Source organism: Leptonychotes weddellii, chromosome 7, assembly GCF_054177405.1.
Source record: "Leptonychotes weddellii isolate Sample4059 chromosome 7, ASM5417740v2, whole genome shotgun sequence".
NCBI lineage: Eukaryota > Metazoa > Chordata > Mammalia > Carnivora > Phocidae > Leptonychotes > Leptonychotes weddellii.
In genome coordinates, this window is record NC_138375.1 from 82,878,644 (window position 1) to 82,950,732 (window position 72,089).

Sequence of the window (72,089 nt, forward strand, 5' to 3'; positions counted from 1 at the left end):
TTTTGTACCAGTTGAGACCTGATTTGTGACCCAGTATGTGATCTATTCTGGAGAATGTTCTATGTTCTTGAAAAGAATATATATTCTGGTACTTTAGGATAAAATGTTCTGAATATGTCTGTTAAATTCACCTGGTCCAGTTTGTCATTCAAAACCCTTGTTTCCTTGTTGATCTTCTAACTTAGATGATCTGTCCATTGCTGTGAGTGGGGTGTTAAAGTCCCTTACTATTACTGTATTATCGTCAATGAGTTTCTTTAATTTTTTTATTAATTGTTTTATATAATTGGCTGCTCCCAGGTTAGGGGCATAAATATTTACAATTGTTAGATCTTCTTGTTGGATATACCCCTTTATTATGATATAGTGTCCTTTTTCATTTTGTATTATAGTCTGGTTTAAAGTCTAGTTTGTCTGATATAGCTATTCCAGCCTCCTTTTGATGTTCATTAGCATGATAAATTGTTCTCCACCCCCTCACTTTCAATCTGGAAGGGTCTTGGGTCTAAAATGAGTTTCTTGTAAGTAGCATATCGATGGGTCTTGTGTTTTTATCCATTCTGATACCTATGTCTTTTGATTAGAACATTTAGTCCATTTACATTCAGAGTTATCATTGAAAGATACAAATTTAGTGCCATTATATTACCTGTAAAGTTGCTGTTCTTGTAGATTGTCTCTGTTCCTTTCTAGTCTTTGTTGCTTTTGGTTTCTCTTTTCTGCTCAGAGGGTCCCCTTTAGTATTTCTTGCAGGGCTGGTTTAGTTTTCACAAATTCACTTAGTTTTGGTTTGTCCTGGAAACCCTTCATCTCTCCTTCTATTCTTAATGACAGCCTTGCTAAAGTATTCTTGGCTGCGTATTTTTCCCATTTAGCACATTGAATATATCATCCCAGTCTTTTCTGGCCTGACAGGTGTCTGTGGACAGGTCTACTGCCAGCCTTAGGTGTTTTCCTTGTAAGTTCTTTCCCCCCAACCTGCATTCAGGTTTTTCTCTTTATCTTTGTAATTTGCAAGCTTCGCTAAAAATGTCCAGGTTTTGACCTATTTTTGTTGAGTTTTGAGGGGGTTCTGTGCACTTAAATGCCTGTTTACTTTCTCATATTAGGGGTTCTCAGCTATAATTTGTTCAAATAACCTGCCCCTTTTTTCCCACTTTTTTCCTTCTGGGACTCCTCAGATAGAGATATTATTTCACTTTATGGATTCACTGAGTTCCTTAAGTCTACCTTAGTGATCTAATAGTTTTCTTTGCTGCTTCTTTTCAGCTTTCTTATTTTCCATCATTTTATCTTCTGCATCACTGATTCGCTCTTCTGTTTTGTTCATCCTCATTTTTATGGCCTCCACTTGGGACTGCATCTTGGTAAGAACATTTTAAATTACAGCCTGACTAGATTTTAGTTCTTTTATCTCCACAGTAAGGGATTCTCTAGTGTCTTCTCTGCTTTTTTTCAAGCTCAGCTAGTATCCTTGTAATCATTGTTTTAAATTCTAGCTCAGACATCTTACTTATAATCATATTGATTAAATCCCTGCCAGTGAGTACTACCTCCAGTTCTTTCTTTTGGGATGAATTTCTCCATCTAGTTATTTTATCCAGAAAAGAACAGAAAGAAAGAGAATACAACAAAAACAACAACAACATCAATAACAACAGAAAACAAAAACAAAAACCTAGATCCTGGATATGTTTTGGTGTGCTTGTTAAAAGAAACTAGAGCCCAAAATAAGAAAGAAAAAATGAAGTAACTAAAAAAAACTAAAATAAAAATAATACTAAAAGACTAAAGAATGAAAATACAAAGAATGCTCTATATGGTTTCCCCCAAGAGCTAAAACTTTGCAGCCCTCTGTGATCAGTACACTGGGTGAGAGTGAGTTGTTTGTGCTGGTCTTCTGGGAGGAGCCTGTTGACTGAGTCTCAGGTGGACTTGCCCTATTGGAAATGTGGCTCCAGTGTGCACAGTGGCAGGGCCCAGTGCAAGTGTAAGCACCGTCCTGCTCCCTGAAGGCTTTCAGTGCTGATGGTCAGGATGAATATGGTTGTGCTCCACTCTCTGGCCCTGGAGCTGAAAATTCACACCCCCCTCCCCACTCCTCAGTGAGCCCTCACAGAAAGTGATGAATCACTCTTGTTTCCCTGGTTTCCATCAGAATTCTGTGCTCATCTGGCCTGAGCATTATTTTATCTCAGGCAGGCAACTGAATTTCAAAACTCCAAATTGTAGGGACTCCCGTGGTATGGACCCACACTGTACCCACACTGAGGGGGAATTTCACCAGGCTGCTGCCTTTTGCAGGACCCCTGCCAGGAAAGCAGTTACACAAGCATGCAGCCTTCACAGTTTATGGCATTACAGAGCAGACATTTGGCACCTAGACTCAGTGTTATCATTCAGCTTCCCTGCTCCTATGCCTGGGAACTCTGCCACTCAGGCACGTCCATTCTTCTTGTGACCCCAAGGATCTTGAAACCATGCTGTCACACCTGAGATTCTGCCCCACTTCACCGCCTGAGCACCTTTAAGCCAGGTACATCTCCCACTGTAGCGGACTTCTACAAATTCCTATTTTGCCCTCCACTGCTGATAATACTTTGCAGTAGTCTCCTTGAGCAGGCTCCCTTCCCTCTGCCATATCCTCTGCTATATCACACCAGATTCAAGTCTCCAAACCTCCTCCTTTCCAAATGGCGGTCTCTTTTCTATTTATAGACTTGCAGCATTTGTTTTCTTAGACCTCCATTTGATTTCTCAGGTGTTCAGAATGATTTGATAACTGTCTACTTGTATCCAAGGGACAAGACAAACTTAGGGTCCCCCTACTCCTCCACCATCTTAACTCTTCCTCTAAAGCGTCACTTTTAGAATCTATACGTCTTCTCCAGCATTCTAATAATACGTTATAGTTTTGCAACTCTTTGAACATATAAGCTTTGGCTTCTTTTACCAGATAGTATCTGATTTTAGCTAAAAATATGGAAGAAATGAAAGACAGTAGTGAAAGAGCATAAAGGAAAATGGAATTTGCTTCCAAGCTAGTTATCTCAGGTACAATCATGGGATCTTTAAGCAAGGCAAGCCCAGCCTCAGTAGATGGAGGCACGAAGGATAGTGAGAGCCTGCTTCTGTTGTCAAGAGAACTCATTAGTTTTGAGATAACAGACTGTATATGTTCATCTGATTTTTATCCAGTGTTTCATTCAGTTTGTTTCTCAGAGCTTTGGTCATTCCAGATAAATACCTTATACTTCATAGAAAAATATTGGAAGGCTATGAATTAAACCTGTGCCTGATTTCCAGCTACATAACCCTCTGTGATCATAGAGACAAGGGTTTATATTAGTAGAGTCATAGGAGCTGCTTGACCCTCTGTGTATTTCTAAAGCCAGGAATTTGAAGCCTGATCCAGCCATTTTCTTTCTGTACTTCCCAGTGCAGTCAGAGTTGCTAGCCCATCCTGGCACTTGCAGTCCTTATTCCTGCTCCATTGGTCTCTTGCAACAGTAACTTCATTCACCAATTGTTAGTATTTAGTAGGCACTTTACTCCAGGTGACCTCATAAGAGAATTTAAAAACTAATTAGCCATCTTATGCTGCAGACTTGTAGTAAGCCTTTTCTCCTGGAAAACACCTTAGCACTATGTGCTGCTAGAAAACATGTCTAGTCCTAAACACTGAATTAGTCAAGTTTTAGCAAAGAAAATAGGAATCACTGCATGCATTTTAAAGGGGAGACAGATTTAATGTAGGACTTGTGTATTTACAAACTTATTAGAAGGGCTGGAAAAGTGACTTCTAGCCTGAATGTCACACTCACTATTTACCACAACCATTTTTAAGGCATTTAGGTCTTTTAAGTACTGGGTTTCTCTCCTCCCTAAGTTGTACATTTTAACATTTCCAACACTGTGACACAGCACTTCTGAAAGGTTGTTATTAAATTGATGGCATGTTAGAGTTGTGAAAATATAGCATTTATTATCTAATCATCACTTAATTTCCATTCTGTCCTCAGCAAGTTTCTCTTAAGTGGCATTCAGTTTGGTTTCTCTAGTAGCCTCTTAGGATGGTTAACTTCTCATCCCAGCCACAGTCCTAATCCCCTTAGTTTTTAAATGCCCTCTTTCTTCAGGCATATGCCTTTCAGCCCCTGTTACACTCAATTCCACATATATATGAATGTAGAAATGAAAGAATAATTCTTTAAATATCCACCATATATTGGAAAAATTTTATTGATGAAGCATCAAGTGAAATTTTAATTATGAAATATCAGATGCCATTTGTTCATCTCTAAAGTAGTACCCCATGAAAGATATAATTCCTTTTCTTTTTCTTTCTTTATTTTTTTTTTTAGATTTTATTTAAATTCAAGTTAGTTAACACGTAGTGTGTTAGTTTCAGGTGTAGAATTTACCAATTCATCAGTAGCCTATAACACCCACAGCTCATTACCACAATTGCCCTCCTTAATGCCCATCACACAGTTACCCCATCCCCCAAAACATCTTCCCTCCAGAAACCCTCAGTTTGTTTCCTATAGTTAAGACTCTCTTATGGTTTGTCTCCCTCTCTGTTTTTTTTTTTTTTTTATTCTTATGTTAATCCCCATACATTACATCATTAGTTCTAGATGATCCCTCTCTGTTTTTATTTTATTTTTCCTTCCCTTCCCCTATGTTCATCTGTTTTGTTTTTGATTTGATTTAATGGCCTTTCCACATAATAAAAGGCAATGGCAATATAAAATTTTAAAGCTTTATTAAGAAGATTAGGCAGAGATATTATTGGGGCAAATACATATATAGAGGAAGGGTTATAATTAAACACTACTTTGATCGTAATGTTCTTTATTTGGAAGCCTTCAGTGGATCCCATTATATTTGGTATTTTAGAAGGAATTTGAGTCTGTAGACAGAAGAGTCAAGCTCAGAGCCTGAAAGTGCTGCCTTAGGATGATCATAAAACTCCTTTAACCTTCACATTTCTCTTCAATAAAAGTGACGATAGAAATACCCATCTCTGAGGGTTGTTAGAAAGATTAGAAGCAATAAAGCGGTTGTAGAGGCTGACACTGTGTCATCCAGTAAGCTCAAGAATACAGAACACCTGTGTTCTTTTAGCCTACATTGCTAATACACAGCCCTAAATGTAGGGAAGAGGACAAATATTTCCTGCTGATAAGAGCAAGGCATTTAATATTGGTGAGTTCTAAAAGTAGTATATATTTGTTTGAATAATCTAATTTCCCTCTGATGTACTTTTTGTTTGTGCTTGCACAGCATGAATTAAAATTCCATAAACAATAAGAAGAGATAAAAGGACAGAGATGGTATTGCCTGAGAATTTGCTTCTTGACATTGTTCAATTAATAAGCAGGGTGAAGTCCATAACCTTCAAAAGACTGACACGGGGACATCTCCTTTCTATGCAAATTTATATCATGAAAGAATGATTGGTATTGCTTTCCTACTGTGCAACAAATTTGTTAAGTGGAACTGATTGAAAATATCATGGCATTTCTCACAGACATAGGGCATGTAAATCAGCTTGCAAATTGAATGGGATCACAAAGAATCATTTGAAAATGACTCTAAGATTGAAAGTCTCAGGACAGTGTATGAAGTGGTACGTAGAAAGTAGATGCCAGCTAGGACTCAAGTAAATGATACATAGACCCTGAGAAAGGATCTGTGCCCATTACGTCAGGTGCATTGGGTGTGCAAGGGTCTGTAGTGCCTGTGTATTATGTTTGAAGAAAACATATTAAATAATTTCATATTCAATGTTGAATTAGAGAATTGTGTAAAGAAATATTTGTGAAGTATATTGAACCAACACTCTGAAACCACTAATCATGTTCAGTGAATTTAATTTGAGGGTGGAGAGAAATGGTGGGAAGGAATTCCTAATTTCATCACCAAGTAAAATAAATGCTTAGTGCCAGGTTTCTCATTCCACTAAAGCCAGATTCACAAGATATTAGAGTCAGGGTGGCCCTCATGGCAAAGGGACCATGACACTTGACTGCAGCTGTCAAGAACTGTGGGTTCATCTCCTGACTTGATTGAAAAGAGGAAAAAATGAGCCTGCCTCAAGGGAGGTTGCATTTCTGACTTAATAGGGGATAAAGGAGAGAAAAGCTGGAGGTACTAGATTTTATGGTAGGATAGTTGGTTACTATGTGTATATAATTCACAAAATCTTTTAACTCAAATGGATTGTGGAGGTCATTGATTCCAACCCTCTTTAAGTTCATGACTCCCTTCAACAAAATCACCAGTAAGTGGTAATTTGATCCTGCTTGACTAACTCTGCTAATAAAAACTCACTAAATTTGTGGGGAAACCTGTTCAATAGTTAGAACTGTGTAATTATTCAGAATCACTTCTTTATATATGACTAGCTACTTCAATATACCTTTTACTTGGCTCTTTCTCTCTCTCAGACACACACCCTCTTGCCTTTTATCTATAGGCAAAAATAGACTTTCAAAAGGTACAGTTATTATATTCTTTGTAATCCTCTTTTAACCAGACTAAACACTCTCTGAATTAGTGAAATGATACTTTCTCCTAATGATGACAGCAATGGCAACATAAAATTTGCCCAGCAATCGGTGCTGTGCTTGGCTTGCCACATATAATTCCTACAATCTCATTTTTACCAGATAATGAAAATGAAGCACAGAGAGGCAACAACCGCCCCAGTTGACACAACTAAACTTTGGTGCCAAGATTTAATTCCAAGCTTTCTATATGCAGGGCCATTGCTCTTAACTACTCACTTTTGTGAACAACAACAACCACAAGATTATTTATTTTAACACTTTTCATTTTCTAAGAAAATAACTCAAATAGAAAAAAATATGAAAAGAGTCTATAATAAAGAAATGATCAGGAAGGTAGAGTTGGTATACATAAAAATCAGTAGAATTCTGTTGTTCATCAGTGGATCAGGATTTTATTAATGGATTCCTCAAAATTTAGTTGAACTCAAAAATAAAAAAAAAACAATGAAATTTACGGGACTGTCAATCTAGGCAAAGGGTAAGGAAATGATTAAATTTTTACTTTTTCATATATAAGTAATAAAGTGATTCAGAAGCTAATGACATAGTCAACCATCAAAATATTCACTTTATGTAGAAAACTACCAAAACTGAAAATTACATGGACTTTACAAGTAAGACTAGCTTAATTAAGCTTTTGACTTTGAGGCTCTGCAGTTTTATCGAGGGGGCTCCTTGTTAGAGCCACAGAGTGGGAAATTTTCTCAACTCTGTATTCATTACATACTATGTAATGAGCCTAGTATCTTTTTTTTTTTAAAGATTTTATTTATTTATTTGACAGAGAGAGACACAGCGAGAGAGGGAATACAAGCAAGGGGAGTGGGAGAGGGAGAAGCAGGCCTCCCGCCAAGCAGGGAGCCCGATGTGGGGCTCTATCCAGGACCCTGGGATTATGACCTGAGCCGAAGGCAGACGCTTAACGGCTGAGCCACCCAGGCACCCCTGAGCCTAGTATCCTATGCAATTGCTACTGTCAAGAATCAGGGTATTATTAATAGATGTTCTTCTAGATCTTCTTGCCATGTACAGAATTTACAAATCAAGATTTAATAATGGAATAAAACCTAGATATCACTCTAACAGCAATTTTAATCAGCCACTAAATGTTACTTAATGAACTTTTCACTTTTGAAAATCTTGTAAATAACTTATAATAGCCTTCCTATAAAATGAATGGTCTCTAGCTTCATAACATATGTAAAATAGTTCATATTACTAACCACAAACCTATGTTACACCCTAAAAATCAGTTTTAAAAATGAGAATAGAGTATATGCCAGATTTTTCCCCCTGATGAATCATGTTACCTATTATTCTGTCTTTTGACACTCAATCAGTAATTATGTTAAATAGCACTTCTTCTCGTGACTAAATTTCTCTCAAATTATAAAATGTCTTTGGAAGCTGCATTAATATTTTCGTGTGATCACATCACTGATTAAGAGGAAGCTCCCACCTGATCATTTTACCATCCATAAAAAGGGTTCTTTAAAAAATTTTCTTTATCTTCCTTATCTGTCTCTACCTTAATTCTGTCAGTAACATTAGCATTCTAAAGCATCATCCATAGGTTCCAAACATCAGAACCATCTTTGCCTTTTCTCTTTCACTTACAATCTCCCAGCACAATATCTGTCCCTCTATGGGCTCACTAAGGCTCACTAAGCCTTACTCAATTATGCTTTCATCATAGCTCTCATAAATGTCCTTCTTTACTATTTCCAGTGGGGCCAACCCACTCCAATTTATTTCCAGACTATTCTAATAGCTATTTCATGTTCTTCCTGACCAACCAGCCAACTTCCTATTCAAAAAAAACTTGCGAGAAAAACTCTCCTTGGCCTCTATTATTGACAGGCATGGTATTGATAATAAAAACTTTAAACTCACCTAATGAGTCATTGAACATTATATCAAAAACTAATGATGTACTATAAAACAAAACCAAACCCTTAAACTCTGCAAAAAACAAACAAAACAAAAAATGCTTCCCATTGTATCTACGTTTCTCTGAATGCTACTTACTCATTTATTTCAGAGATAGAGAGAAAGGCGGGGAGCAGAGGGAGAGGGCCAAGCAGATTCTGAACAGAGCTCAATGGGGGGCTCATTCTCATGACCCTGAGATCATGACCTGAGCTGAAATTAAGAGTCAATTTGCCAGATAAGCAAATTGGATGAAATCACCATACGTTTATTTATGGTTCAATTTCTCATCTTAAAACAAGAACAGCAATAGTACCTATCTCATAGTGTTACTGTAAGAATTAAGGGAGCTAATATATGCAAAACATTAAAACAGTGCATGGCACATGGTAAAGTCTTAATAAGTGTTGGCTCTAGCTATTATTTTATTTGCTTTTCTTCTAACTTACTATAAATTTGGTGTAGACAGGAATCTTGTCCATTCCCTGTAAGTAGAGCCAATAGCACACCTGTTAAATCCACACATGGATTTAAGGCACCAGATTACTGGTGATGGGATGTCTGTCAGCCAGAGCTAAGGATTCCAAATGCCTATATACATGTCTAACCCAAACATAAATTGGATTACAATCTTCTGTTAACTGATTGAACTACAAACATAACTTATTCCAGAGCCATGTCTGGATAGCATAAATGAAGTAAAAGGACTTAGAGTTGTCTGCATTAAAATAAGAGAAGGATTTTGGATCTGGAAATATTTTGCTTTTTCCCTTCTGGCAAAACATGCCAGTTACCTGTGGAAAGATGGGAAATAAAGGGATGATTAACATTTTTTTAATTTAATTTTATTATGTTATGATTAACATTTTTAAAGAATGGCTTATCACTTCTAGACAAAATCGAGCAATATGCACTGAATTTACTGCCTAAAACAAAAGATGAACACATTTTTATGACAATAGTTTTCTAGACACTCAGCATCAGACAACAAAGGTTAGTAATCCCTGAGAGATAATAAAATAGGTGAATCCTAGAAATGGTCCAGGAATGTTATATCCAGCTTCATGCTTTGAAAAATTTTCCAGGATATGGCATAGGTAGAGGGACCTATATGGAATCTGGTGGGCTCCAAAATTTGAGACAGAGCTAAAATTCAGAAAGTTGAAGAAGTGTTAATTGGCAGATCAGGGTACCAGAGAAAGAGCTTTGCTCTGGAGATCTGCAAAGGGTCTCCATCTAGTGGTTAGCTTCGTGCTAATCAGAGCATGTGTGAGGAAACTACCCAAGGTAGGAGGTGAACTACCCAAAGGTTTATAGATAACAGTGCCAGGTACTCACACAGGCTTGCAAACTTTGATTCACAGGCATTAGCACTGAGGAGAATGTACAGAAGGGTTTTGTCTCGGGAGTGGGGAACAATTAGCTCTAGATTGGGCACTGTTCCTGTCTCATGTAACACATTTTAAAAGCAAATTCTGAAAGGGTCAAACTGCCTCCAAATAACTTAACTTTCTTAGAACATAGCTCCTCAATATTTATAAAAATATAAAGTTATCTAGGACTCAATAAGGTAAAATTTACAGTATCTCACTCTAATCAAAAATTATCAGGTATGTAAAACACAGAAGAATAAAACTAAAAATGAGAAAAATCAGTCCAACTAAACTGACCCAGAACTGACACAAATGTTAAAATTAGCAGACAAGAACATTTAAACAACTATAACTGCATTAGAAATGTATAAATATTTAAATAAAGCCATAGAGGATATGGAAAAAAAAAAAAGACCCAAGTAGAACTTCTAGAAATGGTAATTACAATGTGGAGGATAAAGAATGAACTGAAGGGATCTGCAGCAGATTAAACACTACAGAAGAAAAATGTCAAGAACTTGAATACATAATGAGAAATAAGACAAATATATCTGCTTGTTACTACCACTATTCAACATTGTACTGGAAGTAAAGTAGGAAAAAGAAATTAAGGTACTCCAGATTAGAAGGAAAGAAATACATCTGCCTTTATTTATAGATATGACATTCTATATAGAAAAGGTGATAAGAATCTATACTCAAATTAGTAATTAATATCCATTTGGGATTATTCATTGCTAGTATACAGTATTTTTTAAATAATATCAAACACATGAAATAGTAAAGTATAAATTTGACTAAAGATATAAATCACCTTTACACTGAAAACTACAAAGCATTGCTGAGAGAAATTAAAGAATACATCAATAAATGGAAAGCTATACCATATTCATGGGGTGAAGGACTCCATATTGTTAAGGTGTCCATTCTCCCAAAAAATGATCTGTAGTTTGAACACAGTGACAGTCTCCAGAAGACCCTGATGTAGGAATTGAAACTGATTCTAAAACTCCTATGGAAATGCAAATGACCTATAATATTTTTCTTCATCAAAATTTAAAACTTCTCTTTGAAAGACACTGGTAAGAGAATGAAAAGATAAGCCATCCTGGGGGGGGAATTATTTGGAAGTCCTGTTATCTGATAAAGGACCTGTTTTTAGAATATATAAACTCTAAAAACCCACTAAGGAAACAAACAACCCAACTAAAAATAAATGAAGGGAAAAATTTTGAACAACCACATTACCAAAGAAGATATACAGATGATAAGCAAATGGAAAGATGCTCTATGTCATTAGTCATTAGGGAACCACAAATTTGAACCACAATGAGATTTTACTGCACAGATATTATAATTATTAAAATTAAAAAGATCCACCATACCAAGTGTTGGTGAGAGTACAGGAAAACTGGAACACTCTGATACTGTTGGTGAAAATGTAAAATAGTGCAACAACTTTGGAAAATAGTTTGGCAGTTTGTTGAAAAGTTAAACATACACCTACTGTGTGATCCAGCCATTCCACTTAAGTATTTACCAAGAAAATGAAAGCATATATCCATACAAAGAGGTGTACATAAATGTTCCTAAGATAGCTTTATTGTAATAGCCAAAAGCTGGCAGCAACACAGATGTCCATGAACCAGTGAATAAACGAACAGATTGTAGTTCATCCCTATAGTGAGATGTTACTTACAACAAAGTAATGAAATGTTGACATACACAACAACATGGATAAATCTTAAAATAATTGTGCTGAATGAAAGAAACCAGACAGAAAAACTGTACATACAGTATAATTATGCTTACATAAACTATAAATGCACACTTATGTATAGTGATACCAGCAAATCAGTGGTTACCTGGGGATAGCGGTGTAGATGATAGGGAGAAAGAGGATGGGGAATTAAAAGGGGAACTTTTTGAGGAAACTTTTGGGGATGATGGATATGTTTAGTATTTTGATGGTGATGATTTCACAGGTGTATATATAAGTCAAATTTTATCATTATACACTATAAATGTATGTAATTTATTATTTGTCAGTTACACCTCAAAAATATGTAAAAACCTGGAACACCAAAGAAAAATCATGAAAATCATATGCTGTTGTAATACTGTAAATGATTGCTATAGGTATTGAAATATGCTGATCTGCAAATCAAACTTTTTTTTGGAGGAAAAGACTTAGGCATTAGAGGAAAAAAAGATACCTCAACATTTTTCATTTAAAATTTTTAAAAGAGAATTGATGCCCCAAAATAACCCCAGCCTGAATTATTATTTTCTAATTAAAGGTAAAAAATATGTATATTGTAATGATACAAAAATATTGTAAATGCCACATACATTACTATGTTATACATGTTCTCAATTTCAACGTCCTTTATTATGGTCATTCAGTAGACAAAATGAAAAAAGACTTCAACTACCCAAAAGTATTATTTTCAATTGAATTTGAAATGCATTTTTTTGTGTGCCTCTGGGTGTTAGCTTATCAAGCATAGTGTATTGTTATATTTTAGCCCATTCTTGGAACAGAGGGTCTGAGTTTCGTGGCAGGTGGGGCAGTGTTGAAAGGTATAATGGAGAATTTGGTGTTTGGACAAAGAAAGGGAATTGAAGCAACTCATAGTGCTGGGCTGGGCTGCTACAAACCAGTGAGAAGGTAGAGGACAACTGGGACAGTTGACATGGGAGGCAAGGCAAGCAGAGGGAGAAAAGGGGAAACTACGCAAAAGGTCCAGCTGTAATTTTGAAGTTACACCTTTGTTCTTTTGTCCTGGATCATTCTGACAGGAGTTAATATACTGCATATTTGCAGAAATGGCTCTTGGAAGTGAGATATACAAGCAATGGAACTGTGCTTGTATAATCCACTAAAGATAGACTATACTTTTGAGTGAAAACCTGGAGAAATTTTAATCTGTAAATATCATAGTCTATTTTTATCAGCAGGCTATGACCTAGTGTTTAGATTTATGCTGTAATATCTGCCATAACTCCTTGTAAGTGTATCGAGTCTCAGAAGATTATAAAATGATAATGTTTGAACCTCATGTAGGAATGGCCATTCTGCTCAATCTATTCACCTGTATAGTGCCAAGTCATTGCCTTTAACTAGGAGAGAGACCTACCTTAAGTTTATGTTTTAGTAAAATGTGTTATTGGCCATTTCTTAGCAGAGGTTAAGCAGAATAAATGCTGAAAAGTAGGAAGTTGATACTCTGTTTTTTTTTTTTTTTAAAGATTTTATTTATTTATTTGAGAAAGAGAGAGAGAGAGCACAAGAGGGGGGAGCAGGAGAGGGAGAAGCAGACTCCCTGCCGAGCAGGTAGCCCGATGCGGGACTCGATCCCGGGACTCCAGGATCATGACCTGAGCCGAAGGCAGTCGCCCAACCCACTGAGCCACCCAGGCGCCCCGATACTCTGTTTAAATAGAGAAATGAGGGTCAGTATCAAGTATAAAGTTTACCTTGCGCATGCTGTTGTAATATGGTCACAGATATCCTCTTTATGATAGGTGTTCAGTACACGTTCTCTTGTAAGTCACATTTGTGGGCTCATCAAGGTCCTGTGGGTCTCGTTCTATGACATATACTCTTACTAACCTCTTCTGACCTCCCTCATGCTCCCTAAAGTGTTTCCACAGTAGCTTACTATAGAGGTTCCCTTACCCTAAAAAGTTATTTTTTTGAGTGGGGTAATTTTAAGATGACCTCAAGCCTGGCTTCCTTTCAGACCATCTACTTAGCCCAATGGAAAAATCCCTTCGTGGGAGTGCAGGCTGCTCCACTTTTGCAATTTTCTCTTTTCTTTTCCTTTAAGGACTACTCCAGGTAGTCTCAGCCTTTCAGAAATTTCCAGGAGAAAAAAAAAGGCGTTAGTCTCTACATTAATATATATTCCTCCCACGTCCAGACTCTCAATTCTTCCATTGTGCTCCATGCCAGTGGGAGCCCTGCAATGTGCTTTTACGTGTCAGCATGTGGAGGGCACAAAGCACCCAGCCAGACTCTTGTGACCGGCATTGGCAGTCCCACTCATTGGTTCTTTTGGAGGCTTCCTCTCTCTGCTGCCTACTCTCTGAACATGTGTTCTCCTGAAACACAATGCTAGCTACCATGTCTACAAAACAGTGCCCTTAAAAATTCCCTACGTGAGGGAACTGCCTTCTTTTGTTCTTTTTTATGGACTGGTTTGTGTAACATCCTCCAAACCAGTCCCCTTATATGGGGATAAGGGTAAGAGGATTGGTGGGCTCTACATAAACCTCAGAAAAAGTAAGTGGCCATCCCTTGGAGCTATCTTTAGAATAATGGTCCTGGGATAATATATACTATTTTCCTTATCTATTTAAGGAAATCATGAATACAGAAAAAAAAATCCTTTCAACATCCTGTTCCAAGTGCTCTTCACTATTTGAATTTTTTTCTCTGTTTTCATTTTTTTCATAATCATGAGACGTTTAGAAATATATTGTTTTGCTTGTTTACAATATTCATTTTTAAAAAAGAAATAGGCAATTTTTTCATATAGCCTCATGTTTCAGAGTGAAATTAAAAAAAAAAACAGAATTATAAAACTAGCAGATTGTGACTTGGTCATGACAAATTGTTCATGCAAGTCAACAGAAGAAACACTAGAAAAGCACAAAGCCCAACAACAGCAAATGATACGATTTTAACCTCTATGCATGAGTAGTAGCTGACCTTGACAGAATGAATGTGATTTTGGATACTGGAAACCACTGTATGTGTCCTGGAATGCTGTAGTAGACTGAAAACATAGCTGCATTGTTTTATAGCTTCTTTCATTCAGAGATGATGTCTGTATCCCCACCCTTTAAAGCTGGGCTTGCTTTGCGACTTGCTTTGACCCACTGTGTGTGGTGGAAGTGACACTGTGTGAGAGTTTCAGAACCTCAGCTTTCAGAGGCTTTGTGGCTTTTGTTTTATCTTCTTGGAACACTACCCTGGCATGTCTGTGTAAGGAAGACAGTCTATCCTCCTGGAAGCTGACTGGCCACATAGAGTAGACACGAGGTGCCCAGCCAGCAGGCAGTGTTAACTGCCAGACATATTCACATGCATGAACCCAGAAGAAGCCAAAAGACAAACTACCCAACCAACCCAAGGAATCATGAGAAACAATAAAACATAGTTGTCCTAAGTAACTGAGTGGGAAAGTGGCTTGTTACACAGCGATAACCTAAGAAAGAGAAACAAATCCCAGATGACCCTAGTCTCTCAATGTAAGTTTACAAATGTACGTTTCACTATGTGGTAGAAAACACATTGTCCTGCATGAGAGTGACTGGGGAGTGAGTATTCTTGGGTAAGTCATAATTTCTATGGGCCAAATTTCTCATCTTTCTATAATTCTGTACGCAGTGCATATACTAGCATCTTTCTGATCCTTTCACCACTAGCAATGACTGAATCGATCTCCCAGAGAATGTAAAAGAATGTCAGGGTCATCAGCACTACTGTTTCTCTGGCCAGGTATTCTCCAAGAGTCCAAACCTTCACAGACCTGTTGACCACAGATCTTGATGAGAGTCCTGAGTGTGGGAAGGGTGAGGAACACATATTTCTGTACATATGCAAAAAACATGCAAACATACATGGGAAGACGTACTTCAGAACACTGCTTCAAGACAATAGGGAATCAGGACCAGAGCATATGGATTTCAACTTGGTAATGGCTCAGGAGAGCGTATTTTGAGTTCTTAAGGCAAGCATCATAATCATTGACCCTGGTGCTATAACAAGATCAGAGACCCTTTTCTGCAACTCACAATTTTGAGGTGACACTCCTCAGAGGACAGAATGAATGGCTCTACTAATATCTGTTCATGATCTATACGGTCCATCTGATCATCCTTTTTTATGCTTCCCAAATTTGAGTAGCAGATACTCTTCCTATCTGTAGGGTTAACTGTCTAGTGAGAAGGCAGGTATTGAAAACAAATTGCAGTATTGTGCAAGTGTTATACTAGAGGGGGGCAGAATGCTCTGTGAACACAGAGAATGGATGAATAAACCCTGAGACATTAAAGCTTCCAGAAAATGTGGTTTGTAGGATTAAAGAGTGACTATGACCTTGGTAAGTGGAGAAGGGAATGCATGGCATCCATCCTCCAGCCTATCAGTCCATGATTGTGGGAGAGATTAATCAAGTTCAATGTATTTGATATAAAATAAAGTCAGATGTGTGGATTCTATTATGGTTTTCACTCTCAAACTAAGTATGTGTTCAAATAGCATAGATTTCTGGTCTTAAATCGTATTAACATGTCTTGGTCTAAGACTTGGTAAATCCTGTGGCCTTTAGATAACATCAAAAACTATTAAAATGCTAAATCTGAACATTTAATGTATAATATGGTATTTAATGTATCTTTGTGCTTTTCATTGGACAAGATCTAGTATCTATCTTTGTATCATGAAGGATTGCTCATGGTAGCTAGCAGCCTCTAGATATAAACTGTAAAGAGATTGTTAAGTAACATGTATTTGTTACATATGTCTCAAAATAGCTAAACCATTATCAATTTTGCTAATTGCCCTAACATACTTGCCCAGATGTTTTAACTCAGGAAGAAGGAAAAAAAAAAAAACAAAACCCTTTGAATGATGTCAAAGTTTATATCCACAGAAATTTTTTAGTTATGGGAAGTCATTCAGTATTTATAACTTAAAGTATTTCTGGACATATCCTATTGACTTACACTTTAAATGTACTGAAGAGATTGCCAGATTTTAATTAAAATTTTCTGTTATAAAATGCTCCAAAAATTCCTAGACTTTCTACTCTTCACTAGGAATCAATGAGTTGGAAATTACATGAGCAAGACTGGTACAAGTATTCAGATTCTCAGCCTTATATTGTCATGCTCCATTAACAACTTCAGAGAGCTCACTGAATTTTCTAAAATTAAGTTTTCAGAACATTTTTTGTATTAGTCAAGCTGTCCCTCAAGCAGATCATTCAAATTATTCATGCAAGTAAAAAACTGATCCTTGTTAGAGACTGTAAGTACATAAACTTTTGCCATACTTTGAAACTATTTTTCTGTTCAAGAAATGATTGTTTCTCTTCTTCCAATTATAGGACTTAGAAGCTGGGTTGTGTCTCCCTTTCCACCCACTTGCATTTTTTTTTTCCTTGTTCCTTCCTTTTTTTTCCTTTTTCTATATTTCATCCTTCCCTCTCTAAATACACATGCACGCATGCACACAATTAGGTTCAAAATGGTAAAATATCTTTGTTTTAGTCTTTTATCTTAAGCCTATGTAATATATTTTTAATACATTTATTTAATAGAATGTATGCTCACTTACAGAGTCATGTTGTAAGACACAAATTTGACCTGGAATCCAATATTCTAATTTATTTGAATATTAGAAAACATCCTCTGTAAAATATCAGCAGCACCATACCAATTTTACACATAAATTTAATAGTATTGATGTTGAAAATATTCTAAAATGAAAAGGTGAAATACTCTGAGGAACTGAGAGTTTGAAGCCATACTAATCCTAATATGTATATTACATATATAATATTTATATATAACTATATATAGCCACATGTTTATTACACATATAATATGTAACCTATTAAATACATATTTATGACCATATGTAACTTAGAGTCATATGGGTTATGTATGTAACAACTTTATATAACCACATGTAGTTATATAATGATGAGAGGAAATGAAATAGAGGAGAGTGTCTGAAAATGCAGAAAAAGCTAAAAATTATTAGCAGTGCATAGTTGGTTAGCCTGGCTGTATTTCAAGGCTCTTTTTGGTAAGTTTCAACTCAAGTGAATATAGTCCTGTTTCTCCACACTGGCTGCCCAAATGACTGTGTCTGATTTTGCATTTAAAATATTAATAAAAGAAGAAAGAAAAAATAACAAATAAAACAAAACAAGGACAACAACAAAAAGTTGATGGAAAACTCCGTGACATATTAACTTCTGTGTGTAAAGTAAGATGGCTATAGCCTATTTAGAATTCGGTCATATTAAACACCTCTTGCATCTTGCATCTCTCACCTTTAACCCTTCAGTTCAAACCAGGCCTGTCATTTCTTCTCTCTCTTACTTTTCTTTTCCTTTCTGGGAAGTAATCTTTCTTTTCACAGCTACGGTCCAAAGCCCAATTTTCCTTACTATGAACATTCACTTTATGGAGATTCTAAGTCATGATTAGGTTATTTTACAAACACAGCTTTATCACCAGTGACCCAAATGGTACAGTTGCTGGGAAGAGGTTAGAAAGAGAATTCAAAATAAGAAATCTTGTTTTTGTTAAGATTGAAACTATTTTTGTAATGCTTTCCTTTATCCAGAGTCTCATTTACTTTCTATGTCTTAGTTAATTTGTAAGTTTATTGGGCATAAAACATCTCATATTCTAGAATACCAGTTTTGTCTTCTAGAAGGCAAAAAATACTGAGATCAGATATTTCCCAATTCTGAGACCATTTAATTACAGTTAGGTGAGGTTGAAGGAAAGCAACAATTTTCATCCACCAAACACATTTTATTTACTTTTTGGAACTGACCATGAGTTTCCTAAATTTCAGAGCAAAAGAAATCTCTCCCTAGGTACTCTGTAGGCACTTTTTTTAGAGAAGTAACCTTTGTTTTAGGATAGGAACATTTACTATTATAATATCATGAGGTGGATCAAGTATTCTGTTATTTATGGGCATGAAGTAGAAAACTCTTGGTGAAGAAAGGAACAGGAAAGGCTCAGATGTCTTCCTCCCCTACAAATTACAGAAATAAATTCACCATATAACAAGTGAATGCCGTGTTATTCCTCCAGTTGAAATACCTAATATTTTCCAAAGAACGTATATAACAAGGAAACCATAGCGTTGTATACTTAACTATGTGGCCTGAACACTCTATTGTCAACTTTAACCCGGGAAAGGAGTATTAAAATTATTGTCACTTGCAGATTACCTTAACAAAAGTAGGCCTTACTGTTATCAGCAGCCTAAATCCAAAATGAGTCTAAAATCTTTTAGTAATGGAGTCTCTAGTGCCCCAGACAGAAAGCACTCAGCAGAGCATCACTGTCTAAACACATGCTTTCAGCACAACTCTGTGAAGCATTGAGAATAATTGCATCCTATTCCCATTTATTATGCTTAAAATCATAGCTCGCTACACATTGTACTCATTACAGCCACGTGCTGTAGTTCAAATAATAGGTAAGGAGCATAGCAAGGGACTTACTTTTCACATATCATAATAATTACACACTTCTTGTGGATACTCGATCCACTAATTAACTGTCAAAATTTCAGATCAATGCCTGCTGGCTGGATTATTTTGATACATATCCTTGGCATGTTCCTGTCAGGAAGAAAACAGAACATCAACAAACCACAAAGGACACAAATTTTCAGGTGTTTTGAGTTGCCATTTAATACTTCCTTATAGCTTTAGAGAAAGGAAATTATGGTAGAGTGTGACAATATTTTTTGAAGAAAAATCAGAAGAGGAAAAAGATTGAGAGAAGAGAGGAGGGAAGGAGAGAAGAGGGAGGGGAGGGAAGGAGGAAGGATAGGAGGAAAGAAGGAAACTATAAAAATAATAGGGAAAAAGCCTACTAGTACAATACTGTATCATAAATATTGGCAAGGTACGTCTTCTGCCATTTAAAAAATACTCTTTTGTTATTCAAAGACATTTCTCTCCTTGACTGATCAGCCATTGACCATTAGGGCAAAACCTAATTTTAATAATTTTAAATTTATTCACTTGACACAAGTCGGAGTCGTGAATGGTTTGCTGCCTATAGAAGACAGCATGATTTCAAACCAGTGTTTTCAACCAGCTGTTAAGTTGCATTGAACTCTGACCAAGAGAAAGAAAGCCTGAAGGGGATTCATCAGTAAACAGGGAAGTTATTTAATAACTGCAGAAAATCAAGCAGTTGCCCTACACTCACAACAAAACAGAGTAAAAGAAAGAAAAAACTTTTAAGTCTATGCTTATTGCATTTTTTTAAATTTTGAAGATACAAATTGACTTCCGTTTCCTTTTTCTTTCTTCTTCATCCTCCCTTCTTTAATATTAAAAAATCAATGCCACTTGGCTCTCCTTGATTTATTAGAAATTTAGGAAGAATGTGTTACCAGAGATATTTCAATGTTAAAACTTTTTTTAAATTACATGATGAAAGGGGTGCATTTTAGGTAGTCACATATTTTTCCTGTGATTCCTGAATTGATATCATAAGGACAACCACATTTTAATGGAAGGTCACATACTAATCAGCTGTAATTAGTTATAACCATGGGATTATTCTCCATATCAGGAATTGTTCCTCAAGCAGCAGAAAAGTCATTGCTGACCCATCATCCATGTGGGCTCACTAATGTTGCATGGAGATGGGCAGGAGAGCCACAAAACCTATGAGGCAAGTGTTTGGTAGAACAGGGCTTTGCCAAAATGCAAAAAGGAAGAAGGATGGAGAGAGGGAGCCATCTTTCCTCCTTAACTAATTTGCAGGTTATACCTCCCTAAATTATATTATGTATACCTTCTTCACTTGTGCCCCAAATGACAGAAACAATAGCTTGTTGGTAAAATAAATGACAACTTCAGTATCACACGGATCTATTTGGGAAGGAAAAATGACAAAGGAATAGCGTTTGCCTCATCTGTTTGAGGGATGTCCATATCAAAAATTCAGAAACCAATATAATCTGTGAATTGTTCTGTTTTTATCAGTGAATCCAGAGCATATGTTGCTGCATTCTCTCTTCAATGACAAAACCTGTTTACAAAAGAGCTATTAAACACTAGAATGCTCTTAGAGTAGATAGCCTGATTATGTCCATTTCATTTTCTACCCACCTGGGAACTGCAGGCATCATACTTAGCTCTGCAAGATTTGGAAGTGATAAAGTACTCTGTGCTATAAGGTCTATAGAATACCATGGATTATCACCATCATTATCTAAATATTTTAGTCCCTGAGACATACTGTGAAAACCTCTGAGAAAATAAATGGAACAGGCAGACATTTTTTATTGTGAACCCCATACTACCAAAGCCTATCATAACGTTTTAAACTATGTAAGTAAAGGAAATTTGATGAGTTAAATCACATAATCTCAATAAATCTGAAAATAAGTAGATACTATGTAATGCACTGGATAAAATGCCAATGCCCTTTAGATTAGAGAATAAGTAAATTAATGAATAAAACTGCCACTTTTTAAAGGAATATATGTCAATTATATTGATAAGATTATAGTGTTGCTTAAGGCACCATTGCCCACACCATATAAAATAGTTATTTTTCTGAAATACTTATTTATTTTCTGATATTCAAAAAAGGCCTACAATCAGGAATTACGAGAATTTATCATTTTAGAATTGTTCCACAGAAAAATTTCCCCAAGTATTGAAGTCTAATTCAATTATAAATTAAAAAACTGAATTACTAGAGACAATTAAATTTGACATGCATTTTATTCTTCAATTAGTTGCCAGTTTTTATTACATTTGAATGCGACTCACTGTAAGAATTCCATTAAAATTAAATTTTAAATTAGAAAAATATGCATTTTCAACTTTTGAGTTTTATTATTTACTTCTTAAGGGAACCTTCTTTCATGTATATCCAGGCCAAAACTTTGCTAAGAGGCGATTTTTTTTATTAGCTTAGATTTAAATAACTTATTGAAGAGTTTAAAGACAAATCTCATTAGAGATTAAAACTATTCACCATGACTTTTTCTTGTCATAACATTATTTTTGTGATTCTTGGTTATTTAAACATAGATTCCCTATGTACTTTCGAAACAGCCACTAGGGTTGTAAATAATGGTCAAAGGCAGAACATACTGAATGTAAGAGAATCCAATTTCATATTTTTGTCCCAGATGGTTGTACCAAGACCATATTTAGATTAAGGCAATTTCTTTTTCTACTCTGATGCACACAACCTTTTAAAATGCCTGCAACAGAGATATGGGTTTCAATATGAATTGCAAATGACCTTTTAAGGCTTTAAACTATTGCTTATATGTCTTTTTTTTTTTTCTTTTAAAGATTTTATTTATTTGTTTGAGACAGAGAGAATGAGAGACAGAGAGCATGAGAGGGAGGAGGGTCAGAGGGAGAAGCAGACTCCCTGCCGAGCAGGGAGCCCGATGCGGGACTCGATCCAGGGACTCCAGGATCATGACCTGAGCCGAAGGCAGTCGCCCAACCAACTGAGCCACCCAGGCGCCCTATTGCTTATATGTCTTAAGCCATTGCAGAGTTTCACAATAGGGAAACTTTGTGCTTTTCAGTGTTCTCTGTGTTTACATTCATCTATTACTTTGCATTCCTAATATTCCCCTCTGCACATGTGCACATGTTCATTATCATTCGAGGATATAAACATGATGTGCATGGAAACAAACTACTAAGTATTCTTCAGAGTGACTTGGGTGCCCACTAACTCTGAAATCTCCCCTATAAGGTCTCTTCTGAACATCATCGCCAGTTAGTAATAGCAACTGAGAGACATGGAGCCAAGTAACATCTGCCTGGATGGAAGTGACAGACAAGCTCATATGCTTTGATTAGGATTCAAAAATGAATGTGTTTTATCATAGGCGGAACAGGGGAATATAAAATTTGAATAGCTAAAAGGAAAGAACCAAAAATGGAAAACATTTTTTAAAGTGACAAAAGAGCTATTAACACTAGAATGCTCTTAATATATGTGAATGCTCTTTAATAGTGTCTTGACATCACAGCATCAAGAGTAGGAAGGGTAAAATGAAGGGGGTGAAATCGGAGGGGGAGACGAAACATGAGAGACTATGGACTCAAACAAACTGAGAGTTCTAGAGGGGAAGGGGGTGGGGTGATGGGTTAGCCTGGTGATGGGTATTAAGGAGGGCACGTACTGAATGGAGCACTGGGTGTTATACGCAAACAATGAATCATGGAACACCTCATCAGAAACTAATGATGTAATGTATGGTGATTAACATAACATAAAAAAAAAGAGGTAGAGTTTATAGATTTTCCCATTATAACTAAGATGAAATAAGTATTTCATCAATTAAAAATATTTTATTTTATTTTTAAAGATTTTTTTTATTTATTTGACAGAGAGAGACACAGCGAGAGAGGGAACACAAGCAAGGGGAGTGGGTGAGGGAGAAGCAGCCTTCCTGCTGAGCCCGATGCGGGGCTTGATCCCAGGACCCCGGGATCCATGACCTGAGGCGACGGCAGTCGCTTAACGACTGGGCCACACAGGTGCCCTTAAAAATATTTTAAGCACTAATTTCTGTATATTGATCTGAGAATATAGCATCCTACAAGTGTGATGCTAAATCCAAAAAAAGGAGGGCACAAGTCTTGATAAGTCAAATGTTTTGTGACAAGTCATTTCATTTCAATTACGTTTGCCAGTTATGGAGAATTTTATTTTAAAATGAGTAATCTGACCATTTTAATACATTGTGGTAAAGGAGCTGGCAGAGTACAAAAATCAGTGGTGCTCAAATTGGGAAAAATATTTTTATAATAGAAAACGCTGTGCTCACCACTGATCTAAGCATTTCAAAAATATTATCTCATTTATTACAAAAACCCTATGAGAGAAATATCATTATTATCATTTGCCTTATACAGATGAGGAAGCTGATACAAATGTTTTATAACTGTTCTTTGTGGTTAATAAATAGCAGCATGAGAACTTGATCCAGGCAGCCTATGCTGGAGCCCATTCTCTTTACCTCTATACCCAGTTTATCCTGAAAAATGTCACATTAAAGCTTACAGAGGAAAAGAGAGGCATAGGGGAGGAGGCGTACAGATTAGACCACAGAAGGCAGAGGAGTGGCAACTTCTCTTTGGAAAGGAGATAAGAAATAATTGATGAACACAGATATTGTATGGAAGGGGTTCTGATTTGGGGGATTGAAAGCATGCTGTCAATCATCTCATTCTCTGAAAAAAAAAAAAGAAAAAAAAAGAGAATACAGGACTCCCCGATTCCACTTAGGTACTGTCAGAAAAGATTTGAAACAGCCGTTGTGGGGAATATGTTTGGGAGAAAAGAAATAAATAAAAGAAACGCTGAGATGTAGTGGGGACTTAGTTTTGGGCTCCTTAGTATTGCAAAATAGTGAGAGTACAGTAAAGATGTTCATGTGACTGAAGAGCTGGGGTGACCTGTCACTGAAACGGAGACATTTGGTAATTTGAGAATGTTCTAAAAAATTGAGAAATGAATGGTTTTAGTAGTAAACAATAGATTTCGTGAACATGTGGTAATGGGAGGTGTAAAATTAAATCTAGGTATCTGAGTCTTTTTGAAAGATGGACGATTGTAGTCAAAGCATTTGGATGTCAAAGTATAAAATTTACCATCGTTGTGAATGATACACAACCAAAAACTATAACAGATAATAAGAAAGAAAAAATGGATACCAAGTGCTACTTACATTCTCTATTGAGAGAGATTGTTGAGGGAGAAGGGCACTGGGAAGCTGGGGGGAATGGTGATGCACATGCAGAGAAAGAAGGCTGTAATAGGCACACTCTAAAATTTAGAGTCTGACTCTGTGATAGAACCTTGTACTCGAGAACAGTGAAACCTTTGAGTAACTAAGAAAATCGTGTTCTGGAATTGGTGAACAGGGACCAGGTGCATTTGCCTTTTCTTAGGGGGAAAGTCACAAGCTAAAAGAGAAGATAGACTTCCTTGGGGCAGGCTCTGTAGGAAAGCGCTATTTTGGAAGAGACTGTGGATTGCAGACATAGAAATGTGATGAAATAGACAATTAGGGAGAATATTTCTGGAAAAGAAGCGTTGTTCCCCTAGGGTAGGAAGTGAAGTGGAGAGAATTTGCTCATTTACAATAAGAAGCTCCCTGATTTGCAGAAGAATAAAGAGGTCAAGAGATTCATAGGGAAGAAATGATGATTCAGGGGAAAGTACAAAGGACAAGAATTGTGCCCAAGGGCAAGTTTAGCCAATAGTGAACAAGTACAGCTAGAAGTTGCGACTTCGTTGCAAGATAGAGAAGGGAAACATAGCCGAGCCAAAATGTGTTCATGAAAAAAAGTGCAAGGGTGAGTGGTCTCCATTTAATACAAATATTTCGGTGCTAGCTGTTGGAGCAGAGACAGTGAAGAGTAGCAGTTTGGAAGACTAGGTTACAATATTCCTGGGACATAGCTTAACCTCAAGTATGTGAGTAAGGAGAAGGAAGGTTGGCTGACTCTACAGTAACAGTCCAGTGAGCTGTAGAACTTTCCTGTATTTTCAAAGCCCCCAAAGAAAGGCATTAGCCAGTAGTAATTTTAGAATTCTTTGAAATTATCATCTTTCACATTCATTCGTGTTTTAAATATTTTAGGTCAGGGTGACCTTCTGAGGTTTAGGCTTTAAAACTTTCATTTCTCCCCAAAATAGTCAGTGGCACTGTATCTTATCATATGTGGTATCAGTAAATCTGACTCCATGATGAGACATTTGCTACACAAATCTTTTGTTACTTTTCACCTCACACAGTACGTAATCCTATATAGAAATAGTTTCATGCAACTACAAAAGAAATTTTATCTTGAGCAGCACTATTTCTGCATTTTATTTGCCTCTGTAAAACATCAAAGGAGGAATTTTTCATCATTGGTTCAATTTTTCCATATGGGTTGTTTCTATGTTTGCCCCCAAGGCTCTTTAAAGATTTTTTTTCTGTCTCAGCTAATCTTCTGAAATTCTGTGATTTCTGTCACCTAACCCATGTCTTCATGACAGCAAACAAATGTTTCAACAAGAATAATTGGTTCCTGGAGGAATGGGAGGCAGCATTCAATGTCCAAACAGAATCATTAAAGTAATTCTTTGCATTTGGAAACACTGAAGGGAATGTTTCTGAACCAAATATTTTTATAACATTTCAATAGTCAAAAATATTATATAACCTTACCATGAAGTTAAAAAAATAAAAGTAAATTGTGTGCAGCATTGTGAGCTCTCTGGGACCGCCCACAGCTGACTCTCCTTTCAACATGTTCTCTAGAACTTTTCTGGAGACACCTATCCTTCTCTCTCCCACTCCACATCTTTCTTTATGATCCCCATACTAAACTCTGTCTCAGAGACTGAATTAACATTTTACATTTGGTTGGTAAGAACAAATATCATGAATTCTCCATTATTTTGACAGAATTGAAATTGCTCTGGTGATTCATTAATCAGCTTTTCAAATATGGAGTGGGATAGTGAATATACTAATTGAAAGTCAAGAGATAGAGCTTAATTGTTTAATGTCAAAAGCTCAGGGACAGATTTCAGGTAATTGCTAGGAAGCCTATTCACATGTGTTTTAAAATATAAGCACTTGATCTGGGTTAAACTAAAGACACTTTTTAATTATTTGGAAAGGGCTTCTCAGGCACACACTTCAATTTGAATTAAATAAGTAACTTAAATAAAATGATCTGCTTGTGAATAAAATTTTAATTGAAGGCTGCTGTAAAAGTATAGAAGTGAAAACAAATTACATGTATGTGAAAAGAAATTGCCCTGTTAAAAACACACATTAAAAAGAAATTCTAAGAAAGCAGCGCCTATTACCCATCTTGAGGACATAACTTGTTCTTAATACTTTAGAAGTACTATTTATTTTACATTGGTAACTCATTTGAAAATGATACCGTCTCTAAACTTTCAAACTGAGCAGAGGAATTTGAAAATTTAGTCTCAACTTAAGGAGATCCTAATTTTTATTAGAACATATTAAAATGGCCTACATATATCAAGGGTATTTTACATATTTTCATTTGTTTTCTTCAGTCGTAAGTCTAGGAAATGAAAGGCCCGGAAAACCTGGAGGTTGAGTAAGTAGTTTTAAAATACAAAATTCTAAATGGCTTCAGTAGTTTCTTCTATTGAGAATAACTTCAACCTTCCTTATGTTCCTTTCCACCAAGATGTGTTGCCAGTACTTTGATTTCAACACATCCCCCAATGAACTTTCAACACAGCTCCTCATCCAAACATGGCCCTCTTCTCTCCTTTTCGACCATATTTCTGCTGATCATACCCTCTCTCAGTAATCAAAATTCAAAACCTGGCAGTGTGTGTGTGTGTGTGTGTGCGCGCACATGTGTGTGTTGTTTTTAATAGACTTATTGTTTAAAGCAGATTTTGGTTCATAAAATATTTACCAGAAGATACAGAGATTTCTCATCTACTTTTTGCCCCCGCACATGCATAGCCTCACCCATTGTCAGCATCCTCCACCAGGTGGTATGTTTGTTATAATCAATGAACCTACTCTGACACATCATTTTTATCCAATGTCTGTAGTTTATATTAAGTTCACTCTTGGTGTTGTAAATAATATAGGTTTGGACAAATGTGTAAATGACCTGTATCTACCACTATAGTATTATCTGGAGTAGTTTCATTGCCCTAAAATCCCTATGTCCCATTTATATGTCCTCTATGCCCCCAGCCCCTGGCAATTACTGATTTTTTTTTTTTACTGTCTCCACAGTTTTTCCTTTCCCAGCATGTTATACAGTCAGAATTTTACAATCTGTAGCCTTCTTTCACTTAGTAATGTGCATTTAAATTTTCTCCATATCCTTTTATGGTTTAGTAGCTCATTCTTTTTTTTTCAATGCTGAGTAATAAATACTCCACTGTCTAGATGTGTGCCAGTTTAACCATTCACCTACTGAAGGGCATCTTGATTGCTCCCAAGTTTTCATAGTCCTTAATGAAGCTGCTATAAACATATGTGTGCAGGCTTCTGTAGGGATACAAGTTTTCACCTCTCTTTAGTTACATATCAAGAAGCCCAATTGCTAGATCATAGCATCATTTTCAGAATTTAGTTTGTTGTTAAATGTTGAGTGAGAAAACAAGATGTAGATGATTCTTTCTTCTGTATGTAAATGTACATTAGAAATATAAAATATTAAAGATATAGATATCAACATATGATTTACATATATCAAACTCAGGATAATTGCAATGAGGAGGGTGATGAATAATACAACTTTTAGTTTTATGTTTGTTTAAGATTAAAAATGAAACCAAATTTTTAGTTCTGTGTGATGGGAATATAGATGTTTAATATATTTTGTATCATTACACTTTTTAAAATCCTTTCCCCCAAACTAAAAAGATTATATATGGGGGCGCCTGGGTGGCTCAGTTGGTTAAGCGACTGCCTTCGGCTCAGGTCATGATCCTGGAGTCCCTGGATCGAGTCCCGCATCGGGCTCCCTGCTCGGCAGGGAGTCTGCTTCTCCCTCTGACCCTCCTCCCTCTCATGCTCTCTGTATCTCATTCTCTCTGTCTCAAATAAATAAATAAAAATCTTTAAAAATAAAAAAAATTAAAAAAAAAAGATTATATATGTAAGACAACAGTGTCAAAGACTAAAGGACAGAAAAGGGAATAGATGAATGGGAAAATATAATTAATCCAGGACACAGTTAGTACAGAATGTATACAACGAAAGACTCTGTAGTTCAAACCATACAGTTACCAACTTCTTTCTCTATAATATGTTTGACTTTAGCCTGGTCTCACCATTCCCATTTCCCCTATCCTGTTTTCCAACCTCATTATCTTTGTTGTCTGGACAACTGTCCAGACGCTTAACTGACTGAACCATCCAGGTGTCCCAAGAAATGAACATCTTAATTTTAAATGATATTCAAGGTCTATTATGACCTGGTACATGACTTTCTTGATAAAAATACTACCATTGTGGGGTGCCTGGGTGGCTCAGTCATTAAGCGTCTGCCTTCGGCTCAGGTCATGATCCCAGTGTCCTGGGATCGAGCCCCACATTGGGATCCCTGCTCAGTGGGAAGCCTGCTTCTCCCTCTTCCACTCCCCCTGCTTGTGTTCCGTCTCTTGCTGTCTCTCTGTCAAATAAATAAATAAAATCTTTAAAAAAAAATACTATCATTGCTACCCAGATATATCCTGTTTTTCTTTTCTCCTGTCTTATCTACTGTCTTCAAGGATAAAAGCCTTGCTCTATGACTCTATACTATGCTAATCCACCTACCTTTTACATTTTAAGGTTCTATTCAAATGCCATCTCATCTGTAGAATCTTTCCCAGTTTTGAATAGTAGAAGTGCTATTTCCATCTTCTGCTTTTTTATAAAAGTTAGTCTAATTTTCTTGCTTATTAATTTCTGCTTCATAACATAATTAACGTATATAACTTACCTTTATTCCAGCATGTGAGATCGTGGAGGATGGTGTGTGTGTACTTATTTATCACCTAAAATGCATAGCACAGTATGTGTACTCACTAAATAATCAAAAATATACATTAGTTAAATGTAAGTAATGTTTCATTCAACCAAATGTCATGCTTCTTCATAATGCCATTTCTCATGATAATGCAAGCAGCACAGTGAGTTCTGGTCATCAACAAAGTCCACTTGCAGCCTTTCGCATGGTGCAACTTTGTACCTTTGTTGCTCATCAGTATCAGTAGAACCCTTTCTTACCAATCACTAAAAAATGCATCAATAGTGAAATTGAAGAAAGAAAATTGGCAACTGTCAACCCTTTTCTCTCAAAAGGCACTTGGACCAGCATAATCATTTATCCATAGTGTCCCTAAAGACGACTGGACTCTTCATCCCATGAGTTGTGAGATGGTGCAACTTTTACTAAGACAAAAACACCCTATCTAGTCACATGTGATTTTAGAAAATAGACCCATTGTTTTCCAATACTTAAACTGATCCTTTAATCTCATCCAGTCTCCTTTGTAATAAAAAAATATTCAAGATAGCCATTTGAAATTAGACTTTAGATTATGAACAAGTCTAGAGTTGTTCTAAGAATAAGACTGCCTATAAGTTGCCTATTGTCTTTTTCACATATATTTATAAGGTGTTTATTTTTTTCAAGAGTAATATAACCATAAGGGCTCAGGTTTACTCTCTGAGAAATAAAGCAACATGTAACTAAACTCCCTCTTTTCCAGAATAATGTTAGTAATGCATCCACGTTACACAGTTTTGACTTTTATAAGGCCCTATTTTGTGTATGACCAAGTTTTATCTCACAACAACACCATGAATTAGGTAAGGCAGTAATGACATAGACAAATTAGAAAGATCACAAAAAGAGAGTTTAACTGACTTATCTATATTCATTGGTTGTAGCAGGGTTTAGAGAAAATACAGCCTCACACCTAAATGACAATCCTAACATCCACTCAATGTTTTACTCTATTTTCTTTTTGGTATGTCATCTTGTCACTAGACTGTAAACTCACTAAGAGTAGAGATCATTTTTATCTTCCCCAAAACACTATGTATATATGATGATTCATTGATTTATTAAGTGTAATACATATTATATTAAGCATATATATTTCTCTCCTGTTATCTCCATTTGACTATGGAAAGTAAATGCTGCTTTAGTAGTTAACATAGAAATCTAGTATCCATCCTCCTGACATTGTGTCAAAAATACCACAGAAAGGAATTTAAAAGAAAGGCTTATATAATTAATTGGTTTTTTGCAAATAAAAATATGTAAAATTACATAGAAATCTATATGTTATAAAATGGAAATCATCTTTATACCAAGGTATAGTTTTGGTATACACAAGATAGTTATGTTTTACATGCATACGTATTTCTGCGTTAAATTTGAATCACAATCTGCATATCACTTTGCAGCCTTCCTTTTTACTTGTTCACTTAATAATTCTTTTCACATGTCTTTAACTATAGCAATATACTAACAAAATATTTAAGGGTACCTTTTAGACTCTGGTTTCAGATTTTACTTTTTGACCACTACTTAAGCATTCATTCTACTTGATTTAACAGATGAGTTTTCTGCTTCCTAGTAGGATGGTATACCATTTTGGGCAAGAATTGAAAGTCTGGGATACACAACAGAGAATAAATTTGTCAATATTTTTAAATAATTAAGGTGATCAAAATAAAGAGTTTTAAAAATTGTGAAACAAAAGAGATTTGAAAACATATATATGTAATTAGAAATTTAGAAGATTTTTTAACAGCTCACAGGAAAATTCGTGAACTGTAAAAACTGAAGAATTATCCAGCATACACCTCGAGAACCAGTGTTAAAAAATAGAAGGTTTATGAACCTTGTAAGAGTGAGATCTAATAAATGAGGGAAAAGTATTTTAGAAGTAATGGCTCAATGTTTTCCGTTGAGAGACATATGCACTCAAAATCAACAAACAGTGAATGCAAAAAATCAATGCACATCTAAGTATATCATTTTAAGACTAAATACCAAAGATAAAATATGTTAAGAGACTAGAGGCAAAAGATAAATTACCTAATAAGATTTGACTGTTCAGTTCACAGTAACAAAAACAGAATTGAGAAGGCAGTGGAATAATTTTTTTCAAAATGCTAAGAGAAAAAGTCCATTGAAAAAATATTTTCAAAAATCTCAAAAATTTTGACTGATATAAAGGTAGTTTTAATCATACCAGAATTTGGGAAAGTTTAGTAGTAATAAATCTCAATAAACAATCTTGAAAGCATGTTTTTCAAGGAGTAAGAAAATAGTATAAATGCAAGTTCTGAATACAAGAAAAATTTGGCAAGTAAAGAAAGTGGTCATCACTTGGGTAAATCTAAACTTGTATTGACTACAAAATACAGCATAAGAGTGACTAATAATTAGAATAAAAAGGAGAGAAAAACTAGAACTATGATATTTGATTAAAATACCATGTGAGCCAGAAAAAGAATGATCAGAGACCACTTTCTATAGTCCTTGAATTATTTTAAAAAGATATGTGTTAATACAGTTTATCCTGTATTAAATCATGGATGGAATTGAAATACCAAAGAAAGCCATTAAAAGAATAGAAACAGAATGTGTACCTAACAAATGAATGTGGGAGCAATATTATATAAGAAAATATTTTGGTCAATCATACCTCAAAAAGTAGTCTTTTTAAAAAACTATACTTTCAAAAAGGTGAAAGAAAGCATGAAATTGTGATTAAAAATCACACTTGAGGTTATATCCATGATAGAATAGCTGATATCAAACTAACCTTCCCACAGAAGACAATTATACCACGTGAATGTTGGAAGAATGATAAGTAATAGAGACCAATTTATATATATATATATATATATATATATATATATATATATTAAACAAATGTATTACACGTATACATATAAATGTTTATAGACACATGTTTATAGATACGTCTTATGTATTATATATGTATACTTTGTAAGCATTACATATCATACATACATATATAGAAATGTTTAAAAATTTTTAAGAAACAACCATGACAACCAGACTTGAGAGGCTAAGAATAGGGAGAACAACACGTTGATGGGAGCCTTGAATTATCCTTGGGTTTTCCCCTTTGGAACATCTGAGTATTTGAGCTAAGGACGTAAAACCCAAATGAAAGGTTCATGGTGGTATCAACGATCTGAGGTAATAAAAAATTAGATTTCAGAGTTATCAAGCATTCAGTATTTGAGGAATTAAGAACCCTGAGAGAAAAAAAAATAGAAGTAAAAAATAAAACCCCTGAGAATTGATGTTGTTTCTCTTCAAGATATTGACTAACTTCCAAACCAAATGATAACTTTTTTAAAGTAGTAAAAGTTTAAAATCTCCAAATAGGTAATGGTCATAACAGAAATCCTAGTAATTATTACAAAATTCTTAAATGATAAAACTTTATGTATAAAAATTCATGAGATGTGGCAAAAATGGTACTTTGGAAAAAACACTAATTTAGGTGTTATTTAGGGGGAAAAAAAGAAATAATAGAGTTTAGAGGAGAGATTGATGAAACTGAAAATAAAGAAAAATAGAATTAACAAACCAGAAAACTGGTTCTCTGCAAAAACAAATTATAGCAGCAATGAGAATGAACCTCACAGACCTCCATCTAGCTGGAGCATAATTTACCAACAGTAACAGCTGCTGCTTTCTGAAATCCATTGTCTTGTCTGCACCAAGATCAGGTGTCCCATGGGCTTCTCCCAGTCAGTAACTAAGTATATCAGAGATCACAATGCAAGCCTGATCCTGGGACACCTGGGACTCCCCTCATGGCAGACTTAAGCTCAAGGACTCCCCAGTGGCTTTGCCGTATATTTTTTTTCAGACTGGATAGCAGTTTAGGGTGCTTTGACCCAGGCTTTCCTCTTTCTCTTTATTTCTTGGGTTCATACTTGCACTGTGGTCTGACAGCATTCTCAGATCTTCACATACCTTCCCTATTTTCTCTTATGAAGGCATTTCCTTTCATAAAACCCTTGCACATTCAATTCCATTTTCCTATCTGCTTCTAGTAGAACCTGAGCTTATACATAAAAAATAGATATTCAAAAATTAATGAGAGAAAAGAAAGCAGAAATAAATATTGGTAGGATTCAAAACATAATGGTAGCTATAGCACATTTTTAGAAGACAAGTAAATTGTGAACAGATTTGTACAAATAAAATTAAAATTCTGGAAAAAAAGTAACAGTGTCCTAGGGAAATATAACTTAGTACAACTGGCTGAAGGGTGGTAGAGGGAAAGCATGTTTAGCTATAAGGAGTTAAGAAGTTAAATGGTTTTTGCTGAAATGATAGACAAAATCCAAATAATTGTACTGAGAGTCCTCTCAGACATTGAAGAACATGATAATCCCAGTATTATAAAAAATACTCTGAAGATTTGAGGGTAGGGAGCCAGGGGGCACAAAATCTACCAGGCACATTTAAAGAGATCAATATTATCTTGATGACAATTCCACTGTAAATTTTAGCCTAAAATCTATTTTGAGTTAATTTTTGTGAAGAGTATGAATTCTGTATCAATTCATTTTTTTGCTTGTAGATGTCCAGTTGTTCCAGTACTATTTGTTGAGAAGATTATCTCCTAAAGGTATTGCCTTTGTGTGTCAGTTGACTCTACTTAAATGGGTCTATTTCCAGGTTCTCCATTCTGTCCCACCGATCTCTTAATCTATTCTCATGCCAGTATCACAGTGCATTGATTACTGTCGTTTTATAGTAATTTTTGAAGTTCTCTGACTTGGTTGTTCTCAGTACTGTGTTTGCTATTCTGGGTCTTTAGCAAAACTAGAAAACTTCTAGAAGATAACCTAGGAGAAGATCTAGGTAACCTTTGGTACAGCAATGACTTTTTAGATACATAACCAAAGGCATGATCCATGAAAGAGAGCATTGATATGTGGACTTCATTAAAATTGAAAACTTCTATTCTGTGAAAGATACCATCAAGAGAAGCCACAGCCTGGAAAGAAATATTTGGAAAAGATATATATCCAGTCTAGGACTGTTAATCAAAATATACAAAGAACTGTCAAAGTTCAGCAACAAAAAAATAAATCTGATTAAAAAATAGGCAAAAGACCTGAACAGCCCTCTCACCAAAAAATGTACAGATGGTAGATAAGCCTATGAAAAGATGTTCATCATATGTCGTCAAGCAAATGTAAATTAAATATACATACTAAAATGCTCAAAATCCAGAATGCTGACAACACCAAATGCTGGTGAGAATGTGAACAACAGGAACCCTCATTCATTGCTAAAGAGAACTGAAGAACTCTCAGCACATAACAACTTGCTGTAAACCTTTGCACTAAAAAATAACTAAAATCTATCATGGCTTCTAACAGCATAAGGCTGTGTGTTTCTGTGATGACCTGAGCTCTCCATTAAATACCTGCCTGAAAAAGCTCAACATTACCAGGAGAATTTGCCACTCCTTCTAGCCAACACCCGAGCACAGATACCTGAACTACCTTTCTTCGAGTGTTCCTAAAACTGACTTATAATTGTGCATATGTGGCTCTTAAAATTAGAAGAATCTTTAAGAACCTGAGACCCATTCCTTTGAAATGCAATCATTAGGAAGGATAGGGCCTCTTTCTCCCAGTCTCTGTGGGAGGATAGAATCCTAACTTTGATAACTGACAACAACCACAACTGGCCTAGTCTCACCTACACTTTGTAATTTTTCATTTATCTGACCCTGCTGAACTCCTACTCACCAAACCCACACCATTCTCCCTTTAAAACTCCCAGTCACGGGGTGCCTGGGTGGCTCAGTCGGTTAAGCATCCAACTCTTGGTTTTGGCTCGGGTCATAATCTCAGGTCCAGCCCCACCTCAGGCTTGCATTCAGTGTGGAGTCTGCTTGAGACTCTCTCTCCCTCTCCCTCTGTCCCCTCTCCCTGCTCATGCTCTCTCTCTCTCAGAAATAGATTGTTAAAAAAAAAAAAAGAAAAAAAAACAAGAACAAACTCCTAGTCACCTCTGCACAAATGGGAATGAGGCTCAGCTCTTTACCCACCATCACTACTTGCCAAATAAAATCTGTCTTCACCACTTTATCTAACATCTAGCTTTGTTTATCTTTGATAATGGTGGAAATGCAAAATGGTACAAAGACAGTGTGGCAATTTCTTACAACACCAGACTAACTTTTACCATGTGATCTAGCAATCATGCTACTTGGTATTTACCCAAGTAAGTTAAAAACTTAGGTCCACACAAAAACCAGCACATGGATGTGTATAGCAGCTTTATTATTGCTGAAACTTGGGAACAGCTAAGATGTCCTTCACCGAAAAGTGGATAAATAAACTGATACATGAAGATAATGGAATATTTTTCAGCACTAAGAAAAAATAAGCTACCAAGCTATGAAAAGACACGGGGGAATCTTAAATTTATATTACTAAGCGAAAGAAGCCAATCTGAAAAGCCTACATATTGTATGATTCCAACAATAAGACATTCTGTAAAATGTAAAACTATAAAGACAGTAAAAAGATCAGCGGTTGCCTGTGGTTAGGGAAGAGGTAGGGTTGAATAGGAGGAGCACAGAGGATTTTTAGGGCAGTGAAACTGTTCTGTATGATGCTTTAATGGTGGATACATGCCATTATGCATTTGTCCAAACCCATAGAATCTACAACACCATTTATCTGTATGAAAAGTCGCCAAGACTAGTTTTGTAAAATTGAAATTCATCTGGTTGGGTTTGCCATATTTCATTATATCATGATTTTTAATCTTTCTCAGAATTGTTCTCGATGGGCAACAGTTAAACTAACCCAGAACAAACTAATTTTAAAATGTCAAAATAAATAAAAATATAGTAAGACATAAATTATTTTAAGTTTTCTAAAGTAAGTCATAGTATGTTTGTGTACACCAAAATATAAAGGACATGAAACAGGACTAAACATATGATTGGACTATATTCCCTCTTCATCCCTCTCCATGCAATTGAACTTAAGCATTTTTTAAAAATAGTTCTATCATTGATATTCCCTAAACAGTGTGCTGCTTAAAGTTAAGGCAGCATAATTTTCATTTAATACAAGTGTCCCTTAACACCTTATATAATTCACTTAAAAATATGTTTTACTCAAGTTTAGAGGCACCATAAATGTATATTACAGCATCTTACTCAGCTACTGGCATGAATAGATTGAAAGAGCTGTGGGAAAGCCCTACTATTAGATTTGAGCCTTCAACAAGGCTTTTTACTAAGTGCTCTGCTTCAAGCCTGGATACATGTTAAAAAAGATTCAGCGTGTATTTGGCCAGTCAAGGTTATCTTCCATTTAAAGTGTTAGGTTGTATAAAGTATTTGTTTATAACAGTTACCACTCTGGCCGACTAAATGCCCCTCTAATGTAATCTATTTAAATTTAGTATTTTCTTTCTTTAATAGGATTGTTATTACCTACCTTTTTCTCACAATATTCTGTGAGTTATATGGTAATCACTTCTAGACCTAGTGCAAAGATAGTAAAGGTACTTAAAAAAACATACATCAAAATGTGGAAAGGTAGTGTTCTTCCAAATTTAATCCATTAAGTCATTCACATTCTTTCACCTGGTGGTCTCTGAAGTTCACAAAACGTATTTTTTGAAATTACATTATAGATAAACAAGAAACAATAACTGTTTATGTAAAATTCTCTTCAAACACCTGAGCCATCTGGCAGATCTTTTTTTTTACATCTAGCTGATCTTGTACCTATGGATTCAGCTTCCCTCCAAATCATATTGTCTTGAGGACCACAGAATTGTTAAAACCACCAATAGATTTCTTAAAATTTACTTGACCAGAGGACAAAATCAAAATGAAGGACGTAAGTGAAGTCAGAGAAACAGAGATATCAGTGCCTTCCCTTTTTTCCCTGTGGCAAACATGCCCTAAAACGAGAGATCCAATATCGTTCTACACGTTGACCCACACTGCTGTGCCGCCTTGAGGGCAGCCACACAACATTCAGAACTGTTGAGGGTATGCTGCCAAAAGTACAGAAGGCCTTGGCAGTGAAGAGCAACATTTTGAGGATTTGTACTATGCCCACTGCAGTGACAGCTGCTGAGACGGATTTCAGTCTTTTACGTTGCCCGTTAGCCATGCATCTCCATCCTTGGCACCTCTTTCAAGAAGAGCAAATGTCAGCTGTCCCCTCGGGCCTCCCAGACAATGCGGGGGATAGCTTTCCACCCCTAAAATAAATAAATAAGAAATAAACAACAGTGACAGGAAGTAAAATCTAAGCTGAGGTGGGGGCTAACCAACTAAGAAACGTTCCTATTTGTACTTCCAGCTAACACATCAGTACTTTTGGCTCACATTTTATCCAAAACATCAGGCCGTTCCTAATCTTTCCTGAAAATACAAACAAAACTGAAAAAAAAAAAATTCTAATAGCCTGGATCATTGTTATCTGAAGGCTTGGAGGGAATTCAGTATGCTTCTTAAAGAGTGCCAGAAAATATCAATATCCTATAAATGTCAGTAGAAATGCACTGGTTCCTATCCAAAACTTGCTGGTTTCATAAAACAGTTTTTAAAATACTGTGCTATTATTTAATAATTAAAATCCAGTTAATGGGGGAGAAAACAGCTTTTTGAAAAAAAAATAGGAGCTTGTGGAGCCCATGTATATATAGGTTCTTTCTTACTCAACGTAAACGTGGCACTGATAAAAATAGGGGATGGCATCATGTTTAGTTAAACCTTAAAATACTTATCTATTATTATAAGACCTCCATAAATATTTAATAAGCTTCCTGGTTCTCCTTCTATAAATACTGTTTTTCATACTTTTTTTGTCCCAAAAATTTTATTTATTTGAGAGAGAGAGAGAGAGAGCGCGCATGAGAGGGGGGAGGGTCAGAGGGAGAAGCAGACTCCCTGCCGAGCAGGGAGCCCGATGCGGGACTCGATCCCGGGACCCCAGGATCATGACCTGAGCCGAAGGCAGTCGCTTAACCAACTGAGCCACCCAGGGACCCATACTTTTTATCTTTTTGATTTAAGATAGACTCATAAATACATTAGCATAACATTGAAAAGAATCTATTTTTACTCAACTCCTACAGTCTGTCAGTAAAAAAGGGAAAAATTAAACTTCCTCATTGGTTTTAAGTTCTACATTGGAAATGCGTGCTCTTTTAATTATTTTGATAAAATTTCATAACGCACATTGAAATATTTATTCAAATTAACATGTGAACTGATAAGCATTGTGAAGCTTTCCTATCTCTGATTATATAAGATTTTGGTAGAATGCCTATCATTAAATGCCAGTCTTAAATGGACTGAAGAAAAGGAGAATATGATTTTCACTTTTTCTAATTCTTGGTTGTATTTCAGTGTCTACTTAATATATTAAAGGAATATGTAAAATGTGGAGATGCATCTAAACAAATGAGCCAGTGGCCCAGTAATATGAACAGCCCCTTAAGGAATGTCTGTTTTCCTCATTTAATATATTTTAAACTTCATTCTAATTTAAGATTTAGTCAGGAAAATGAGAACATATCAAGATTCTTGTTGCCACATGGGATTAAAGTTAGACTGCACATTTAAAAATTTGTATAATATCTGAGTCTTAACAAATGTGTGCTTTTCACTATTTTCTACAAGATTGTTCTTCTTTCTTATTGTTTTATTTTCCTAGAAATTACTCAGTTCTTTCATTTCAAAGGAGCCAAGCATTTATTAATCCAATACCCAGTTCATTCTTCAAGAAATTTATTCGTCTCATATGTAAGGCCCCCTCTCTTTCCTTCAGAGTTAAAAGCTTGCCTGTTTCTCAATTTGGTTTTACAAAAGCTATCATACTACATTTGGAAAGTAAAGGATTCTTCACTTAAGCCCTTTTATTCCCATCAGTGATGTTTTATAGACATTCAAATAATTCCTCCTTTATCCTATGTCCATTCTCCCCGCCCCGCCACCAAGCCTCCTCTCAGAATAGTCACATTTCTAAAACTTGTATTCTTTAAATTTGCAAGCATATAAGCTTCAAAAGTTGAAGCAATTGGTTTAAAGTGTCTCTAATATTACAAATGTAAAAGTAATATTCACATATTTGGTATAATAAGAAATGCCAACTGTCAGATGGTGCTCTGGCTGAACATCATACAAACCTTACCTATGAATGTTCCATTCATGGTTTTAAGACACTTGAGCCACAGGCTTAGCATCCTGCCTTCAAGGAAGTTTATGTGACCTTCTTTAAACATCATTTGGGATGTATTTTTATAATCCGTTTCTCCTTAGCAAAAATATTTTGAAAATGAAGCAGTCAGTATGGGATTGACTTGAGTTTACTAAATCCATATAGTTTTGAATTCCGATTCCTTCCCCCCCACCCCCGAATGATAGATTAAGACCAAAAGTCCTATTTTGTTTATAGCTCAAATCTTACCCTTTGAAAACTGGGAAGCAAGGTTTTGTTTTGTTTTGTTTGTTTTGTTTTTGGTACACAGCATTTTTGTTTTTTCACACTGTACCTGACTTTTGCTCCAGAGCTTCATTGTCAGAGTGATAACACCTGTATATCTGAGGAAAGTGATTTATCACCTCCGAAATGCATCTGTAGATAAAATAACAACAACACAAAAAAGACTACTCTCTCGGTTCTTGGTTGAGAATGTCAAAATAATTTTACTTTCTATGGTTTTCCAATACTTCCGTATTTATTTTTTTAAGTAGTTTAACAAGTATTTACTTAGCACCTACTACATAACAGACATATTACACACATTATCTGAAAATTTGTAACTATCCTGCTTTATGCATTCAAGGACACTGAAACTCAGATGACCTAAGATATTTGCCCTAGAACACAAGCTAGTAATAGAAAAACAAGGCTTTGAATTCATACCTGTTTTAAAGAGCGCATTTTTTCTCTACCTTTCCACTTTGCTTTCTGGTTTATTATATTTTTAAACCTAAGTTTATGGAGACAGGACTGGGTTTCAAGATAGATAATTGTAGAGACTACATCCATATCAGCAGTAATTAAGATTTAAAAAGACATAGGTTCATGCTTTAGTATTTATTAAATATAAAATAAAGACTTCAAAATGCAGTTAAAATGTAGTTTATGAAAAGTTTCTATTTTAATATCAGAGGTAGAAAAAATATTTTACCATAAAATTCTGGAAGTAGAATGAAGTATTTTGTGGTAAATCCTGGGCTAGTTAAGCTGTATTTATCTGTTTGATTGTGGCAAATCTGAGGTCTGGCTTTAGTTTTTTGTAAGAGGAGTTACTTCCTTAAAAGGGAATTTTCGGAAGATAGTGGGTTTTCTTCAGTTGAGAAATAGATGTGAATAATCAGCCTTTATTTTTTTTCCTCAGAAAGATATAACTTGAGACTGAAGTGTTTTATTGGTATTTTCTCTTGTATTGGAACCCCAAGAGAAAATGGGGTTACTTAATTAACCCGAGCATTTCATGTGTTTCACAGAAGTTTCTTTGTCTTACATATAATTTCTTGGATATTATTTTCTGAGCTCTTGGGGCAATCTAGGTCAACAAATGCGTGTGTGTGTGTGTGTGTGTGTGTGTGTGTGTGTACGCGCTTACGTGCGCGCTCGTGTGTGTGTCTGTGTATTTCATAATGGACTTTGGGTCTTATTTTTTGGTGTATCATGGAATTACACTCAGTTATAAGATGTTTCAGACAAGAAACCTTACACTGTGGTACATACTAAAATCAGGTCAATAAAGAATACTTGATCAAGAGGAAATTATTTGCAGCATTCTATGGAATAACTGTTAGATCTCAACAATACTCAGACTCTTATCAAGAATATTCAATAGCAAAGATAGACTCAGAAAAGATTAGTAATATACATTTTTGGAGGAAGAAAGCATAGATAAAAGCATATGCCTGTCACATTGACAAGTAATTCTGTATCAGTCCCCTTATGGGGAACTTATGAGAGCATCAGTCCATGAAATCCTATCAAGACAAGGCAAATTACCACATATGATAGATTCCATCATGCCAGATCAGCAGGTAATAGACAAAATAGACAAAGTTGGTAACCAACAGGGGGACATATGATAGATTCTTCACCTCTGTATAAGCTTCCTCTGATGATCATTAACAGTTCCCTTGGACTGGAATACATATCCACAATCAGTACAGGAATTTTAGCTACAATTAGTTGACTCAAGGAAATAGTCCAGATCAAGAGTAAAGAACACTAAGACAAAGTAACTGTATTTCCAAGTTATGATTTTAAGCATATCATGAGACTTTTTATTCTTAATACTATTCAAAAAAAGTTTGAGACATTCGGTCTTCTGTGCAAATATATATATGGATGCAAATATATATATATATATGTATGTACATATATATATATGAAAAGTTCTTTTCCTTAGGTATATGTTTCAAGGAAATTTGAGTTTGTGATAAATAATAAATCACACATTGACTTTGATGTGAATAGATGAAAACAAAGATTATTCTGTATCTAAATAAAATTTGAAATTTAACGCATTAGAAAATAAAGCTAAAATTTGGAATTTTGGGAATAGGTTTTCATTTCTCATCCCAATATGCTAAATGTATCTTGTAAATAATTTATTTGTGGCTTTTCATTTAAGGATGTGTCTTACATTTCAAAAATCATGAGCTTTTGTTTGAAATGTCATCACCACCACATGGATTACTGCAACTCAGTTCACAAGCCATGATCGTTCCATTTGTTCAAGGATGTAGAAAGAAGACAGTTTGATTTTGTAAAGCTAGACTGCTGAGCAGTAAAATAGCAGTAAAATATGCTTTAGCTCATGATTGTATCTAAATGGAATCAGAAGTTAGAGAATAAGCAAATCAAACTATTTCCAAAAGGACGACCTCAAAAATGTTCACTTCCAGGCACCCTTAGAATACCATGTGAAGCCATTCCTATAAAAGGCCTGGTTTATATCCTTAGGAGCAAGCTATTGTTGATTGTCCCTTCCTATTGCATATGATGATTTAAGGAACTTGCAACATGTTCATTAAGCTGCATGTGTGGTACATCTCAAAGGTTAATGTAGTAAGATTAAAGGCAGTCTGGGAATAAAATTAAATCAAAGAGTTTTAAGACCTTTGACTTTACAATCTCACATTATAGCATTGGAAAATCAAAGCTGCTATCGCCCATGTTTTGGCATACTTGCATATTTAATAGGAACATTTTCCCCTATTACATATCACAGTAACTATTATTCATCAGCTAGTCTCATTTAACATTACTTTGCTGACTTGTGATTTATTAACTACAGAAAAAACATTGATATATTTAGAACGCTTCAAGGAACATTTGAGGTTAACTCAGTTTATATTGATTACATCTTACCTACTCTAAGCAATTAAAGATCCATAGTAGGAGTGGATCCAGTGAAATCTAGAATGAACTTAGTTTATATAGAAATAAAAGTATGCAGAAGGGTGGTAGAAGAAATCAAAGTCCTAGATTAAACATGTCACATCTTCAAATTAGCAGGAATTGAGAATCTTTTTAAGTATAAAAATCCTACTTGTATATATAATAGAGTACATGGAAGAATTACCTGGAAAAAAAAATGACCTGACCAGCTTTTGGTATTTTTGGTATTTTAAATTTTAGTCATTCATAGGTATGTAGTGGTATGTCCTTGCTATTTTAATTTACAATACCATAATGACCTATGATGTGGACCATCTTTTCATCTGCTTATTGCCATCCATTTGATTACCTTCTTTCCTGTGTAATCTTGAGGAAGTCAGTGACCTACTCTGGATCATGAAAAGTTGGACAAGCAAAGTAGTTCCTATATAAAAAAGTGAGAGTCCAAGAAATTCATGAAGATAATAAAGGATGTTTAAAATTATTTCCATATATAAAAGTGAAATTGTAAATTGTAAATCTTTACATGATTGGGATTACTAAGCCCAGAATGTGGGGGAAAATTGATAGCGGTCAGTAATTGAAATTTATTAGACCAATTCTTTGAAAACATGGGGCCCAATATTTTTTTTCACTATACCTTGTGTATGATATTATCCACATGTCCCTTGCTCATTTCTATAACTGGATCCATCTCTGACTTTTCCCCTCCTTTTCTCATATTAGAACCTTATATTCCATTGTCTTTTTGCATACTCTCAAAATTCTTGGTTACTGGAAATGAGTATTATGATCACAGAGTTTACCTTTTTGTATATAAAAAAGAAAGACAAACATTTCCATTTTCTACAGTAAAAATAGTCCACATTGGAGCAGCTGATGATGCTGCCACATGCTGGGAAAAATATTTCACTGTCAGACTCTGTCATCTGGATTATTGCAAATGACAGTGAGGCAATTGGTCTGGTAAGTTTCCAAATACATTTCTGACAAAGCCAATCATGTGAATATGTCAAATCAGTTGTGCAACTATTTTAACTTAGATCCCAATCCTAAAATATATTTCTACCGTTAGGATTTTGTAGTGTGTACGAACATAGTGTACAAGGGTTCTGAATAAAGATTCATGGAACCGTTGGGAAAACTTATTCACAATAATGTGCTATTACTTATTGATGAACTTTGGTCAATTTCCCTTCTGCCAACTATTAGTGAAATTGCTTTTTAGTGAAATTTATTACCCAAATCACTTTTTTTGTTTCAGTTTAATTTCTGATTCTGTGTCACAGTATTAATGTTTGGTCCCTTTAAAGGATGTTTTCTCAATTTTTTGTCCTGATTGACTGCCATTGAGATTAGGTTCACTTCCCACTATAGTGTTTTTCCAGACAATGCAGACATGGGAGTTGTTGACAAGATAATGGTGTATTCATGGTGGTAAGAGTACCTCTTGGAGTCAGGAAGGGGTAAATATAACAACTGATTTATTCTTGTACCTATAAAATATGTTAATTAAAGATACATGGTGTAGCTGTATAAGCAGAGAAAATAAAACTTAACAGAACTAAGTTTGAAGTACAGGGAACCACAGAACTGAACAGTAGAAAAATAGGTCTGTAAGCCTTTGAAATAAATAAATCCTAAAGACCTATTTTTTAACAGGATGTTGAAAATTTAATGCATAAGACACAAATCAAGTAAATCACTGAACTCCAATTCCAAGTGGATATAAGGTCAGTTTGTCTAATAGTTGTGTATCCACATGCTATAACCTAGCTTTAGCCACCTACCTTAGAAAATACACTTTATATGTTTTATATTTCAGTGGGTTTTTTCCTCTTAAAAAGGAGTAACTCCTCTCCTCTTTATTCTGAGAGCTCTCCCTAAATTTTCTTCTACTTAATCCATAATTATTCCTTTCTTCCATAGGGGCATGTTCTGATCTCTATTTGAGCACCTTTCATAGTGTATCATGGTATGTGCCTTTCTCTCTCATTTGGCTGTTAATTTCTCAAGAGCCAGTCCCTATCCTATTTATATTTACATTCCATTTTTTTCCACTAACACCTAACATAAGTCTGATAGAAAAAAATCCCCCATGGGGCGCCTGGGTGGCTCAGTCGTTAAGTGTCTGCCTTCGGCTCGGGTCATGATCCCAGGGTCCTTGGATCCAGCCCCGCGTCGGGCTCTCTGCTCCGCGGGAAGCCTGCTTCTCCCTCTCCCACTCGCCCTGCTTGTGTTCCTGTTCTCACGGTGTCTCTCTGTGTCAGATGAATAAATAAAATCTTAAAAAAAAAAAGCCCCTCCAGTAATTTAGTTCCATTCCTTCTGTAAGGGGATAAAATTGTGAACTTTTATCTTTCATAAGAATAGCCTATATATATATTTTAAATTTTCTATCATGTATAAACACAGACAAATGAGTGGGTAGAGTCAGAAGTCACTGTGACTTTCATCTCTTGGCCTCAGCCTTTACAGAAATTTTGACTATGTTATATAATATACAGTGAAACCATTTAGAAAATATCCATGGTATGATTTCCAACCACAACCTTTGACTCAAGGCAACATGCCGAAGACCTGCTTTGAATTAAGAGTGAGTCAACTCAGTACTCTATTAGGGAACGAATTTTTAGGATCTGAGCAGAAAGACTTCTCAGAAATTCTAATTCCTTACTAAGTGGAAAAAAAGAGAAAAATATTTTAAATAAATTAAAGTCTTGTGAGAGGAGATGAATAAAGCATTGACTAACCTTCTCATTCTCCCAGCAAGATTTCTGTGAGTCCCAAACCTATTTTGGAAAAGCTAAATTGTTCTAGTGACTTAGCATAAGCAAATGAAAACAGTATAATCAATATGTCTTGGTTTAGTAAACAGTATTATTAATTTGATACAGTTTAAGACTAAAAATGCTACTATGCTAGTTGGGACTTGTTTTAGGGAAGTTCAAACGGGTAGTGGAAAATAAGGTGTGGAAAGAGTAAAAAGCAGAAAGTTTCCAACTCTTCTGCTTGCCACCTTCAATACTGAGATGATTTAATTGAACAATTAATCATGGCAATGTCCCAGGTTTTACTGGAAATAAATCTTATGTGGCTAAGTTCTGTATTTTTCTTTATTTTCATAGCTTGTATTGTCTTAAGTGTTGCCTGCAAAAAAAAAAATAATAAAAAGATGGTAATAACATTATAAAACAATGATTTTGACCACTGAGCCATTCGTATATTTAGCATTATAGCCTTCATATCCTCTACAAAACAATCAACATATAAACTAAGAAATATTTCCTTATCTTTTTCCCTGTGTCTTCTGAGTAGAAATCTTGGTATCAGTTGTTAAGTCTTAAATTCTCACAAAAAGTTTTCTAAGTCCTATACAGCTGTTACTGAGAGACATGATAAAAACCCCTTAGAATAATAACTGGGTGAGATGAAAATATTTACAACTCCATTTGTCTACGGAAGAGACTGCCACTCTATCTATGAGAAGGATCAGGTGTTGGCTCGAATTTCCTGCATGCTAACTGACTCCAGAGAGGAAGAGCTAAGATGATCAGATCCCTCTTAGCCTCCTGGATATACAAAGAGGACATAGTAATATGAAGGAGAGAGGGTGACATGGGGCAGGAGGGGCAGGAAGGAAGGTACAAAATGATTAATATGCCCTTCCCCCAAACCACAGCATCTTTTGCTATTGGGCATTTTGGTTTTGCTCTATTAATATATCCTTTGGAGAGGGGCAAAAAAATTTAATGCTTGCTATACTCATGATTATTTGGCCACCATGGCTTAAAACAGATGAAAAGAAATTGTAAGCTGATTCATTAAAGCTGATTCATCAAATGACTGTTCTAGTTCTCTATTGTTGTGTATCAAATTATTCTAAAACTTAGTGGCTTAAAACAACTATAATCATTTTTTTTCTCATGAAATCTGCAATTTGGGCAGGGCTCAGTGGGGAAAGGTCATCTCTGATCCATTCAGCATTAGCCAGGGTTGCTTAACTGAGAAGTGAAAGATCCACTTCCAAGATGATTGACAAACATGGTTGCCAAGTTGGTGTAGGATGTTGCTGAGAATTCAGCTTGCACTGAGGGATGGGGGTCTCACTTATTCTCATATGGGTCATGATCTGTGGTCTGGGCTTTTCCACAGTATCCTATTTGGATTTCAAGGTCAACCATCCTAAGAGAGAGTCGACAGAAGCTCTGTCACTTTCTCTGACCTAATCTCAGAAGTCTGAATAGTCACTACCTGGCCTACTTGAGTAGTTGAGGTAATTCTAAAGACTCTTCCAATTTCAGGAAGAGGGGAGATAGAATCCAGTGACAAGATTCTGGAAGAGTCTCTGGAATGGGAAATATTGTTAAGGTTATTTTTAGAAAATGGAGTCTGATCTAGAACCACTAGGAAGGATGTAAGGGATGGAGATTAGAATTTAAATAACCATGGTACCCGATTAAGCAGTCTGGGTCCCCAAGTCCAGTGGTGGACCTGAAGTCTGGAATGGAAGATGAAATTGAAGTACACGAGTGTAGATACAAACTAAAATTCAGAAGGATGAACTGGAACTCACATCAGTCTCTCTCCAGAACTTGCATCTTTCTCTCACTGCTGCCAGGCCTCCAAATTTGATAATGCAGGTGAAATGCAGAAATGGTAATAAACTTTGCCAAAGACCAGTACCCAAACTGGTCCAAGAATTAGCAAAACTGAAGGAGGCAGCATAACCCGTGTGAATTGGGACAGTTAATGACCCAGCTGCTACCTCACTACAACAAAATAAGCCAGGACATCCCAGACAAGGTACTTGAGCGACAGCATCGTTCTGAGTGAAAACATGGTTGCTGCTTCAGTTCCACACTACACGTCTCACAGTAGTCTCACAATAGTGTTCTTGTGGCTGACTCTAACTTAGAACCATGCCCGGAAGCGAACTGTAGTCCCAGCTTAGCTAAAATGACAAAATACAAAGCTGTTAGAGCCTAAAATATGGTCCATTTTCGTGAGTGTGCCATGTGTACTTAAAAATAGACTATATTAGAACATTATGGAGCTGAAGAGTATAATGCTAAGTGAAATTAAATCAGAAAGATAAATACCATATGATTTCACTCATATGTGGAATTGAAGAAGCAAAGCAACTGAACGGTTTAAAAAAGACAAATCGAGAAACAGACCCTTAACTGTAAAGAACAAACTGATGGTTACCAGAGGGGAGGTAGATGGGGGGAATGAGTGAAATAGGGAAGGGGGTTAAGAGTACACTTGTAGGGCGCCTGGGTGGCTCAGTCGGTTGAGCGACTGCCTTCGGCTCAGGTCATGATCCCAGGGTCTTGGGATCGAGTCCCACATCGGGCTCCCTGCTCTGCGGGGAGCCTGCTTCTCCCTCTCCCACTCCCCCTGCTTGTGTTCCCTCTCTCGCTGTGTCTCTCTCTGTCAAATAAATAAATAAAATCTTTAAAAAAAAAAAAAGAGTACACTTGTAATGATGACCACTGATTAATACTAGAACTGGATGATGGGTATTAAGGAGGGCACGTGTGGTGATGAGCAGTGAGTGTTATATGCAACTAGTGAATCATTGAACACTACATCAAAAAACAATGATGTACTATATGTTGGCTAACTGAACATAATAAAAAAATGATGGAGATTAAAAAAATACTAGAATTGTTGAATCACTGTATTGTGTACCTGAAACTGATACAACACTATGTTAAGTATACTGGAATTAAAATTTAAAAACTTAAATAAAATCAAAATAGACTGTATTATTTATTTGTATTCAGAACTGGTTACATATCTATAAATTTATGTCATTATGGTTTTAGGTCCTCCATAAGCTTACGGGTCACTTGCTCAAACTTGGGTTGGGAGAATGTATCATGTCCATGTATTCCTGTTTCTGCTTGCATAGTTCGTTTTCTGCTTTAAGAAAGTTACTAGTATGTTATTGGACATAAATATATCTCTATTGTAAATGTAGTCTTTAGTATTATAATGTGTCCTTCTTTGTTTCTTTTAATACTTCTTATCTGATTTCTGTTTTATCAGGTATTAATTTTGTCTTTCTCTTTGCATTTCCCTTTTATCTTTTTCCATCTTTTAGATTTTTAACTCTTCTATATGTCTTTAAGTGAGGCTCACATAAATAGCAGAATGTTCAATTAGCTTTGTTAAACAATCACCAATCAGAGTTTTTCTTTTTTCTTTTTTTTCCTTAGCTGAGTTAAGCCAACTCACATTGTTATACATGGTCATTTATATCATATTTTCTTTTGTTTCTCTCCTTTGTCTCCCCAGGATCTAAGTTGAAGTATTAGCCTTATTATTCCAGTTAATACCTATATATTCTCCCCTTTCTTCCTTCAATTGTAACAAATTTGGCATATGCACATTGGCAGAATATACAGTATTGCTAGCTATAATTTACTCTTAAGTAAACAGGTAAAAATATATTTAATGCTCACCATCCCTTTTTATGTCAATGTATACTCATTTTTCGTTTGCCTTAAGTTTGTTGGTTCTTCAGTAAGTAATTACAGGAATATCTTTGCATGTTCTATTCAGTTTATGGAAGCTTACTCATTGAAAATTCCTTTTGACTAGATAAAAAAATGGATGGCTCACATTTCCTTTCATTAATTATCATAAATGTTATTTCAGTAACTTCTAGTATAAAGTGTAGTTGCTGAAAAATACAACAATCTTAAGTTCTTTTAGTTATAAATGATATTCTCTTTATACTTGAATACCCTAATGATTTTTTCTTTTTTCTCTTTTTTTTTTCAAAATCTCATAGTTTGTCTTGTCATTCTCTGTTGATTTTAGCACTGCCTTCTGAGTATGTAGCCTCAAGTTGTCTTTTATGTCAGGAAGTTTTTCTGGGGTTCTAGTTACTTTGGTTATGTTTCATAGTTTGAGTGTTGATTTTCTTCAGTATCAATCTCTCTCTCTCTCTCTCTCTATATATATATATATTTATACATAACATACATATACATATATACATAATACTTATATTCTACAGATATATATATAGTGCTTATATAATCTCTAGCTTCTGTATTTAAATTTTATCTATTGTTATGTTTTTATTTTTAAAATTTTCATACCTTCAATCTTTCTTTCAATAGCATCCATTTATTTACTGTTTCTTCTAATTTAACTTTAATTTATGAAATGAATTATTTTATTTTGACTGTTTCCTTTATCAAATCTTTTCCTCTAATTTATTTCTGAATTATGTTGTTCTTTAACAGCATCTATCATTTTTTTAAGTTTTTATTTTAATCACCCTGTTTTTTTCTCTTTGCTCGTTTGTTTTGTTTCTTAAATTCCACATATGAGTGAAATCATATGGCATTTGTCTCTCTGATTTATTTCACTCAGCATTATATTCTCTAGCTCCACTTATGTTGTTGTAAATGGCAAAATTAATTCTTTTTTATGGCTGAATAATATTTCATTGTATATATACATATCATCTCTTCTTTATACATAAACTAATCAATGGACACTTGGGTTGCTTCCATATCTTGGCTATTGTAAATAATACTGCTATAAGCATAGGCGAGCATGTGCCCCTCTGGATTAGTATTGTTGTATTCACTGGGTAAATGCCCAGTAGTGTGATTTCTGGACTGTAGGGTAGTTCCATTTTTAACTTCTTGGGAACCTCCATAATGTTTTCCGCAGTGGCTGCATCAGTTTGAATTCCCACCAACAGTTCATGGGGGTTCCTTTTTCTACACAACTTCACTGGCATCTGTTGTTTCTTTTGTTGATTTTAACCATTCTGACAGGTGTAAGGTGATATCTCCTTTAGTTTTGATTCATATTTCCCTGATGATGAGTGATGCTGAGCATCATTTCATGTGTCTGTTGGCCATCTGTATGTCATTTTGGAGAAATGTGTTTGTGTCACCTGCCCATTATTTCATTGGGTTATTTGGGTTTTGGGTGTTGAATTTTATAAGTTCTTTATATATTTTGGATCCTAACCCTTTTATCAGGTATGTCATTTGCAAATATCTTGGCCCATTCTATAGGTTGCCTTTTAGTTTCCTTGTTCCCTTTGGTTTGCAGAATGTTTTTATTTTGATCAAGTCCCAATAGTTTATTTCTGCTTTTGATTCCCTTGCCTCAGTGGAACTATCTAGAAAAAAGTTGCTGTCAGAAAATTACTACCTGTGCTCTATTCTAGGATTTTTATGGTTTCCTGTCTCACATTTAGGTCTTTAATCCATTTTGAATTTATTTTTGTGTATGGTGTAAGACAGTGGTCTAGTTTCATTCTTTTGTACATCGCTGTCCAGTTTTAAGAAACTGTCTTCTTTCCCACTGGATATTCTTTCCTGCTTTGTTGAAGATTAATTGGTCACATAGTTGTGGGTTCATTTCTCGGTTTTCTATTCTGTTCCACCGATCTGTGTATTTACTTTTTGCCAGAACCATACTGTTTTGATCACTACAGCTTTGTAATATAACTTGAAGTCCAGAATTGTGATGCTTCCAGCTTTGTTTTTCTTTTTCAAGATTGCCTTGGTTATTCAGGGTCTTTTGTGGTTTCATACAAATTTTAGGATTGTTTGTTCTCATTCTGGGAAAAATATTGTTGTTATTTTGATAAGAATTGTATGAAATGTGTAGATTGCTTTGAGTAGTATAGACATTTTAACAATATTTGTTCTTCCAATCCATGAGCATGGAATGTTTTTCCATTTCTTTGTGTCTTCTTCAACTTCTTGCATCAGTGTTTCATAGTTTTCAGAGTATGGGCCTTTCACCTCTTTGGTTAGGTTCATTCATAAGTATCTTATTATTTTTGGTGCAATTTAAGTGGGATTGTTTTCTTAATTTCTTTCTGCTATTTCATTATTGGTGAATAGAAATGCAACAGATTTTTGTAAATTGATTTTTTATCCTGCCACTTCAATGAATTTGTTTATCAGTTATAGCCATTTTTTTTGGTGGAGGCTTTCTGGTTTTCTGTATATTGTATCATGTCATCTGCAAATGGTGGAAGTTTTATTTCTTCCTTGCCAATTTGGATGCCTTTTATTTCTTGTCTGATTGCTGTGGCTGGGCCTTCAAGTACTTTATTGAATAAAAATGGTGAGAGTGGACATCCTTGTCTTGTTCCTGACCTTAGGGGAAAGGCTCTCAGTTTATCCCCATTGAGGATGATGTTAACTGTGGGTTTTTCATATATGGCCTTTATTATGTTGACATATGTTCCCTCTATCCCAACTTTGTTGAGGGTTTTTATCATGAATGGATGTTGTACCTTGTCACATGCTTTTTCTGCATCTATTGAAATGATCATATGGTTCTTATTCTTTCTCTTATTAATGTGATGTATCACATTGATTGATTTGTGAATATTGAAGCACTCTTGCAGCCCTGGAATAAATCCCACTTGATTATGGTGGGTGATTTTTTAAAGTGTATTGTTGAATTCACTTTGCTAGTATTTTGTTGAGGATTATTGCATCTATGTTCATGAGAGATACTGGCCTGTAGTTCTTTTTTTGTGGTATCTTTATTAGGTTTTGGCATCAGGGTGATGCTAACCTCATAGAATGAATTTGGAAGTTTTCTTTCCCTTTCTATTTTTTTAAATAGTTTGAAAAGAATAGGTATTAACTCTTCTTTAAATGTTTGTTGGAATTTGCCTGTGAAGCCATCTGGTCCATGGACTTTTGTTTGTTGGGAGATTTTTTTATTACTGATTTAATTTCTTTGCTGGTTATCAGTCTGTTAAAGTTTTCTATTTCTTCCTGTTTCAGTTTTGGTAGTTGAAGGTTCTAGGAATATCCATTTCTTTTAGATTGTCCAATTTGTTGGGTTAAATTTTTTCATAATATTCTCTTAAAATTGTTTGTATTTCTGTGGTGGTTGCTATTACTCCTCTCTCATTTGTGATTTTATTAGGGTCCTTTCTCTCTCTCTCTCTCTCTCGTAAGTTTGGCTAGATGTTTAGCAATTTTATTGATACGTTTTAAAAACAGTTCCTGATTTCCATGATCTGTTCTATTATTTCTTTTATTTTTATATCATTTATATCTGCTCTAATATTTATTATTTCCTTCCTGGTGCTGGTTTTAGGTTTTGTATGCTATTTTTGTAGCTCCTTTAGGTATCAGGTTAGGTTGTTTGAAATTTTTCTTGCTTCTTGAGGTAGGCCTGTATTGCTATAAACTTCCCTCTTAGAACCACTTTAGCTGCTTCCCAAAGGTTTTGAACTATTGAGTTTTCATTTTCATTTGGTTTTTTCTTCTTTGATTTCCTGGTTGGCCCATTCATTGTTTAGTACCATGTAATATAACCTCCATGTATTTGTGGTCTTTCCAGATTTTTTCTCATGATTGACTTCTAGTTTCATAGTGTTGTAGTCAGGAAAGATGCATGACACGACGTCAGTCCTTTTTAATTTCTTGAGACTTATTTTGTGGCCTGTATGTGATCTATCTGGACAATATCCCATGTACACTTGAAAAGAATGTGGATTCTGTTGCTTTAGGATCAAATGTTCTGAATATATATGTTAAGTCTATCTGGTCCAATGTGTCATTCAAAGCCAATGTTTCTTTGTCGATTTTCTGTTTGGATGATCTGTTCATTGATGTAAAGGGGGTGTTAAAGTCCCCTAGTATTATTGATTAGTCCCTTTATGTTTGTTATTAACTATTCCATGTATCTAGGTGCTCCCATGTTGGGTGCATTAATATTTACAATTGTTATATCTTCTTGTTGGATTGGATTGTCACCTTTATTATGATATAATGTCCTTATTTTCCTCATGTTACAGTCTTTATTTTAAAATCTAGTTTGTTCAGTATAGGTATTGCTACTCTCACTTTCTTTTGACATCACCCATTTGTGTGATAGAGGGTTCTCTGTTCCCTCATTTTCAATCTGCAGATGTCTTTAGATCTAAAATGAGTCTCTTGTAGGCAGTATATAAATGGGTCTTGTTTTTTTGTGTGTGTGTGTTTGTTTGTTTGTTTGTAATCCATTCTGTCACCCTGTGTCTTTTGATGGGAGCATTTAGTCCATTTACATTCAAAGTAATTATTGATAGGTATCCATTTATTGCCATTTTATTACCTGTTTTGTGGTTGTTTCTGGAGATTTTCTCTTATTCTTTCTTGTCTTTCTCTCTTTCATGGTTTGCTGGGGTTTTTTAGTGATATATTTGGATTTCTTTCTCCTTAGTCTTTGCATATTTATTAGTGGTTTTTGATTTGTGGTTACCATTAGGTTTGTATATAACATCTTCTGCATGTAGCAGTCTATGTGAAGTTGATGGTCATTTAAATTTGAACCCATTCTTTACTCCTTTCTTCTCCAAGTTTTGGGAATATCATGTCACATTTTACATCCTTTTATTTCATGTGTTCCTTGACTGATTTTTACAGAAATATTCATTTTTACTGCTTTTATGTTTCCTACCTCCATACTGTCATTTTTTGTCTGTGCTTTTCACTTAGAGTCACCTTTAATATTTCGTGCAGGGCTGGTTTAGTGTTCATGAATTCCTTTAGTTTTTGTATGTCTGGGAAAACTTTTCTCTGTCTTCTGTTCTGATTGATAGTCTTGCTGGATAGAATATTCTTGGCTATAGCTTTTTCCCATTTAGCACTTTAAATATATCATGCTACTCCTTTCTAGTTAGAAAATTTCTGCTGAGAAATCAGCTTATAGCCTTATGAAGTTTCCTTTGTATGTAACTGTCTTCTTTTTTTATTGTTGCTTTTAATATATTTTCTTTATCGCTATATTTTGCCATTTTAATTGATTTAATATGTCTTAGTGTGGGTCTGCTTTTGTTGATTTTGATGGGCATTCTCTCTGCCTCCTGCATCTTGATATCTGGACCTGGATATCTCTTTTCTTCCCCAGATTAGAGAATTTTTAAGAGAAGTTATTTCTTCAAGTAAATTCTCTATCCTCTTTTCTCTTCTTCTGGGACTCCCATAATACAAATGTTATTATGTTTGAAGTTGTCAATGAATTCTGTAAGTGTATTCTCATCTTATATAATACTTTTTTTCCCTCTCTCCTTAAGCTTGATTACTTTCCATTACTCTATCTTCTAGGTTATTAATTTGTTTTTCTGCTTCTTCCAGCCTGCTGTTAATCCCATTAAGCATGTTTCTCATTTCATTTACTGATCCCTTTATCTCTGTGTTAATGGTCTCACTGATGTTCTCTGCTCTCTTCTCAAGTACAGTTAGTATCTTTATGATCATTGCTTTAAATTCTCCTTCAGGCATGTTACTTATATATCTGTTTTCATTACATCTCTGGCCATGGCCTTGTCTTATTCTTTCATTTGGGACACAGTCCTCTGTCTTCTCATTTTATCTAAGTCTCTGTAAGAAAGTCAGCGATGTCTCCTGTACTTGAGGGTAATGACTTTATAAAGAAGAGATCCTGTAGTGCCCTGCTATGTAGCATCCCTTGTTCCCCAGGGCCTGATGCTTCCAGAAGTGTCTCCACTGTGTGCTGTGTGCACTCTGCTATTGGTTCCTGGCCGCTATATCCTTCAGGCCAGTCATCAACAGAGGCTCTCTTTGCTTGTTGTGGGCAGTGATTGGTCCCTGGTCTGAATGTGGCACATTTTAACTAGGTGTGTTCTGGTCTGCTTGTGAAATGAGATCAGTTGCCACTGTAGCCACTGGAACCAAGGCCTCCCCAAACTCCTGGGTCAGGAAACATGGTATTGGCAGGGGTTTGGGCTGGTCTTCTGGGGGAAGAGGCCTGCAGTGCTGGGACTGAGGCAAGCATGACTGGGAAGGGCAGTTCTTCAGGGCTGCCAGAGATCAGGGATTGGTATAAGGAAGTTAGGTAGTGAGTGTTGGCAGTGCATTCTTTCCCACAGGTGGCCTTGTGTTTATGCTGAGGGGCAGGGGAGAAAAGTGGCTACTGCCATTTCCTTTGTTCCTGGAGGGTTCTCTCCATGACCACTGCTTCTCTGGGACATGCTTCAAGATGAGCAACTAACCTTCCCACTGTATGCCCCAGCCACTCTTTAGATTGCTGTTTTCCAGCTATATGTCTGTGGGCTGTTTGCCCTGAATTCTCTCCAAGAGCAGTCCCAATGACCTCTAGGCTCTATTTGAGCTAAGCTCCTGCTAACCTTTAAAACTTCAGGCTGTAAGCCCCACTGGTTGCAAGAGGTCACAAAATTCAGCCCTTCTCATTTTCAAAGCCAATGCTATGGGGATTGATTTTCCCCAAGCACTCCCCTGTGTGCTAGTCTGTCTCTCACCCTTCTGTGCAATCACAGCTCCCTTCCCACCACAGTGGCCTTGATTTGTTTCTCTCCCAAGCCTTTCTCTCCTATCTTCCATGTGTTCTCTTCTCTACTTTTAGTTCTGGAGTTTGTTTTGCCATTCGTCAGATCGATTTCTGGGGTATTTAGGACAATTTGATAGTTATCTAGTTGTTTTTGTGGTAATAGGTGAGCCTGGGGTCCTCCAACTCCATTGTCATCTTCCTTCTTCTTAGCATCTGTCATTTTTAAATTAGTTTTTGATCATTTTCAAATGGTAGGCTATGGTTTTCATCTCTTCTGTAAGTAGATGATAAGATGAGCAGATGAGTAGATTATTCAGTTGACTTTTACTGTTGATTGGAATATTGTTCTCTTTCTCATCATTAATTCTATATGAAATTTGAAACTTCTCTGTTGGTTATTTATTACATGAAATTAATTTTCTATACTTTTAAGGTGTTTGAGTTGCTCAGAAGAGCTTTGCTTTTTGTAGGGGGAGAAATAAAATTAAATACAATACACAATCCTCTATAAGATCCAGGGACAGAAAAGGATATTAGTTGAGGTATTAGTGATATTTGAGTAGTGTCTCTAGTTTATTTAATGTTACTAATATCGTGTTCTTGATAATTGTATTATAGTTATGTATGTTCTGAAAATTAGTTAAAACTGGATGAAGAATATAAATGAATTCTGAAATATTTTGTCAACTTTTTTCATTTTATTTTTTTTTAGTTGAGATATAATTGACATATAACATTGTATTAGTTTTAGGTTACAACATAATGATTTGATAAATGTATATAATGCAAAATTATTATCAAAATAAGTTCAGTTAATACCCATCACCAGACATAATTGCAAATGTTTGTATGTGTGCGATAAGAACTTTTAAGCTGTATTTTTTGTAGCAGCTTTCAAATATACAATACAGTATTGTTAACTTTGGTCATCATGCTGTATATTATATCCTCAGGACTTATTTGTGAGTGGAAACTTTTACCATTTGGCCAGCTTCACCTACTTTTCTCATCTCTCCATCCCCAGTTTCTGACAACCATCAGTCTGTTCTCTGTATCTGTGAATTCTGTTTTGTTTTGTCAAGATTCCACATTCAAGTGATATCATGCAAAGTTTGTCTTTCTCTGTCTGACTTCCTTCACTAAACATGGTGCCCCAATAAAGTCCATCCATGCTGTTGCAGGATGGGAAGATTTCCTTCCTTTTACGGTTGAATAATACTCCATTATATGTATACACCACATGCTGTTTACCCATTCATTCCATTGATGGATACTTAGATTATTTCCATTTCTTGGCTGTTGTCAATAAGGTGCAATGTACATGGGAGTGCAAGTATCTCCTGAAGATAGGGGGGTGATTACATTTCCCTGGGATAAATACCTAGAAGTAGAATTGCTAGATTATGTAGCCATTCTTTTTTCAGTTTTTTGGGGGAACCCCAATACTGCTTTCCACAGTGGCTGCAACAATTTACATTCCCAACAGTGCACAAGGGTTTCTTTTTAGCCACTCTCACCAAGCATTTGTTACTTCTTGCCTTTTTGATAATGGTCATTCTAACTTGTGTCAGATAACATCTCATTGTGGTTTTGATTTGCATTTTTCTCATAATTAGTGATACTGAGCATCTTTTCATGTACCTGTTGGCCATTTGTATGTCTAGGAAAATGTCTATTCAGTTCCTCTGCCCATTTTTAATTGGATTTTTTTTTTTTTTGCTTTTGAGTTGAGTTCTTTATATATTTTAAATATTAACCCCATATCAGATATGATTTGCAAACATTTTCTCCAATTTACTGCATTTCCTTTTTACTTTGCTAATGGTTTCCTTTGTCCCACAAAAGGTTTCTTAGTTTGATATAGTTTCACCTTTTTATTTTTGCTTTTGTGGTCTTTTGTGTCAAATAAAAAAAAAAAACAACATTGGCAAGATCAATGTCAAGGAGCTTATTGCACGTTTTCTTCTAGGAGTTTTAGAGTTTCAGGTCGTGCATTGAAATCTTTAATCCATTTTGAGTTGGTTTTGTGTATGGTGTAAGACACGAGTCCAGTTTTACTCCTTTGCATGTGGCTGTCTAGTTTTTCAAGCACCATTTACTGAAAAGGTTATTCTTTAGTCACTGTGTATTTTTGGTTCCTTTGTGATAAATAAATTGACCATTTAAGCATGGTTTTATTCCTGGGCTCTCTGTTCTGTTCCGTGGATCTATGTATCTGTTTTTATGCCAATGCCATATGGCTTTGATTACTATAATTTTGTAATATAGTTCGTAATTAAGAAGTACAATGTCTGTAGCTTTGTTCTTCTTTGTCAAGTTTTCTTTGGCTGTTCAGGGTCTTTTGTGTTTTCATATAAGTCTTAGGATTGCTTTATTACTCTGAAAGATACCATTGGAATTTTGATAGGGATTGTATTAAATCTGTGTATTGCTTTACATATTATGGACATTTTAACAACATTAATTCTTCCAGTCTATGAGCTCTAAATGTTTTTCCATTTATTTGTGTTGTATTCAATTTCTTTCATACATGTCTTATAGCTTTCAAAATACAGGTCTTTTACCTCCTTGTATGAGTTATTCCTAGGGATTTTATTCTTAGCTACTTCTCTGTAAGTCTAAAATTACTTCACATAAAAAATGGGAGATTTTATTTATTTACTTTCAAGTAATCATGATGTTGCCCGGTTGATACTGGTGCTGAGTAAATGCATTGGGTAGCCTTCTATAATGACTCTCAATGATCCTTGCCTTCTGATATTTACACCTTTGTGGAATCCCCTCCCTTGGGTGTACGCTGGATCCTGTGGTTTGTTTCTCATATGTAGAATATGGCAAAAGTGATATAATTTCACCTGAAATTCAGTTCTAGAAGACTTTGGCTTTCATCTTTCTGGTATTTTTTTCACTCTTCTCACATGCTTGCTGTGATGAAGAGGACCACTAGCAAGGAACCGAGGTTGACCTCTGGCTAACAACCAAGAAATTGAGGATTTCAGTCAAAAGCCTTTGTAAGAATAAAATCCTGCCAACAGATACTGAGTGGTCTTGGAAGGGGCCCTGATCCATTTGAACCTTGAGATGAAAGCAGCCCTAGACAAAATCTTGATTGCAGCCTCCTGAGATACTGAATCAAAGAGGTCATGCCTGATTCCAGACCCATAGAAAGTGTGAGATCATAAATATGTGTGATTTTAAGCTGCTTAATTTTGGTGTAATTTGTTATACATCAACATATAGTTAAATACAGTTAGAATAAAAAGAAACAAGATAGGAATCTGAAGACTAGAACCTAAATGTGAAGTATTTACAGTGGAGGGATGAAAATCAATAGAAGACTCACAGAGAAAAAAGGCAGTGTTACCATGGGTGAAATTTCAGAATTATCTGAGGAAACCCTGAGGAGACAAAGTTCTAATCTCCCCCCACACCCATAGCTTAAAACTGACTCAACCAGTCTTCAAAGAAATTACTATATATTATGTACACTTTTAATACTTAAAAAAATCTTTCTGGGGTTATTGTTTGAGTCGGAGTCATGTCCTGTTTTTACTGTAAATAAAAGAAGTGTATTGGGAGATCACACAGGGTTGGATTTTGAATACTAGTTCTATAGTGTAAACATTTTGAATATGATTACCACAGCAAACTGAAGAAGATGAGGGAAAAGAGTTTTTTCTTTTTTTATCTTATTATGCTTCTTAAATTCAAGTACCTTTATTTTTAACAATTAGGGTTCATTCTCCTTTTTCAATTTTGGACTTCCTCTACTATGTCTAGATTGTTAGGATTCTTTGCCTTTTACCTCAAAAAACAATCACCTCTACCAGGTTAATTACATTTCTACCTTAATATATGGAATCTATTTACACTCTTTTGATTTTTCATTAAATAATGGATAAACATAGTCATGGTCAGGGGAACAAAGAAAAAGTCATCAGTAAAAATACCAACCCCCCCCAAAAAAAATCTGAAACAATTTTCACTTTCCCATGTAATATCCAACTTTGCTGATCATCAGTTTTTCTCTTTTTGTGGACAAAATATAATCCTAACCTGGTTTGATAATTTTACACACACACACACACACTCTCTCTCTCTCTCTCTCTCTCTCTCACATACTAGGGAAATGATGGGAGATACATGGCTCTATTGGAACAAAACCCTCACCACTTTAGAAAATCTCATCGAGGATAGCACTTATATAGGTGGATATATAAAGGATAATATACTTTACTCACCTCTTACTATAATCCTTCCTGCACTTTTTTACCCAAGCCATAAATTCACTTTCAATCTTCTTATAGGCACTCTATCCAGCATCAAATGTAACTCTCAAGGGTGTTTAATGTTGCCCTTCAACTCTAAAATGTACTTTAAAATTGAGTTATAGCAAAGAATATCTCCTGCTTTTTAAGCATCCATTTAAACAATTAGGCTTCTTCTGAATTGAATCCGTTTTCATGGTTTTTAGATAAGAAGTCACACTTCTTCAATCACTGTGTGCTTTTTGTATACTAATTATCCATTGAAAACCAAAAACGTTACCATTATTTATTCATCCAAATCTAGCAAAAAATTCATATTGGTTCATATTTTCTCATCTGTTTTATATTATTTTGTACCTCACCACATATTGGTTTTATTTCTAGAAAAGGCCTCTGCTGATTCCATTATCCTCAATATCTCAGGAAGAAATCCCAGCACAATGTGGTCCAATCCACTAGCCACATCTGAGTGAATTAGGTGTAGGCATATGATTCATGGTGGGGAAAGAAGTATATTCCATACGAATTTGAACTTGGTACTCAGAAAATCAAATTAGTTTCTCTCAGGGATTCAGGACTTCAGTGTGAAAAGCAGCAATATAATGGAGCCTCTGGAATCAGACTGACTCAGTTTGATTCTTTTCTTTATCACATAATAGATGTAACCGCATCGGTGTCTGTTTTCACATATATAAATTGGTGGTAATAAAAGTACTTATCTCTTGGGATTCCTGTGAGGAGTACATAGGGTAAAATATATGTAGAGTACCTGGAACTTAGTACGTACTCAATAAATAATGGTTGTTATTGCTGTTATTTTTATTCTGTTGTTGCTTGGGAATATTATAGACCAAAAATTAGAGCAAGCCTACCTGCATTTAGAGAACATGAATCAAGAAATAACTAAATTTATGGCACTGGAGTCCTTGTCTTCTCTAGTCTTAAATGTCTAGTAAATTCCTCTCCTTAGTTTCCTTGAGCCGCTCTGTCAATCTCATAATAAGACATCTTTGTGTGCTTAAGATTATTTGAAATAGTTCCTATCAAGCAGAAGAGACATGCCTAATATGAGAAACCTACATATACCCACAATATTATCTACATTATTAATTCACTTTTCATAGAAAAATAGGAAATAGTCTGTGACTTCTTAGAAAGTTTTATCATATTTAAGGAAGATAAAACTGTAAAACTATAAGTAACAATTGTTCATAGCATTGGTTGCTTTCCCTTAGATAATAAATGTGCACTTTATATTTAGACAATAGAGTTACTTATCATTCTATCTATCCACCTTCAAATTTTATTGACCCTGTCTCAGTGGAGCAGCTAATGAATGGACACTTGTGATGGTGAGAAATTATTTGGCAGCCTACATGATTGTAATAAACACATCATTTTAAACCTTTACCATCTGTCCTCTGTTCTAATTATAGTTATAAGATGAGTATAATTATGAATTATATCACAAAATAAGACACAGTCATTTAAATGTTTTACATTTTTAATCAGTGGTTTTCAACTAGTATTTTGTTCATTTTTTAAATAAGTAAATAGGCACATACACATGAAAAATATCTTCAGTTTCTCACAAAAAAGGATGCTTGAACATATCGAGACATTTAAATAATAGAATATATAGAGTGACTTATATAAAGGGAGAGATTTTTGTGAAATTTTCAAAATGTGTTGATAGTAAAGAATAAACTTGTTACTAAATGACTCATATATATAAGAAACCTACATTTACCCAGAATATTATCTATATTATGTAGATATATGTGTGTTACAGTGTGTGTGTTTATATTCCTCCAGAAGCTGATCCTGAGAAAAGAATTTGAGTCTATGTGGTAAATTTAAGGGTGTATTACTTACCTGTTTGTGATAAATTAACTAAAACCATAGTATCTTAAAGCAAACATTATCTCACACAGTTTCTGAGAGTTGGGAGTACAGAAATGGTTTAATTGAGCAGTAGTGAATCAGGATCTGTCCTGAGGTTGCAATCAAGATGCTAGCCTATCATCTGATGCCTAAACTAAGAGGCTCTGCTTCCATCAGGGCTCACACACATAGCTTTTGGCAGGAGCCCTTAGTTCCTTGCTGGCTGTCAACTGAACATACCATCACTTCTGTTACATTCTCTTTATTAGACTCATGTGATTAATTCCAGCTCACACTTGAGGGGTGAGGGATTAGGTTCTACCTCTTGAAAGAAGTACCAAAACCTGGGTTATTTATTTTAAAAGTACCAAATCAATTTAATCTTAGGAAGGTTTGGTATATGAGTTGGAAAATGAAACATGGAATGGAAAGTATTCAAAACAGTATATGCTAATGTGCAGGTTAATAATTAATGGTACAACTGGGCTCAGTTCCTCCTGGGAACCTCTAGGCAATGGTGTGAAACATGCCTGTGTTAGTTTGAGTGCTCTGAGAAGCAGATACCACAGTGAAATTAGATGAGCAACAAATTGGGGAAATTCTTGTGAAAGAATTAAAAAAAAGGAAGAAAGAGTAGGTACGGAGAGCATATAGAATACAATGCAGGCATGATATCTGTGAATGGAGAGGGGAGTGGAAAGTGGTTTTGATAGGAAGAGTCTAAAATAGCGGTGCAGTTCTAAAAGTTTCAATCAGGCCAGTTGGGGGGATTGCCCATTAGAGGTGTCCCAGCTACTGTGAAAAGGGCTGACATTAGTAATCCAGTGTGCTTGGTCATTCACTGAGAGCAGCCGTGGGGAAGTGTAAGTACAGCGCAAATGCTGTATTGGGTCCAGAAAGGTGGTGGTAATAAATGCTAGTCAGCTATGATCCCTGCAGAGTAAGATCTGAACAGAGTATTTCTACAGTCCACACACTGTACTGCACACATCTAATTTTCAATGTAGCTTTAAAGAATAACTCCAGTGCTGTTGGTATAGCCCTTTCTTCTTGAGGGGAAACTTGGAAGCCCACCACTACGTTGGTTTTGGAGTCATGAATCCTACTCATCGTCTTTTCCACTCCATTCCGAAAATCTCCTCACCCTCAGCTATCACCTTGGCAGGTTTTGATGACTGACCCTGAGGGCGTAAGCCCTTGACAGTCATGGCTTCTTGGGCCTTTGTTGTTAGAAATGCCCATTCAGAGTTACAGTAGTCATGAGCCTACAGAGGAGCACATAAATATCAGCAGGTTCCATAAATATTTCTATCTACCACAGTTGTATAAAAGCAACTCCACCATCTTCTGTTTAAGAGGGTCAGTTACTCTGGCCAGGATGATGACTCCCCTTTTTCACCTGGACTCCAAAGTTCCCTTGTCCCAGGAGAGGTGATTGTAGCTTGTTAATGATTTCCTTATTTTGCCAATGGCATCTTTGCTCTTTGAATGATCATTTGGCCAGTCCTAAAACTTACCTCTTATTTTCTCTAACTACTCAAGGCACTACCTCTGTTGGTTTAGATTTCTTAAAAAATAGTCAAAAAGATTAGATAGAAAAGATATTTATTGGGGAAGCACCTGTGAAGAATATAGGAGAGGAAGAGGAGTTAAACAGTCTTCAGACCATAGTGCAGGTCTATGAAAAAAAGAGGGGAAGGGAAGAGGATTGGACAGGAAGAGACTCAGTGAGCTTTGGTAGGCTCATGGCAAGTTCTCCAGCCTTTGTTGTTCTTTGGGGGAGTCCCAGGGCTCATAGGAGTGGGCCACCACAATATCTTAGAGTCATCCCACCTGAATTTCAAAGAAGCTAAGTTTGTCATCTTTTAATTTTTATCATCATTGGACAAGGACTGCTCCCTGGGGAAGAAAGTTCTCAGGCAGAGCCTCATGGGTGCTTTCAAGAAGATATCATGAACATGTTTCGGTGAGGCTCTAGGGTACATTTGGGGTGAACCAATGGAATTTCTTACAAATATGCATATATTCATATATTTTTAGGAAACAGAAAATCTGAAAACTAAAACGTTAACAACGATAATATATTTGGATGGTTAGATTTTGGGTTAATGTTTACCTTTTCAATGTTTTTTGGCCTCTCTGATAATCTAATGTAGTAATAGAACTTAGTTAACATACTACAGAGCAGAATGGAAACTGCTTATGATATATTTTTGGAAGTCAGGACATTAGAGAGGGCATAGATTATATCTATGGAAATATATTTAAGCAAACACAGGAGGAGCAAACATACAATAATTATATTTATTATTACAGTTATTTTTATTTTCACAAGTGGGAAATTTATTGGCACAGGTAAAGAATCTGTTTTTAATAGCTTGCACGTTTTAGCAAATCTCAGGTACGTATCTTAGAATTTCTGATTACAACTTTACTTTTATGTTTTACCAAATTAAAACACAATTTGGGACTTGATTTGTCCTGTGAGATGTTAGAAAATTGAATTTGCTTTAAATTGTAATTTGGAGAAAATCATTTAAAAAAAGAATCTGGTTGAAATGAAGTAATGCTGACATTACTACAAAAATTCTGTATTAAACTACAACTGGGAATTAGCATTTCAGTGGCCACAGAAGAAAAACACCAGTCTGGGGTAGTACAGAGATAACCCCCCTGTGGAACATCATTGAAGGTTCTATTCCCATCGTAGTCAAACTTCTCTGCAGGAAGATCAGATAGTTAAGGCCCTTCCTTCTCTCCTGCAAGGCAGCTCCTTTTCTGTTGGCAAAAAGGGGAAAAACTTTTCTACTTCATGATGCTAAAAGTAAGATTGAATGAAAATCATTTCAACTTTAGGTGGAAGTCAATTTACATCAAAGGACAAAGATCTGGCTGCCAAAACTAAATCTCCAAAAAAAGAATTTTGAACATATTTGACCTTTTCTTTCCAACTTGAGTTTGTTTTGGGTTCTGAATTGACTAGAAGTAGGTTGGATACTCTGAGCTCTGGTAGTTCTGCATTCTGTTCTAACCCCAACCCACCTTCAATTTGACTCCACCTTCCTTCCATCATTATTTTTCAAATGAACTCTTTTTATCTTCCTCTCTAAGGGAGGAAAAGAAATAAACATAAAAGGACCTGCATTGTAACTGCTACTCCATAGGTTTCATTTTTATAAATTCAGTTTGCTTTTGTTTTTAAACATTTTTTTTCTTAAATTTCTCTTGTTTTGATGCTCTAACATCACATTTAGAGAATTTCCCATTTCGTTTTTATACTTCGTTTTTTGTCACATTGTCTACTGACGTATTTATTCTGATGGGTGGTAGTTTTAAGTTGTTTTTGTTGTTGTTGTCTGTATTGTGTTTATAACTGATTTAATATTCCACTACTGAGTTCTGCAGCTTTCTGAGAATTTCCAAACATAACCTAGGAGATCCCTCAGTACTCAGCAATAGAACCCTAAAAAATTTTTTAGATACCTAAGACCAAAAACCCCTCTATTTGAGTGCTACATTTGTGTTTATTATATGACTGAGTTGGCAATAGCACTATTTTGTCACAAGCTAATGGGGGAAAAATCAGACTGGACACAATAACAGAATTCGTACTAAGAGAACAGTAAATGGTGTCACTGTTCTACACGTAAAAATCTTAGTATACTTTGAAATTGAAAATTTTATGACAGTTGGAAGAGCCCATGCCTAAGACACAACAATTCACATCATGAAAGGCAATTTAGTTTCAGCAAAACAATGTATTTGTCAAACAAAATTGATATTGTTAATTTGAATTTTATTGTTTTTATAGTTTATTTTTAATTTGTAAAATTGTTTGACTTTACAGTTTTGCCAGAGCTATAAGCATAAGGGACTTCTATTTGGGTTTATTTTTCTATGATTTTAAATACCATTATAATTAAGATATCTTATGTCATCACCATGAATTCATGATTTTTTTTTCCTTTAAAAGTGATAACTTTATTTTTTCAAGGAGGAGAAACAATGAATTAAAATGTAGCTGAAAGTGAAAAATTCTGAAAACCCAAAGTGGAAATTAAATAACCTAATAACGCACACATGCAGATTTCAGATGTTTCTTTGTACTCCCTATATAAAATCTGTAGACCCAGATTTCTTGACTCTGTGCTTCTCTCTGATCCATCTCAGAGATTCTGGAGAGTGTATACTAGCTAACTAGCTATTCTTATAATACTACCATTTTTTTTTTCCAATTAATGACTGCACTTCTACTTTGATCCCTTTATTTCTAACATATTTGGAGAGTATTTCCCAGAAACCATTTCATATTTTTTTAGGCACTTGTTCTGTTGCCACTGTCTCTTTTGATAAGAATCGTCAGTGATGAAGATAGTCATACCTTGAAGATAGTCATACTTTAAAGATATTCATGTTCACTGTATCTATTTCCTGTTATGGCTCAAGGATATAAGGTTGTTTCATGACTCATAGAAACATTTTACAGTATAATTAGCCCTCACATTTTCTCTGGAAAATAAAAAAGGATTATTCTTATTAAAAAAATTGACACATTACAGAATTATTATTTTAATATTGCATACTGGATATGTATCCTCTTTGGAGGAAATGATACTTTAAAATGGTAACATTTTTATATTAGCAGAACATGATAAGAATGACATGGAGTGAGTAGAGTAATATAAAAGAGTGTGATCATTGTAAACCCAGTAGGTTAAGTCAGGGGGAAAAATGCTATTGATTTTCTCAAAATAGTTCCATCTTCATGAGCTCACCTTGTTGAATTTCTCTTGATTAAGCACAGGACATACAGCTCTCCTGAAAATCTTCAGCATTATTTGTTCTGTAAATCATATGATTCAACAACATAAAATAGAAATAGAAAAACTGCATCATTACCTAACCCACTCATTGATGAATAATGCTTTTGTTCTCATAATCAATTTGGGGTCTAGGGAAAAATTAAAACCAATGAAGAAAGTTCAGTAACAAGAACCTTATTTATTTGAAAGCATTCAGTACATATTTGAACATAAAATCTTCCCCATGTTAAAAATCTAGAAAAGAACTAAATCATTTATTAAAAAATGCAATTATAAAAATAAAAAATATAAAACTTTTTAACTATTAGATAAAGGCAATAAATATTGGTACATACAAAAAGCAAAGATTTAAGTATTTCTCTGAAAATTATTTTTCTTGTTTCACTCCAGAGACATAAGAATAAAAGTAAATGACTATTTAGTTCCAATAAGGTAAATCTTTACATGCTGTCTGTCTGATAATGAGAGCTCAATAAATTGTTCTTGGCTGCTTGAATTAAAATAGGATAATTGATATTTATAATGATAATCCATCAAGCACTCCAAGAGCTTAAACTGTAGTTCCCGTTACGCAGTTTGACCTTTCATCCCTATAATTTTAATTCTAAATGGATTTTGTTTTATATTTAATATGTGGGAAATTATTAATATATAGCAAGTACACAGACATGTACTGAAATAATTGACTAACAAAAAAGTCCTATTTCTAATACGTCTGATAAATTTACCTTACAAGAGTCTTATTGTATTTGTGGATCTGGGGAGGTAGATGGCAAATAACACTGCTTTCTAAGAAAACTAATGTTCCAGAAAATCTTTCCAAATAAGACCTTCTCCAGAACTTGTACAAAGCTAGAATTTCTCCAATTCAGTCAGTATATCTCAAGCTTTCACTACTCATAGTGCATTGTTTTTTGTGTTAAAGGGTTATAAATGTGAATTAGGCAATGAAGTCTTATTCCCTCCCAGAAGACTGTTGTTTAATGGGTACAACTGGCTATCTAGATGTGACTTGGTAGAACCCAGGAATTTTACCTACTGCCCATCTTCCCATGTTACACTTGGCACCTACTGCCTCATCACTGTCCCAGAGACCTTCTTTATAAGTAGACTTAAACTGCTTTGAATTATTGTACTCTAATAGGACTTACAGGAAGTTAGCAATTAATAGTTTGTTTATGTTAAAAGCTTATGTTACCAAAAACCTAAAAAGAGAACAAAAAGACAGAGTCAAATGACCAACACATCAAGTACATGGTATAAGGCAGATATTCAACTAATATTATTAGAGTGGTTACTAGAATTAATAGCTAATATTACCATTAGTTCGTTACACTCTAAAGAGAGCCATACACACCCCTGGCCATCAGAAGTCATCACCGGCTGTAGAAACACAGAGTTCATGCCCTATTACTTCTGTCTTGGAAATGCTGAAAATAGACATTACTTCTACATTGTTCCACAGAAGACTACTATTGTCTGCTACAAAATAAACCATAGAACTAAGGAATTCTGATACATAATAAGTGGCAGATAAACATGAGAAATGCCAGATTTCATTTCTTAATTTTGGGGGAATGTGGAAAATATCCATTTCATTTACTAAATAAGTTGACATCTGCAGGTTAGATATCTTGACACTTTTTTCTTTTTTTTTTTTTTAAAGATTTTATTTATTTATTTGAGAGAGAGAGAGCACATGAGAGGGGGGAGGGTCAGAGGGAGAAGCAGACTCCCTGCTGAGCAGGGAGCCTGATGTGGGACTCGATCCTGGGACTCCAGGATCATGACCTGAGCCAAAGGCAGTCGCTTAACCAACTGAGCCACCCAGGCACCCGACACTTTTCTCTTCAGGTTAGTGAAAGAAACATTGTTTCTTTATATATTCACCAGCAGAAGTAGTAGAAAATGTAAAAGATAAGGACATTCCAATATCATATGTTCTTTAAGGAAATAAAAATCAGGTAAGAGTCAGATTCTGTGATGCCATGCTATTTTAGAAAATTCAGACATTTGCCATTAGTCCGTGCTACATCTGCAAATTTTCTTATCAGTGATATGAAGGTTACTGTAACGCCTTTGGCAACAAGTCACATTTTTCTGTCTCTGGGAAACTGATCCACATCTTAAAAGAAATGCTGGCTCTGCCAATATCAGTATTCGACATGTGTCCCTTTTTTTCTTTCACAATATTTTTAAGATAACTATTTGTTGATTTTATGCCTCAATTTTCTCAAGTACATTATTTTCCTCTACATTACCACCATGTTCTAAGTAACATTTGTCTTCAAAAAATAACAAGTTAAAAATGAGTTACAAGGGGTGCCTGGGTGGCTCACACAACCTTTCAGGAAACAGTTTCACTTCACTGTATGAATCATAAATCGATCTGCTTCTTTTTGCCCTGCCAACTTGCCTTTGCCTCATTACCTGTTTATGAGTCTTTTTTCCTCCAGTTTTACCCATCTGTAAAGATGATAGAAATTAAATCATGACAAAATAGAAAAAATACTTTTTCCTTAACTTAGACCACAGGGAAGTGTATTTTTGTTTTGTCTTGTTTTCCTGTGAGTTTTTAGAATATGCTAAGCATTTTATTCTCACATTCCTACCTGAGCTAGGTACTTTATTGGTCCACTTCTATAGCTGTTTTCTATAGGAAAACAGACTAAAAGTGATGATGCAGATATTCTTTTTTGCTCATTTCCTGATGTATGGAGCTGCCTTTAAAGCCTATGTGACAACAGGATTTTTGCTCAGAGAGCCATGCCTGTGCTTCCTGCAGCATTTGAGTCACGGGTTGAATGCAGGTAAATGTGTGTCAAATGCAGGGATCGTATCCTCTTTCCCTTTGCCCATGTTCCACGGTACTTTACTTACGCTGTGCAGGAACATTCAGATGGATGTAAGATGAAGTGAATAACTCTAATACACCTCCTTTGTACACTTAGCAGCTTTTAGAGAAGCTCAGTTGCCATTCTCAAATTTCTTCAGAAAATTGCCTTTTTAGATTTTCATCACACATGTTGTAATATCTCTTAGAGTTCATGTCCCTTGCAGAGAACTTGTTTCAATGCAGGTTTTACAAATGAAGATGTAAGCCTCAAACAATAGCAGCAAATGACTTAGAGCAATATTTGGTATGTTACATCTCCTTACTTAGGAAATGATAACAGATTTTTACTTCACACTTTGTTGTATAAATTTGAGTCCTAATTTAAATGATCTTAAAAATATTAAAGACCACATTTCTACAAACTAGGTGTTTATGCATAGCCATAAGGGGTTAATTGAGCATAGACAGCACACACTTGAGATTCCAAATTGAATAATTTGATTTGTAAACAGGTACTTAGTGTACAAGAAGCCATTACACATGCAATTATCTGTCTCCAATTAATTGTGTGCATCTCTAAGGAGCAACTTAAGAATGTTTGTTTCAATTTCACTGGCTGTAAGGCCTGGTATCTATAAACATTTATTTTACTTATGCTATAGCTTTGAACTTTAGAAAAGTACATTGCTAACAGCAATTATTATGTGCCTGTGAGGAAACATTGGGGCTGGAGTAAGCATACCTAGGTTTAAGTCCCCCTCTTCTAATCAGTCCCTCTCCCCGCTCACAAACACATGTGCCTAGAAAGAAATCAAGTTCTGGCTTCTCACTAGGATGGCAAGCCATGTGTTAAGAAATCTATATTTGTAAATATGGAGTTGCCCTCAGGTTAAAAATTCTTCATACTGAATGCATTCTCCATCTAACTGCAGGAATAGCAGAGTCCTTGTTAAGGTTGTTTGATCGCCTGCATTATTACTCCTATAATGAATTGGATATTGATTGTGTCAAGACTAGAACAGGGTGCGTGGGTGGCTCAGTCGGTTAAGTGTTGGCCTTCAGCTCAGGTCACGATCCTGGGGTCCTGGGATCGAGTCCCACATCGGGCCCCCTGCTCAGCGGGGAGCCTGCTTCTCCCTCCTCCTCTCCCTCTGCTGCTCCCCCTGCTTGTGCTCTCTCTTTCTGTCAAATAAATAAATAAAATCTTAAAAAAAAAAAAAACCTAGAACAAAGGGAAGACACAATATGACTCTTCTAAGAATGCTTCAAAGCATCATTTTAGGGAGAACTCCCTCTCTCCTATCCTTTCAGCCATGAAAAGACATTTCTCACTTAACTGCTAAGAGAACCATTATTTTCTGTTTCTGTTTGCTTAGAAATTTAGTTCCACTAATGTGTGACTGATTGATCCTCCTCCTCCTTGTTCTCCTCATCTTCTTCCATTTCTACCTCCTCCTCCTCCCGCTTCCTTGCAACCCCACAAAGCTGGAAATTAAAATTTCCAAACAGGAAGAAGGAAAGACTCCCTATGGACTCTATAGCCCTCCTAGGCAGACCCCAGACCTTACCTATCTTTCTACCCCCAGTCTTTAAATGAGTGATTGGCACATTCATAATAAGGAATCATTGCTAAATGAATGTGTGTTTTCCCCTTTAAACATCAAAATGGTGATGCCATTCTGGAAATCTTCCTGAAGTTGCCAATCTTGGTGTGCTGCCCATCAATCTACTATTTTCCTATATTTTCATCTATTGTATAAAATTCAATGGATGAAATTCACTTTTGACATTGGGTTATAACAAAATAGGCATAGTCCGTATCACATATTGAAGACAAAACTGCTATAAAAACTATAGCAAAGATATGCACAATTTGGGAAGTTGAAGGAATGTAGGTAGGGAAGTGTGGAGGTGAAATAAGGGAAGCCTGCCCATACGGATGCTCTCTGTCAGCCATCTGACTCTGTAATACTCAGACAAATCACTGTTAGGTCAAACTCTTATAACGATGATTTTACTGGTATGCTGAGGAAAACCATTCATTCACTCAACAAATGTTTCTTGAACACCTGCTATGCTGCAGGCATGGTTCTAGGTGCTGGGATATCAAGAGAGAAAAAACAGAAATTCTAGCCCTCATAAAGCTTAAATTCTAGTGAGACAGAAAATAACCCATATAAACATGTAAAATATATATTCTAGAAGATGGTAAGTGCTAAAGAGAAGAAAAAAGGAAGGAAGCAAGGAAGTAGGATGTGAAGCATCAGAGAGGAGTTGCTATTTTAGATACAGTGCCCAGGAAAGGCCTCCCTGAGGT